The sequence below is a fragment of the Eupeodes corollae genome, chromosome 3, assembly GCF_945859685.1.
Source record: "Eupeodes corollae chromosome 3, idEupCoro1.1, whole genome shotgun sequence".
NCBI lineage: Eukaryota > Metazoa > Arthropoda > Insecta > Diptera > Syrphidae > Eupeodes > Eupeodes corollae.
The window spans coordinates 87,266,295-87,338,383 of record NC_079149.1 but is presented as its reverse complement, the minus strand read 5'-3'; the positions used below and the strand labels follow the sequence as shown (position 1 = coordinate 87,338,383).

The window sequence follows — 72,089 nt, the reverse complement described above, 5'->3', positions numbered from 1 at the left end:
ATATGCACATTTTCCATAAATGAAAATGTATTTTAGAAGCCAAATCTCATAAGCTCTTTTTATGAGCCTACAACCAGAAAACGGCATTAGCAACCATAATGCCTACTTTATCGTTCGGTTGATATTAGCAACGTCTGTTTTGTAAATAATAACAATTTGTTTTTTTTTTCTAGTTGTATTCTCGTAGAAACTTCTTTAACAACTATTTGTCATTTTCAACTATCAGAACATGGTCAGAAGTAAGTAAATTAAAATAAACAAATAATATATGAGTTTAATTTCATTTGATTAATTTTTTCATCTATTCAGTAACTGAAGAACTTGTCCGCAAAAAATCCGAACACAATGAATGTCTCATCAGTACTTTGGAAGAAATTTCGTTGCACCAAGAAGACATCGAGAAAATCGAACACATTCAAAATTGGTGTCGAGATCTTAAAATCCTTCTTTTACAATCAAATCTTATTTCCAAAATAGAAAACCTGCACAAGTTTAAGAAATTAGAATACCTCAATTTGGCAATGAATAATATTGAAAAAATAGAAAACCTCGAACAGCTGGAATCTCTCAATAAGCTTGATTTGACTTTGAATTTTATTGGAGATCTGACCTCAATTGAATCTCTTCGAAATAACTATAATTTACGACAGCTAATTTTGACTGGAAATCCTTGTTCTGATTTCTCCAATTACAGAAATTATGTAATTATTGCATTGCCTCAATTACAACAGTTAGATAGCGAAGAAATAAAAATATCGGATAGATTACAGGCTCAAAGACACTTTAAAAATAACCGCGAAAGCATTGTTCAAGCTCAAGCTGACTATAGTATTAAAAGGGATGAACAGAAAATTCGTTATGCCGAGCAAAAATCTAACCTTGAGATGAAGATGTCCCTAATCGAGGACGAACAAGAAAGGAATAAATTGTTTTGGGATACAAAAACTGAAAATTGTCCTGAGGTTCGAAAGGAAATTCATGAACAACAGAAGAAATCCAGAAAGGGGGGAAGTTCTGACACAGAGAAGAAGCCAGCTAAAAAAATTCCCCAACTCTTTGCCCCTTGTGGTCGGCCATACAATATCAATCAGCCCAAATTAGATTTCACATTTAAGGAGGAAAGGCAGGAGTTTATTTTGGAATTGAAGGTTTATAAGTAAGTGTTTTCGAAGAAATTTGTCCCTTAAAAAACATCAACGAGGATTTTACAGGTTTCTTGAAACAAACCATTTAGAAGTAGATCTTCAACCAAAGTACATTCGGGTGCGTATTAAAGGAAAAGTATTTCAACTGGCACTTCCTGAGGAAATTACAACTTCTGCTGCAATAGTTCAACGATCACAAATAACCGGAGAGTTACTTATAAAAGCCCCGAAGTTAAATGTTGACCACAGTCTTGAAGTTGCAAACAAACCTGTAATAGTGAAAGGTATGCTAATTTTTGCTGAAAGTTTGGTTTGATAAAGTTTAAAAACAATTCGAAAAAATTGAAGCTGTTGGTTTGAGAGCATATATCCGAAACAATCTATGCTTTTTTATTTACACTCAAACCAGACGTTAGTTAGAAATCAATTTGAATTAAAACGTGTGCCTCATATTAATATGCTTTTTAATTTATTTAACACCTCAGGTGTATCATCCTTGGAAACTGGAAAATTTGAATCCTCCGAAAAGTGAGTATCTATTATTGCTTACAAATATAAAAATACAGGATTTTAAACAATTTCGTTTTTAAATATATTTAAGGTCTACACTAAAGGGAACAGTCAACTATAAGAATATTGTCGAACAAGCCGATCAATTAAATGTAACTAATATTCCAAAAGTAATAAGTGAAGATGAGATTTCTGATCTACCAGACCTTGAATAATTGTTTAAAGTATTGATGTTGTTTTAATTATAACCTTTATAAAAAAACACAGATCAAACATTTTATTTTGTATCCATACTTATGTTCTTAGGTCTAGATTAACAGCCAACACAATGCAATAAAAAGCATGCAAATAGATAATAACACCAATATATTGATCAATGTTTTGACCAGGTAGACAAAAGGCTTACACATTTGTCACCTTAACGCGCAGAGTCTGTTATCTAAGATTGACGAGTTTCCTGACACCAATAGCACCAAATCATTCGCGTAGGCTACCACCTTCACTCCACATCTCTCTAATTTAGCGAGAATTGTATCCATGACCAGAAGCCATAGAAGAGGCGAAAGGGCACCACCCTGGGGTGTTCACGTACTCACGAGTTTTGTTGCGATTGTATTGCCTAGAGAGGCTCGAATCTTCCTACAACTGAGCATGGAAATAATCCATTCTCGAATGAAGTCTCCTACACCGAACTTAACGAGCGATTCTTCTATGGATTCTGTAAGGACGTTGTTTAAAGCACCTTCTATGTCTAGGAAGGTGGCAAGAGTAAGTTCTTTATAATGGATTGTTTGTTCTACAGTACGCACTACCTCATGGAGGGCAGTCTCCGTAGATTTACCCTTAAGATAAGCATGCTGAGAGCTTTCGAGAGGTCGTCCAACTAGAATTTCTTTAATATGGTAATCAAGTTAAGCTTATTGGTCTGAAATCCTTCGCGGATTCGTGACCTCGCCTACCCACTTTCAGGATAAAAACTACTTTGACCTGTCTCCACGACATGGGCACATGTTTGAGAAGGAGACATCCTTTAAAAATTTGTTCCAGCCATGAAGCTGCCACATCATGCAACTTTTGAAGCATAACTGGCAGTATGCCATCCATGCCTGGGGATTTATATGTAGAAAAAGCATTGATGGACCACAAAATATTTTCTCTGGTTATAACGGAATTGACTTGCTCCACATGAGCTACGTTTAGTTCTGTGGTTTCAAGCGATTCGGGGTTATCACTCTCGCAACCCGGAAAGTGCGTCTTCATCAGTAGCTCAAGAGATTCAGCTGGAGAGGCTGTCTAGGTTCCGTCAGGCTTTTTTAGAAATGAAGGATTACAATGTTCCTTCGATAAAACTTTGCTGAGCCTTGCGGAGTCCTTTATGTCTTCGATTGATTGACAGTGTTTTCTCCAGCCTTGTCTTTTGGCTGATGGCAGGGCTTGCTTGTAAATTTTAAGAGAGTCTTTATACGGTTCGTAAAACTTATGTTTGTGGTAGATATTGAAAATTGTCCTCTTCATTTTCCTAAGACTGGACAGTTCTTCATTCCACCACGAAGGAAGGGTTTTACGGCTATATTTAACTGGGCAAGAGACTCTAAAAGCTTTACTTATAGACGTTTCAATGGTTTTCACCTTTGATTCAAGGTCTCCTATCGATTCAGTGAGATGCGGTAAGTTGCATAATTTGGAATTCGCAATTTGACTGAATTTTGTCCAGTCAGTTCTTTTGGGATTTCTGTAAGGCGGAGGGTTTTTCGACTCGAAATTAATTTGAAAAAGAATCCACTTGTGATCCGAAAACGAATTCAAAGGGGAAACTCTCCAATTCTCCACTAATAACTTACGGTTGTTTACTAAAGTAACATCAAGCACATCCTCCCATCCATCATAATTTTCCGAGCTCGGAAAGACGTGGGTGTATAGCCTCTGTTACAAATGGTCATATTATTTTCAATAATAAAATCAAAAAGTGATTCACCTCGTTCATTGATCACAGAACTTCCCCGAAGGGTATGCCGAGCATTTGCGTCGCCTCCGATCAGAAGGTTTGCCTTTTTGATGTTAGCTTCGGTTATGATTTTGCACACCTCCTCCGGAGGTGATAGTGCATTATGGGCAGAGTAAAAAGAGGCTAACAGCCAACAGAAAATTCAATTGGATACTTCCAACAATTTCAATTCTGAGAGGATTACCACTGAATTCATAATTTGACCAACTGAATCTTCAGTGTCAGTCAATCGGATTAGATTGATTGATAAAATTGAAATTGATACTCACATCTGTTAAATGTTTCATCATTTCTTCTCTTAGCATTTCCTAAGTTTCTATTTGGTCAGAAAATAACTCAATTTAAAGTCCTAGTTTAATATATATGTAACTTCTTTATAAAAATGGATAATTCTGCTATGACAACAACTCTGTGCATGGTTTTTCTACCCCTAGGTTTTTATAAAAACGAAACTGAAATTCACAACTAAAATATGACAAACTCAAATCCTACTTATAATATACCAACATAACAGGTAGGACATATAGATACTCATATGTATGGCCCTATCAACCCTTTGCAAAATCTAGCTGAGACATTTATTTATTTTTTTGTTTCAAAATATACCTGCTATTTTTATGGATTTTCTGCTTACATGGAAAAGATTTAATTTGAAGGGTTAATTTCTTATTCGTGAAAAACTTCAAAAGGCATTTTAAAGATCTAAAAATGATGTGATGTTGAGAATCTCTTTTATACAAATACCAATTTAAAAATTCATGACACATTCATATTAATAAATTTTAATTGTAAATATTTTAATAATGTAAGTTCCTTTACCTTTATTTAAAAAAACGTGACATTTCCTGGGATATTTCGTCTATTTCTGTTAAAATTCTTGTAATTCAATACATTTTTTTCTCGAAATTCCCCTAAGCAACTTCAAAAATTTTAAAATTTCCAGTTCTGGCGCAAACATAAAATTGACATACAGAATGTCATAAAATTTCGACGAACTTGCAATAAAAATTCAAAAATTCATTGCACTGAATTTCCCAGAATTGCTAAATCCAACTAAATCCAAGCCATAATGCGCAAATATTCCTACGAATTTCCCAGATTCAGGTATCAACACGCGACAATATTAATAATAGTTTTTCCCTTTAACTTGCTGTAAGTAAAGGCAATAAAATTTGCATTGCCGACAACACGGTGCGACGGACGGACGGCTACACGATAGGCCATAAAATGTATCCGCTCCTTTTAAAATATTTTCAAAAAATGCCTGTCTGGATTATCGCAATCCAAATTACCCTGAAAACAGCGAAATTTGTCCCTTTCCTCTCATAACTCCGATGGTTTGTCAAATAAAAATGTCATATAGCCCAATTTAAAAGATATCTTATGTAAGTTGATTTCTCATTAGGTAGCTGATTTGAGGTTAACTCATGCTCTTAATTGAACTTATAAGACCTCAATTATGACAGGATCAATATCCTTAAGGAAAGCAAAATATTTAATGGACGATTATATTAAATGCAAACAAAGCAACAACCACATGCTGAAAAATTTTATGACTCAAGCGCAGACTCAGTGAGACAGATCAACCTGCAGGTATGACAACGTTTAAAGGACATTAAGTAAGGGCCTATCTACCTGCTTTCAACACTTGTGTATGCATTTAAATATGCATACATTTGTTCTTTTTGAATAAATAGAAAGATGATCTATGATTCACTTAACAGTCGATTATACGAAGTCGTCCGCACAGGTTCTCCAGATTTAAGTTTTTACTTTTCCACAACGCATTACTAAAATGAGTGTATCACTTTTTTCGCTACTTGAAAATAACATCAGCACCCCACGAAAACTTCCTCGTAAAAATAGTTGGAAAGATATCAAAAACCAAACTAATTTCGAACGCAAGCACTTGGCTCAAGCACCTTCAGATGCTGGATATTTAAACTATCCTCACGGTATCATATCAGATATCAACGAATACAATACAAATCTCAAAAAAACGGTTTGTTCTGCATTTTATTCTTCGAATACAAGTACGCTAAAAGCTACAAGCTTCAATCGTGAAATAAGTACAAGCCCGAAGATCGTTGGAGTTGAGAGAAAAAAGATTATCAAATACGAACCCATCTATATGCAGAAGAGACATTCTTTGGAATTAGGAGACATTCGAAGCATAGAAGAACTTCAACAACAAACTCCTCGGTGTATTGAGCCAGTGGAAGCTCCAAGGACCTTGTTAAAAGTAGAACATAAACAGCTCCAGATCCCAACAAAGGAACAAGAATTATTTACTCCTCAGACCAAATTGATCAAACCATCAGTCCCGATAACCAGTGCACCCTCCAATTGTTCTCAAGAGTTTGATAATTTAAAACGCCAATCCTCAGTAAGAGATCGGATATCATTTTTTAACCAACTTTCCACCGAAAAAGTTCCTGATAACTGCCAAATAAGTTCAACAAAGCCAAAGAGCACCTTTTTGTCATTGCTACAAAAAGAGGACCCTCGGGAATCAAAAGCATATGTCCGTCTTTCACAGTTAATAAACAAAATATCTGTGGTAAGAAGTGCTTTCCGGAATCATCATCGTGAATCAACTAAGAAAGCAGCATCACCCGATTTTACAACAGCCAGGAGTTGTACACATACTTTTAAATTCGGAACACATTCTCTGCCAGCTCCACTCAAAAGGAAGCCATCATTCGAAAAGACAAAACCTGTAGCTCTATCTATTGGGAAAAGTTTAAATAGCTACGGGACAAATCCGAGGAGACACCATTTGATGCAGGATCTATCACTTGTTGTTCCAGTTAAATTCAGAGTTGCTGAATTTGAAAAGAACATTTTAAAGAAACATTAGTTTCTGTATAAACAATTATAAATGTACATAAATATTTAATATTAAAATATATGTAGTCTAAGAAAATGTAGCAAAAATGTATCAAAACATCTTTCTTTTTACAAAATATTTGGGCCAAAAAATACTGAAGTATGATTAGAAGCAGGTCCGTAAAGCTGGAAACACCACAATCGAATTTCGAAATTCTAATGATGGGGTGATTTAGGGCTCTTTTTGGGCTAATTTAGTGCTCTAATCCCGACTTGGTTCAAAAATCCCTTCCCCCTCAAACTTGTGGTGTTCCCAGCTTGACGTCAAGCTGGAAACACCACACCTTTAGGTTCATAATTTCAAAAAACTGATGATGAGGGAATTTAGGGCTCTTTTTGGGCTCCTAAGTTAGCGAAACTCCAAATTAGTATCTCCACCCCTTACCCCCTAAAATGACTCGCAAAGTTGAAGTTTTTGGAGACTTTCTAAACCAAACAAAATTATAAAAAACTAATGATTGGGTCGTTAAGTGCTATTTTTGGGCTCCTTAGTTCGCGGAACTCCAAATTGTTTTTTTAAGCCCATATCCCCAAACTTAAGTCTCAAAGCTTAAACTTTTGGAGACTTTCTTAACCAAACACAATTTTAAAAATCTAATGATTGGGTAATGTAGGGCTCTTTTTGTGCTAATTTATTGCTTTTATCCCGAGTTGGTTCAAAAATCCCTTCGCCCTAAAAATTAGTTTCAAAAGTTCAAACATTTTTTTATTGCATTACCCTGACGAAATTTGAACAATTTTTAAATTTGAAACTCAAAATAAAATTTCTGTGGAGAAATTCTGTACCCGACGTTTTGAAAAACAAAATACAAAATAATACCATTCCATTAAAAAATACCAGTTTCGTGGTTTTATTCCCACTGGTTTGTGTTTTACAGGGAAAAAATCAATTTGTGATGACGTGATGACGTCACTCCCAGCAAACTCAACTCCACAGGCTTAACTCATGTATATTTACTCTTATTTTATTTTGGAGATTTGTATATCAACCAATTATATTTAAACAAAGCCTTTCAACCAATCAGATCAAGAATTTATTTTTTGAAATCAAAGTAACCTTCACCGGAATTCAAAATTTAACTAATCAATTTTGAATTCACGCATATTGTGATAGGAATTTTGTGCACAATTTACGCATATCTCAATACGCATAAGATTTACGCATATCTAAATATGCATAAATTCAAAATTGATTAGTTAAATTTTGAATTCCGGTGAAGGTTACTTTGATTTCAAAAAATAAATTCTTGATCTGATTGGTTGAAAGGCTTTGTTTAAATATAATTGGTTGATATACAAATCTCCAAAATAAAATAAGAGTAAATATACATGAGTTAAGCCTGTGGAGTTGAGTTTGCTGGGAGTGACGTCATCACGTCATCACAAATTGATTTTTTCCCTGTAAAACACAAACCAGTGGGAATAAAACCACGAAACTGGTATTTTTTAATGGAATGGTATTATTTTGTATTTTGTTTTTCAAAACGTCGGGTACAGAATTTCTCCACAGAAATTTTATTTTGAGTTTCAAATTTAAAAATTGTTCAAATTTCGTCAGGGTAATGCAATAAAAAAATGTTTGAACTTTTGAAACTAATTTTTAGGGCGAAGGGATTTTTGAACCAACTCGGGATAAAAGCAATAAATTAGCACAAAAAGAGCCCTACATTACCCAATCATTAGATTTTTAAAATTGTGTTTGGTTAAGAAAGTCTCCAAAAGTTTAAGCTTTGAGACTTAAGTTTGGGGATATGGGCTTAAAAAAACAATTTGGAGTTCCGCGAACTAAGGAGCCCAAAAATAGCACTTAACGACCCAATCATTAGTTTTTTATAATTTTGTTTGGTTTAGAAAGTCTCCAAAAACTTCAACTTTGCGAGTCATTTTAGGGGGTAAGGGGTGGAGATACTAATTTGGAGTTTCGCTAACTTAGGAGCCCAAAAAGAGCCCTAAATTCCCTCATCATCAGTTTTTTGAAATTATGAACCTAAAGGTGTGGTGTTTCCAGCTTGACGTCAAGCTGGGAACACCACAAGTTTGAGGGGGAAGGGATTTTTGAACCAAGTCGGGATTAGAGCACTAAATTAGCCCAAAAAGAGACCTAAATCACCCCATCATTAGAATTTCGAAATTCGATTGTGGTGTTTCCAGCTTTACGGACCTATTAGAAGCTTCATAAATTCTGCCCCTAAGATTATTTGTTTTACTTGAAAAGTTCCAAAATACCAAAAGATCTTTTGTAGTATGAACAATAGTGACCTTAAAATAAATATGAATGAAATGATTAATGAAAATACAAATAACTTAAGGGCCTTAAATAGAAAGCAATTAAAACAAATCTTAAAAATGGTTGGTGATTCAAATGGTTAGATTTTAAGATCCAATAATTGTCACAAACACAAATTTTTGGCTACGTTTAATTTAATTTATTGAAATCTTCTACGAGTAAGACATACAGCTAGGTTTTTTTCATTTCACTTTTACTCGAAATGAAATTGAAATCGATTCAAAATATAAATTTGGGTCCTGAAATTCGCTTTAGCGATTTTATTTTTTTTTTTTTGAACTCAAAACGAAGTGAATTAAAGTGTTTTACATTTCGATTTTTTAAATTTTCAAGTGATTTGAATTCGACGGAACAATTGGTGCGTTTTGATTTCGATAAGAGGAAATTTATTCAAAAATTTCACTTAAAGGAAACAAACCTTAAGTTTTTTAAAGAATGCACTTGGCTCGTGAGAAGTTGCAGCTTCTAGTTTGTATTTGAGGGATGGGGCAAAGCATTTTAAACGATTTTTTAAAGCACCAAATGTCTTGTAAACAAAAACAACGTTCTTTCAAAAATGTTCAAGGGACATTTAGAAACTTCAACTGATATATAGAAACTGCCTATCGCAAGGAACCGCAGATCTGCAGCAAAGTTGCATCACCACAGAGCAAATAAGAAAACACTAATATTTTAAATTAAGTTTATTAAAAAGCTCAAAATAAATAAAAACAGAAGAAATTATGAGCATGACACATATTATTTTTTTTTTAAGGATGTGATATGTTAGCTAATTTAATTTCATTTGAAGTGACTTCAAAAAGTATTCGAAGCTATGATATCGATTAAAGTATAGAACTCCTGAAAACAATTTCACTTGAATTTCAATTTCGATTTCATTTCACTCAAATCTTGGAACCTTTGTGATAGTCTTTTATAGCACGTTTCCACCAAAAAATAAACCGAGATTTAAGGCAAGTGATTTTAAATAAATCATGAGGTGTTTCCACCAAAGAAAAGGAGATTCATTTGACGCTTGGTTAATGTCATAACAACCAAACGTCAAATTATTCTCCTTTCGAAAAGAAAAAAAAATATGAAATATGTATTGATTTTATTGATTGATAATTTAATATTTTTAACTATGAAATGTTAATTTCTTTAAAAGAGAATGAGTGTCGGTAATTTAAAACTTTTAGTATCTCGTCAATTGATTCTTCTCAACAATTTGAAAGTGGTAGTGGAAGCAGGAAAATTCACTTTTATAGAAAAAAAAAACGCCTGCAGTGCTTAAAAAAAAAATGTTGGTAGTTGGTAGAAAGAACAAAAGATCAATCCAAAATAAATTTTTAAGAAAGCAGCCTATAAGAAAAGTCTGTGTTAAGGTAAGTACAATGTACAACAACCCAGTCCATTGTATTTATTATATTTCCAATTTCACAGGTACGTTCAAGTACTTTTTAGGAAGAGGATGTTATTAAAGAAAATTTCCGTAGGTATGCACCGACAGAATTTTGAAGATCTTTGTTCTCATCTTCAGCATTAAAAAAAAAGACACCAATTATAGGAAGTCCGTACCTCTTGAGAAGAGGATTGCAATAGCCTTATATGCACTTGGATTCTCTGCAGAGTACAGAAGTGTTGGACACCTCTTTGGTGTTGAAAAATGCACGGTTGGTAAAATTTTAAAAGAATTTTGCAAAGCCGTGTGGAACGTGCTCTCACCTATATATTTGTCTGCATACCCACTTACCGAAGAAAGAATTAAGGAAAACGTAAATGGATTTGAAAAACTCGGATTTAGTGTTTTGGAGCAATAGGTTACCACAAATCTTTGAAAGAAAAAAAACAATATCTAAAGATAAATAACGTTTTACCATTTCTTAGACGGCTGTCATATAGAGATACACCCTCCTGCTGAAGATGCCGTCGATTACTATACATAATTATAAGGGTTGGTACTCGACGGTACTGCTAGCCGTTGTCTATTTAAGGTAAACATTTTATAAAAAAAACCTTAATTTATTCTTATTTTCAATTAATTTAGATATAGATTCCTTTACATATATGTTGGTAGTCCAGGCCCGGCCGGTGCCACGACCTTATCATCAAATCTTGTTGCGTACTGCACAATTTTTTGAATGCCCATAATGATGAAATCATAACCATTGGATACAACATTCAAAGGAAATTATTGTGAGGGAACAGATAGAGTTTACTGTTCACATCAACGATACCAACCCAACAGCAGGAACAATTAGAAATGCAATATGTTTGTTTGATTTGACAAACTAATGTTTCCAAGTAGATTTCAATGAGTTTTATTTGAAATCTTCATTTGAGGAGATTAAAATTTGTATGGTAAATGTTCGAGATTTCAAGGAGATTTGTGACAAATCTAGCTAAATCTCGGTTTAGTGCCCGGTGGAAACGTAGTATTATGGTACCTTAGCCTTACATAATAAAATCGCAGTCCTTTTTAAGAAGGTAAAAATTGATGCATTCACATAAATACTAAGCTCTTCTTCACTTTATATAATTTTTTCGGCAGCATTAAATCTGTATCAATATTATGATGATTATAAACTTGGCACCACTTTCATGGCTTAGATTACATAGTCATTAAGCGCAACTTGTTTGCCTTATTCCCATCAAAGATAAAGCGTTTTGTTAAAACAGCGTCCAAGATGTTCGAAGATCTAAGGAAATATACTACAGTAAACGCGTACTATGAATTTACAAGTTCTATTAATAACCTGGAAACCAAAATAGTTTACCACTGCTAATATTTCTTTGGAATCTATTGATAATTACCTGCATCTAATATAAATATTCCTGGTCTCCGTCAACCTCGCACGGTACTACAAAATGCTGTGCCTACAAAATAAAGCTTTTTTTTCAATACGGCATTCCCCACATCAGGGGAATCATTCCGTAATTTCCGAAACGATAATCATCAAAACGATTATCATTAACGATATCGTCAATAATTTGCTTCACGTAACTTTATCACTATCGTCTCGTCAATCGTTTTCAGTATAAGATCGTTCAGTATATTTCAAATACTCTTATGCTATGACTGAAATGTCAAAATGAACTCAACGAAATATAATGTTTGTTCAATAACTTGAAAATATTATTAAACTTGGTTTTCCTCTTTAGGAAATTTTGAAAATTTGCAAAACATGCCAATATTTTTGTTACATTTCGTAACATAACTAAACTACTACAAAACCTGCCAGCAAGCCATGAACCACTTGCAAAGTTATTTACAGACGCACTCAACAACCCAAGCGTAATACCTAATAACATGGCCTGGATCTCAACCCACTATCAACAATGCTTAAAGGCTCAAATCTTGGGTAGAAACTTACCCCATCAGAAGAGCACCGAATTACACACCTTCTTTTCATGGACCACCTAAAACTATACGCTAAAAGCCGATATAAACTCCAATCTCTCATACAATCCACTAAAATATTCAGCGAAGACATAAACATGGCCTTTGGCCATGAAAAATGCGCCATACTGAAAACTGATAAAGGCAATGCAGCCCCATTAGAAGGACCATATCAAGGAGTAGAAGAGATGAAAAACGAAGACCACTATAAATATCTTGAAATATCACAAAACATACGTATAGACCACACCAAATTAAGGGGGTATTCTTTTTCTCGAAATAAAAAAATCGATTTTTTTTTTCATATTTTCATAGTTTAACTATTTTAAGAATATGTCTACTAGAGGATTTTCCCAAATTCAAATTATTTTCGGAGAAATAAGTATTTTGCTGAGCAGCCATCTAAATCGGTTGGGCTGCAACTAATCGAACAAAAGATATAATGGGGTACTTTAAACGTGTTTTTCTCAGAACTGTCTTTTTGAATCTGATACCCACGATTTCTCAGGTTCTGCCGAACCGATTTACTTGAAATTTTAAGAGAGTCTTCCTTAGGGACTTGTCTACTTCCAGAACTACGGCCATCCCCAAATTTTCATTTTTACTATTTTTAACAAATCGAAGAATGTTCAAAAAAGTGGTAACATTTTTTTTCTTTAGTCAGTCGCCATTTTGTAAAAAATAAAATGTTTGTAACTTTTTAATCTTTTTTAGTTTTTGATTTCAGATTTCAAGGAGAGGTAAAATCGTGGGCATGGTCACGCACCAAATTTTTGAGACGCACCACTCCATCAGCTGATAACTAACGAAATTTTTATTTTTTTTTTACTTTTTTATTTTTTTGTATGCTTCTAATGTGAATAAATAATGTATAAGAAATTTGATGGTAAAAATGTTGCTTGCTTTTTTCTACAGCACTTTAAAAATTACCTAAAATTCATGTCTCTAGACCAAAATACCCCCTTAAATGACACATTTACAGAAAAATTCAAAAAAAAGGTGAACAAAGTACTGAACACCAAGCTGTAAGCTAGGAATTTGATGGAAAGTATTAACTCACAGGCAATATCTTCGCTCAGCTATTCATATTCGGTATCCTTAAATAGTCGGATACTGACCTGCATGGACTGGATAGGATGACAAGAAGACTACTTACCAAATTCCGAAGCCTACATCCTAAATTGTCGGTCCATCGATTATACCTCCCAAGAAAGTAAGGCAGAGGCTTACTCAACATCTATAAAATGTGCAAAACGCAGGAAACCAAAATGAGAAATAAACTACTTTCCACACCTGAACAAATATTATCGATATCTAGATGATAAATTCACGCCCCTGAATCTGACAAACATAGCGGGGGAATTAATATTAGAGCCCCCACATGAAGTTCCCGAAAGCGCTATGTGAGGAGCACATTGACAAGACCAGCTCCCTAAAATGGCTCACAGATTGCTTCCTATTCCCGGAAACTGAAGGATTTGCAATTGCAATACAAGACAAGGTAATAAAAACCAGAAACTACGAAAAGCACTGCCTCGGAGTAGAAGTGACAAGATGATGCAGAAAATGTGGTAAGCCTGGTGAAACTATTGAACACATAATAGCCGGGTGCCCTGTGCTAGCTAACTCCGCATACCTAGGTAGACACAACCAGTTAGCCAAAATCAAAAACCAACAACTCGCAAAAAAATATGAACTGACAGAAAATATAGTACCATTCTACAAATTTCAACCAGTAGCAGTACTAGAATCGGGTGATCATATTCTTTACTGGGACCCATGCTGACGGACCGAACAGTTGACTTCAATCGGCCGGATATCCTGGTCATCGACAAAAAATCGAAAACAGCGACGGTGATAGACATCGCAATTCCACTTACCACTAACATCCAAAAATCCGAAGCAGAAAAGCTAACGAAATATGAAAACCTAGCTATCGAAATTAAATCAGTATGGCAGCTAGAAAGAGTTAATATCTATCCAATTGTGATATTCGCTGAAGGATTAATATCTCACAACCTAAAAAAGAACCTCAATCATATCAGAGTCGAACAAAAAGCTGAAAGAATAGGACAAAAAGCAATAATATTACAAACTTGCCACATAGTGCCCAAGTTTCTGAACTAAGAAATAAAAAAAAATATATGAAAATCGGTCTTTCTTGAGATAGGGTGAATTCCCTCCTCATCGAACACCCGAGCCCAACCCAAGTAAGCTCATGCAGCTGAGAAAGTGCAATAACTCGATAATAATAATAATGATAATAATAAGGCAAACACATTTTTTTCAGTCTAAGTTAAAACTCAGCATATCCTTTAACAGTAATTTGTATTATAATTTGGCAAAGTAAAAATTTTAAATCATTTTAGTTTCTTACTTAGTTTCTGGAAATTTTGAAAAACTTGATATGATAGAATTGTTAAGACGACGGATTAATTACAAGAACAAAAAATACCTTCAATCAGTTTTGCCTTTTTTGATTAAAAAAAACGCTTTAGCACAAATGATTCAGCGTTTCTTTAAGATTAATTTCAGAAACGTACAATCTATTAACTCATGAAGATTTTCCGAAAATTTTAGGAAATACTATAAATATTTCAACTAAATATCGAAAAAGGGATTATAGATTTGGAAAACAATCACCACTTCAATCGAAAAAAACTACTTCTTCAGTTTTTCCTCAAAAATCTGTGTATGTGTTTTTTATTTTAAAAAGTGAGTTCTTAAATACACAGAATAAAATTTGAAGTCAGATTGAAATTAGGCTATTAAAACCGATTAAAAAAGTAGGATTTGATTGACAGGAACAAAATCTTGTCGACCAGTTTTGTTAGTACAAAATTAATTGAGTTTTAGATATAATAAATCTGAAAACCTCATTTTAACAATGTCTGCAAGAATACTTCCTTCGACGGACCGGTAAGGACACTTTCCTATGAAATCATCATTACATCTTCCCTTGCTCTTAAGTTACAAAGGCTGCAGTAGATAGGCAGATCCTCTCGGTGTGGTATATAATTAAGGCTTATCAATTCACCTCTAATTTTGAAAATTGCCGGTTGTTCTCGTTTCGAAAGTAGTTACGTTCGCATAAATTGTGATTTAGATGGTTGTATGTAGATCTACGCACCGAGGATGTAGCTTCATTAATAGCATCGGCTCTCAGTTTTTCAATTTGCAATAAGATTCCGGAGTTCATAATCGCAGTAATTACCATTTTCATCAACTATTCGACAGTCTGTTCTACAGTAGACAGCAAGGTCTTCTAGCTTCTTACACCACAGATTTTTCTTCTCAATTGTTTTCTATGCCAGAATTTTATAATAGTTTTGATGAAGATCGTCTTTGAGGTGTTTTTCGGTAAACGAAAGCATCTTTTAGTGAAGAACCTCTTATATTTAACGCTATGAGATAAAGATTGGTTTGAGAAGCATTTCTTCCATGTTGCAGATATTGCACTTTTAGATTTAATCAGTTTTTCTTCAAGATGTGTTTCCATATTAAGATTGCTGGTTATGGTAAATCCTAGATATTTGTAGGTTTTAACAATCTCGATTGGTTCTCTGTGATAGTGCCTCACATTCCTAGCTGTTATAACTAAAACGCTTTTAACTTCATCATGAGATATGACACTATCCAAAATATCATTCGAGTACGAAGGTTTAGCTTATTGGATAGGAAGCGTAAGACTCTCTGGGTTCAAAAGTAACAGGAAGTGATTATGCAATACATCGATATTTAGTTTCAAATTGATGTTTGGTTTTGCTCCAATAAATTGGTTTATCTCCACCCAGAATTCCTTGGAGCCTTAAGAGCCTCGGTTTCATAAAACGTTGTTCTTTTTTCCTTGCATATTTCTTTGAATTCTGCATTTGTTACTAAATACATTTTTCTGAATTTTCTAAAAGCTTTTAACCATCCGAATGATTTTTTGCTTTTTCGCAATCTACGTCCAACCATTTTTCTTTTAAAAATGTTTCCCTGGTATTTTCTCGATTCCGGGCATGAGAGTATTATGATTTCTTCAATGTCGCCTATTTAAATTGGGGTTGCCGTTGGAAGATTCCGTTCCAGGTTGCATCGATACTCGTGCGCTCTGTCTTCTTTCCAACTTAATTTTGGTGGCAGCTTTAAAACCGTTATATTGTCTTGCTCTATTAGGTTAGTTTGGAATTCAACTACTAATGGCAAGTAATCAGAAAACGGGACATTCAGGCCTATCACAAATTCCATCGTAATCGGAAACTTTTACAAAACCTGAAAAAACTATTACTAAACTATTAAACTATTTCCAAATACGATTTTTCGGAATTAGGCAAGTTAGTTTTTATTCTTATAACGAATATGTTGTCTAAGCAATAATTCTGTTATAGGTATCAAGTTTTTGAAATATTATATTAAAAATTAAAAAATAATGTTAAAAACGGGTATTACTGAAAGTCAGCTCCAAAGCGAATTTTTTGAAACTATGAAAGAATACAATTTAATATTTTCTCAGAATTTCATATAAAGTCAAATAAAAAATTCTATCACAAATTTCATTGTAATCGGAAAGTTTATGAATTCCGAAAAACAGATTCAAGAAATCCGTTCGTAATCCAAAATTATATGAGATTATCCACAATTTTCGGGATTCGTTCAAGTTTCCGATTACGTGGTATTCGTGATAAGGCTGAGAGACTTATTATTAATGAGATTTCCAGAAACTAAGCAAGATACATAAATGATTTAAATTGTAGCGGGTTATCCATTTTGCAATTTCAAAAGTGTTGGGCTGGAATTCAACATGTGTCAAACTAAGTTGTTGAACCAATATTTTTTCAGTTGACATTTCCGAAATGCTGACATTCAACCATTTTTTAAACCTTCTACAAAAATGGTGATTAAGCCACAGACCCATGTCGTGGAGAGAGGAGATTATGGTTTACATAATAGTCTACGCCAGCAATTGGCAAAATTGTGAAGAAATTTGAAGAGACTGGATTGGTAACAGATATTGTAACGCCTCTGCGTCATCGTTTCGCTCATACAACTGAAATATTGCTGCTGTAGGTGAAAGTGTTGCCGAAGACCCGAAATGTCGTTTTATCATCGTGTTTAGGAGTTAGGACTATCTTACGGCATTATGTCGTATCTTGCATTCGCATATCCATATAAAGTCTAGCTCGCACAACAACTCAAGCCAGCTGACCATTCACAACGTCGTAAATACGTCGAATGGGTGCTTGAACCACATGTGCTTGAACCCATTTCTCAAAATTGTCACATTTGGGTTTCTGAGAATCCTCGAGTAATTGATGAAAGGCCATTACATCCACAAAGAGCTACTGTTTGGCGCGCTCGTAAGTCCGGAGCTGTGATTGGACCTAACATCTTTGAAATGGACGACGGACGATGGGACGAATGTCACCGTCAATTCGGATTGTTATGGTCATATGATAACCGACTTTTTTTCCTACTATTGAATAATACAACTTGGAGAATATGTTCTTTAATTTGTCGTGCGTCATCGTGATGATATCAACTGGAAACCAAAATCATGCGATTTGACACCGCTGAACTTTTTTTTGGGGGGCTAAGCGAAAAGATGTGTTTATGCTGATCAAATTTTAACTCTTGAGCACTTAAAAACCAACATTCGTCAAGTTCAGCGTTATTATCATATGATAACCACCTTTTCTTCCTGTTTTTGAAGTATACGACTTAAAGAATATGTGTTTTCAACAAGCGGTGCCACATGCCACACAACTCGCTCGAATATGGTTTTATTGCAAAAGACATTTCCTGACCGTAATTTTTCATGCGTCGTCGTCGTGTCGATATCAATTGCCCACCAAGATCAAGCAATTTGACAACGCTGCACTTTTTTTTGTGGGGCTACGCAAAAGACTATGCTCTTGCTGATAAAATTTTAACTCTTGAACACTTAAAAATCAACATCTGTCAAGTTATTTGTACCGGTACAATATATGCCAACAAGTGGTCGAAAATTACCTGAATAGAATCGATGCTTGCAACAGTTCACGTGGTGGCCATTTGAATGATGAAGGGTTACAAACTTTCAAACTTTATAATAAAAAGAAATATCATGAACAAAAAATATAATTTATATGTATTTTATTTACGTTTACTTTTGAAACCGCAAAATAGATAACCCTTTATTTACAAGGGAAAGCTTTGTACTTTGCAAAATCATCATACAGGTTATTTTTAAGAGTTATTTTGAGCTTTAATTTAGACTTAAAAACCACGTTTTCGGTTGTTTTAAATATTCTTAAAAAGCATGTTTCAAAAACCCGATGTGGTAGAAAAATTTCAAGGTCCCTAGAGTCGAAATAAAAGATTGTTAGAAAGATGCCTATGCGTGCGTGTGTACTTACGTCCGTACGTTCGCGACATTTTTTCGTCGTCCATAGATCAAGCTCCAGAAGAGATATGGGCATCAAATAAATTGTATTATATTGATAATAAGGCAGAAAGGGCTCTCAACAAAATTGCGGTGGCGAAATTTTTACCATAGCAGTTCAAAAAAAGGTGACAAATTTGGTTAACCCTAAATATCTCACGAACCAAAAACACTAGAAACTTGAATTAAAGTTTATACAATATATTGTAACGTGATATCAAACAAGTATATTTTTTGAAAAAAAATTCAATTTACTTTTTTTTGTATAATTAAAAAAAAAAACGGAAACAAAAATTTGTCACCTCAAAAATTTTATGAATACAAGATGATTTTATCTCCAAAACAATCTTGTGCAACGAAAATTAACGTTTTCAACAGTTTTTTTTTTTTATAAAAAATCAAAACCTAAACAAAACAATTAATAAAAGTAGTTAAAAATTGACTCAAATGTCTTTCCAAAACTTTGAGATATGGGCTTCAAACTACTTTCATTTCAAATTAATAAAAGTTGGTAAAAACAGATTTTCGACTCAATTATCTTTTCAAAAATTTAAAATATTAATTGACATCTTTTTTAACAAAACACGAAAACCTGCAAACCTCTTAAGCAAGACGGGACGCATCCCATACTCTTTTATTATTATATTATATAATATATCTATGATGCACCCTCTAGTAATATGCAATAATTACCCGTGTTTTGTTGAAAAATCTATCAATAGTATAGCAGGATTTTACAGGAATAACAAAAATAATGTCCGTAGTATGAAAAACACCGATAAAAGTTACAGTAGAATCTTACTGTGGATGGGTTCTTGACATTTATACGAGTCTCGAATTGATCTTATGTGATTTCGTTCTCAAATGTTGGTGCATTTGTATCTTGAAGGCTGTGTTCGTTGAGTAGTTGTGCATTTGGAATCAAGTGTGTTTTCCATTGGGGAAACAAATCAATCTATTACTGTTGATATTATCGAGTTTTGTTAGTGAAAATAGACTAATTAGGCTTATTTTGCAATGGAAAAGATATTTATGTTTTTCCACCAAAGACTTATCTCAGTTTAGATTATATAAATCTTCATGGTGTTTCCACCGCACAAGAAGATTTAAAAATTTTGATTTTATACATATTGACTTCCATAGAACTAACGATGGCAAGAATGAAGCTTTAAGTCTAATGAGCATTTTATATAACTTAAACTGTTCATCGATAGATTTAAATTTAAATAAGGTGGGATTAAAATCATTGTTTAGAACCAGTGCTCCACTATCGTAAACGTTCTCATTTTATTTGTTGTTCTATAATAGTTAAATGTTCACTTTGTTTTGTATTTTGCGCGTGTGTTAGGCTATATTTGTATTTTTTTTACTAACAACTAACACATGCACTTATGATTAGCCTCTGATCGTAGTTGGACGCTTGCTTTAAGCTTACTACTTTCTGAAATTCTGAAGTGTAAAGAAGTGCAAGTGCATCAAACCATCTCATTTGATTCGTGTTAAACAATGAAAACCTGAATAGTTCAGCACCATATAAGAATATGCTACCTACTCCATGTGCAATTATTTTTAACTTAACATAAGAAGTTTTTGTAATGGGTCCGATTTGTCAAATTGAAAATTTTGACATTTCTCGACATTTCAAGGTCCCTAGAGTCGAAATAAAAGATTTTTAGAAAGATGTCTGTGCGTGCGTGTGTACGTACGTTTGTACATTCGCGACGTTTTTTCTTCCTCCATAGCTCAAGAACCAGAAGAGATATCGACTTCAAATAAATTTTTTTATACAGATAATAAGACAGAAAGATGCAGAAAGGGCTCTCAACAAAATTGCGTGGGTGGTTTTTTTACCATAGCAGTTTGAAAAAAAAGGTGAAAATTTTGGTTAACCTCAAATACCTTACGAACCAAAAACGCTAGAGACTTGAATTAAATTTTATATAATATACTGTAACGTGATACCAAACAGGTATATTTTTTGAAAAAAATCAACATAACGGTTTTTTTATTAATCAATAAACCTGAAAAAAAAATATGTCACCTTTAAAATTTTACGAACACAATACGATTTCATCTCCAAAACAATTTTGTGCAACGAAGAATAATGTTTTTGACATCTGATAAAATTTTGAGAAAAATCTAATTGATACTTTTTTTTATAAAAAATAAAAATCTAAAAAAATGTATAAAAGTTGGTAAAAATTGATTTTCGACTTAAATATCTTTTCAAAACTTTGAGATATTGGCTTTAATTTACTTTTATCTTTTAAAAAATCTTGTTGTCAACATTCAGTTAAAGTTTGAAAAAATCGAATATACAGTTTTTTTACAAAAAAATAAAAACCGTAAAAAAAATTACAAAAAGTTGGTAAAAAATGATTTTCGACTTAAATATCTTTAAAAAACTTTGAGATAATAGCTTGTAACTAATTTTTTCTTATAAGGAATATTGTTTTCAACATTAGGACAAATTTTGAGAAAAATCGAATTGACAGTTTTTTTACAAAAAAATAAAAACCTAAAAAAAAATGTATAAAAGTTGTTAAAAATTGATTTTCGACTTAAATACCTCTTCAAAAATTTTAAATATTGGAATCAAACTAATTTTATTTTATAAGAAATATTGTTGTCAACATTCAGTAAAATTTTGAAAAAATTCGAATTGACAGTTTTTTTACAAAATATAAATCTCTAAAAAAAACAATACTAAAACTTGGTAAAAATTTAATTACGACTCAAATAGCTTTTCAAAAATTAAAAATATTGTCTTCAAACTTTTTTTATTTCACAGAAAATATTGTTTCCGATATTCAGTAATTTTTATATAAGCATCCAACAGTCCGTTTTTTCATAAAAAACAATATCTACAAAAAATAGCACGCAAATTTGGTAAAAATTGATACGAGTACATATAGACAAACTTTGAGGCAAGACAAATCGACAGACGGGATGGGAAGTTATCAGTGTGGGTCGCATCCCAGCCTCTTTTTTTTTAATTTGATTAAACCAAAAATTTAATTTTCTACACAAACATGTTAATAAACAGACCATAACGCATTATCTGTAAAACCAACTCCTCTACATGGGTTTTTTCTTCGCAAATTTTGACTCGACTCCGATCCCCGACCAGAATCCAGGCGAATCAAGCGCATTTCAACTCGGTTCAGATATATAAGAATTTAGGCGAGCTTCAAGCTCGCTTCAACGCCACATGTTAATGCAGCAGTCTACGAACAAACCCTCTCCTTGAAGCAATTGTTAAACATGTCGATTTCTATTGAACCACATGAAATAGACGGCCCGTCGCTACTAAAAATCAATATTTTTTGGTTCCAATGGAAAGAAAAAACGTAGCAATATCTTTTTGTAAGTGTATTAGTGTAGCAGCTGTCAGAAGAATACTAAAATATTTACAGTAATAATCCCGCCTCTCGTCTATTGTTTTGAATTCAATTTCATTAGCTGCTACCGGTCTGGTGTCCGTATATCTTTCTACAACGTTTTCAAAATTTTTAATGGAATTTCTTTCATTCCTGGATAAAAATGCATTAGCTTGAACAATTGTCGAAGTCATCCAATTGAAAATTGTCAGGATATCTTCGTCCTCGGACGAAGACGAATCTAGGAGCAAATCCAGCATTCTGTGGTCTATGCCCTGAAAATGAAATAATTATGCTTCAACCATCTCAAGTATTCAATATAATTTTATAATTACCTGAAAGCACAACAATAATATTGCCAAGAAATTAATCAAATTTTGTATTGTTTTCACAGAAAATAATTATTTATAATTACAACATAACGAAGCTGAATTCTCTTCAATTATTTTTTCCACAAACAATAATTTCATTTGACGTTTGCAAAACTGTCAAGTTTTTAGTATGTGTTCAAATGAGTGTGAAAATCTGTGTAGATTGTTCTCAAAAGACGAATTCAAAACGAATCAATTCGTCGGGAAAAAACATCAATACTTTTCCCATTGGAAAACGTTTAAGAAAAAAATATTGCCGGCCCGTCGACGGCACATCAATATTTTGGTTCAATGGAAAACCACATAACTATTTTTATAGAACCTCAATTTCCAGATGTTTTCTTAACATTTCTTCTTGAAAATTGTCCATTTTATTACTTTTAGTTAGTTTTTTTGCTAAGTTAATATTAACTTGTGATTTTCGCAAAACTTTCTTCTATTTGTGAGTTTTTGTATTTTTATTCTGTACTGTAATATATATGGAATACCAAAAAAACGCACTTATTGTTTCAAATAAAATGTCTTGCGATGTAATTTGATCAATCAGTTTGTTTATTTTTTAGGTTTTATAGAATTTAAAACAGTTCAAACATACATAAGTTCCGTCGTGTTTATTTTTAGACTCTAGGCTATAATTTTAAAATGAGTTTAAACTGTCTATGAATAACATAAGATAAAGTTTAGTGTAGCAAAAACAAACTCTGAACTTATCAAAGAACTATGAATATGGCCCAATGATTTCATCACTTTCATAAATTTGAAACCTCTCGAATTCAAACAATAGCTCGTTTAAACACCCTGCAAAAGCAAAACTATAAAATAAGTAATTAAATGTAACAATTTCAATAACAATCGTTGCAGGGCGAGACACTATTGTTTCAAAAAAAAAAAAGATTAAAATTGTTTCCTAGTGTTGTCCTCCGATATCCTTATATCACCAGACTGTCTTGATTTGCTCACAAAGATAAAAGTAAATATTGTTGGCGACATTGTTAAGATGCCACAACAATGAGGTGCATGAGTAATGGTTTATTTTGTTTCCTAAACAATATAATAGTACATAGTTCATATCTACAACTTCTTGTTCTTGAAGCCATATGTAATTAGTCATACTCTGAAAAAAGGTAAGGAACATCTAAAGAGGCAGTAAATAGAAATAAGAATGCAAATGTACACGAGATAGCAAATAAGGTGCATCAATTTCACCATTAATGAGTTAATGAAGAAATATTAATTCATTATCAACACGCATTTGATGAGTAGATTGAAATTAAAGAAGCTGAATACGATGTTTACAGGGAGGCATAAGGATCATCCCAAGGAAGAACCTTTAATGCAAAGGGAATGGAATTATGTTGAATTGATTCAATACGTTTTCTATGAATAATAATAATAGTAATAGGGAAACATATTCAAGATGAGGGCGAATATGTCAATTGTACAAAGAAAGAGTAACATGGGGATCATTGAACCCCTTTCCCCAGAGTTTTATAAAACCAAGCTTAGAACTTGCCATATTGATAATAAAATTATTGTGATGTGTAAGTTCTAAGTTGGAACAAAAACGAGCACCTACATCTTTAAAAGTGAAGACGCGTTTTAATTTAATTTTACAATAATCAAACACACTACTGATTTGTTTTTTAGAAAAAGTTATCGTCTGGCATTTTAAAAGGGTTTAGGGTAAGGCTATTTTTCCCACACCAAAATGCGAAACTTTCAATGTCGGCTTGTAAAAGGATACGATCATGGTTGAACTTTATTATCTTAAAAAATCAGCAAAATGGCTGCGTTCAAACTCGTGTTGGATAGGGTATCTTGGATAGGTGGATTTTTAGATAGCTTGTTGAACTTGTTGGATAGCTGTATTGAGATAACTGTCAAAAAATAAAAACAACTTTCAGCTGTTCACAAAAAGCATCAGAGAAACATTTAAGCTTCGAAGTCAAAATTGTTGTAAGATAAAACATTTAATGGATAATTCAACTGATTCGTCGTACGATAATGAATTGATAGGTGCTTAAGGGAGTATTCTGGTCTAGAAATAAAAAAAAATCGCTTTTTTTTTTCTTTTCATATTTTCATAGTTTAACTATTTAAGAATATGTCTACGAAAGGATTTTCCCAAATTCAAATTATTTTCGGAGAAATAAGTATTTTGCTGAACAGCCATCCAAATCGGTTGGGCTGCAACTAATAGAACAAAAGACATAATGGGGTACTTTAAACGCGTTTTTCTCAGAACTGTCTTTTTGAATCTGATACCCACGATTTCTCAGGTTCTGCCGAACCGATTTACTTGAAATTTTAAGAGAGTCTTCTTTAGGGACTTGTCTACGTCCGGAACTACGGCCATCCCCCAATTTTCATTTTTACTATTTTTAACAAATCGAAGAATGTTAAAAAAAATGGTAAATTTTTTTTTTTTTCATTAGACAGTCGCCATTTTGTTAAAAAAATGTCTTTACCGTTTGCACTGCTCTTTCGGCAGCACCATTAGACTGGGGGTGATATGGTGGACTTTTCATACATTTTATATTGTTGTCATTGCAAAACTTTGCGAAGAAAGTTGAATCGAAGGGGGGTCCGTTATCGGACATTAATGTGGAGGGCAACCCAAAATATGCAAATACAGTTCTTTTACTAAGGTTTCAATTTTTGTATTTTTCATTATTTTAACATCCACCCATTTTGTAAAACTATCCACGATTATTAAGTACTCGCTCACTGGCCACGGTTGATGATGGCTAGACACGGGTTTGTTACTAGAGTAAACACAAGCTTTTCAATTAAAAACGTGGCTCTCGATGTCGCCATCGATGCCAGGCCACCAAAAATATTGTCTAGCTAACATCTTCATCCTCACAACTCCGATGTGCGTATCATGTAATAAAGTTAAAATTGAATCTCTCAATGTTCTAGGGATAATAAGACGTTCTCCGTAAAATAAACAGCCTCCTTCTCGTGACAAAGAAAACTTTTTTTGAACATATATTTTAAGATTATGCTAAACTAAACAGGGAAAACAATTTTGAATCATACTGAGAACACTTTTTAACTCCCAGTCTCTTTCGGTTTCTTGACGAACATCTTCAAAATTTATATTCATGTAATTCGTTGAATGTATGGCTTTTATACTATCATTTTCTAGACCTGTGGCATACTGTAATGGAAGACGGGAAAGTCCATCGGCGTTACTCATTTGAGAACCCTTTTTGTACTCAATTTTGTATTGATATGTTCTAAGAAAAACAGCCCACCTATGAATTCTAGCTGCCGCAACAGCTGGCGTAGATTTCTTAGGATAGAAAATCTCCCGCAAAGGTTGATGGTCCGAATTAATAGTGAAAGTTCTTCCATAAATGTATTTATGACATTTTTTCACTATAAATATTATAGCTAGGGCCTCTTTGTGTAATTGCGAATAATTTTGCTCAGAAGTGCTTAAAGTGCTTGATGCGAAAAGTACGGGTCTTTCAATACCATTAATTATATGGGAAAAAATCCCCCGACCCCGTACGGACTTGTATCGCAATGCAATACTATTTCCTTAATAGGATCATAATGTGCTAAAATATTATTTTGCAAAATGAGGGTTTTACTTCTTACTTCTACTTCTTCTTCACATTTACTGGGCCACTCAAATGGTACTTCCTTTTTAGTTAATTCATATAGAGATCTCAGTTCAGTAGACAAATTTGGAATAAATCGGGAATAATCATTTAAGAGACCTAAATATGATTTCAATTGATAAGATTATGGGGTTGGGGAGCGTTTTTTATGGCTTCTAAGTTCTTTGTACTTGGCTTAATGCCATCTTAAGTTATTATGTGACCCAAATAGTCGATTTTATTTTTATAAAATCTACACTTCTCATATTTCACCCTGACTTTGAATTCATTTAACCTTTCTAAAACCTTCCTTAAATTATTTTTGCATTCATCAAAATTACTTCTAAACCTAAACAGCCCCCAATCTGTATTGATTGTGAGAAACTCTTGGCAAGAATCCTCTACTTCAACTTGCTGACAAGCCCCGTCTAAATCCAAAACACTAAAAACAGCGCAACCCGCCATTGCAACGAAAATATCTTCACTTTTAGGTAAAGGATAATGATTTGTTTGTACATAAGGGTTAATGGTACAATTACAGTCAACACATAGTCGAACTTCACCGCTTGGTTTTTCTACCGCAACGATTGGAGAAGCCCAATTGCTGTATTTGACCGGGCATATAATATGTTCTGCCACCAACCTATCTAACTCTTTCTTCACCCTATCCTTGACTCCAAATGGAAGGGAATAAGGCTTACAAAAAACTGGAACTGTGTTTTCATCAAGCAATATATTTGCTTTAAACCTCTGGCTACTGTTTTTTCACCCTTAAAAACATTTGGATATTTAGTAAAAAGATCTGTAACGCATTTTTGTGTGATCTCCACCTTAGCAATCAACTTGTTCCCTGATACAATTTTATCCCTCCACAATGGAACTATCCTGTCCAACCATGACCTTTCTAGCAATGGAATAAACACCTTAGGACCACCGATAACAACCAACTCCAACTCAAACTTATCACCTTCCAGCGTTAATTTGACCTTCACCATCGCACAACCTACTATATCCCCCTGAAATGACGTTAAGATTTCTATTATAATTCTTTTATTTCTGTATTTGGGTACAGTGATTTCCATGTGCTTAAGTGCATAACAAACGTGCATGCACCAGAATCAATTTCCATCTCCAATTGCTTGCCATTACATATTACATGTATAAATAATGCACTACTGTTATCATATATCACGTTATTTAAATAACCTAAACATGAGTTTTCTTCAACATCAGAATCATTAACTGCACTAATTTTGTTTCTTTGAGCATTATATGAATTATTTCTATTTCTACTCTTTGAACGATTTCTAAAATAACTGTTATTACGGTTTTTAATATAACAATATTTCTGTGTGTGTCCCCACTTTTTACAAAAATTGACATTGTAACTTATCAAAATGTCTCATTCTTGACCTTGAATTACCACGAAATGAATGCTCACCGAGGGGTCGTACTGTTGTACTCCTGGAATCTCTGTCACCATCACTACGTTTTGTCCTCACCGAATTTACAGCCACTGCCGAATCACCACTCATATTCGCCATCTCTGTCTCTATTAGTTCCATATTCAAATCTATTTCACATGCTTTTTCCCATGTTAATTCATCAGCGTCGATTTCGATTAATTTGGACTGTATTCGTTTGTTCTTGAGTCCCATGAGTAGACGATCTTTCAAAGCTTCGTTTAAAAACTCAAGGTATTTACAACCTTCTGCCAGCTGCTTAATAGCAACAATAAAATCTGAGACACTTTCATCTAGCTCTTGGTTTCTATTTAAAAATTTATATAACGCTCAGCGGTAATATTTTTCTTGGGCTCAAAATGTGCTACCAATTTTTGTACAAGCTCGTCATATTTTAGATCATCTGGCTTTTTTGGAGCCACCAATATTTTCGATATATTATACAAATCACCTCCTCCGACACCGATTAAAAACGAGACCTTACCATCGCCTGTCGTTATTTTACTGAGCTTAGGCAAATGATTAAGTCGTTCAATATAACTATTAAAATTATCACCAGTGTTAAAATATTCAATTCGTCCAATGAATTTCAGGGCTTTTTATAAGTTCATCAACGATATTTTTTGTTCGACCTCTTTTGTTTCGTCTATTTCGTCAGAGCTCATTTAATCGGTGCTTTATAACTATATACTTATAACGTCTTAAACTTCCCGTTATCCTCGTCGCCAGTTTTATGTTTCAACGGAGGAGAAATGAAAACGACCAGATTTGACTTAAGACTAAATTTATTTTATTCACAATAACTTAAACTAACTTACAGCTAATGGTTTAGAGAAAATACGGAGAAGAGAGCAATGATGATAATATTACAGTGTAATCTAAAAGTATTCATACAATCATATCACTAAGCTCAATGGAACGAACTTGAGTCCCTTACGAAACGTGAGAGGCTGATAATGCTGATATGATTTAAATCGTTTATATCGTTAAAGAAGAATTCTTCTAGGTAATTCTTGCGTTTTCGAGCCAGAGCAGAACATGTACAGAGAAGATGAAGAACTGTTTCCTCCTCTTCCTTGTCCATACAGCTTCATTCAAAAGTCATTTGAGAATACGCCTAGTCACGTGGCGCACTTTCTTATTCTACAGTTCCACCTATTATCGAGCTTGTATGCGAGCTGCTTAGAGATAGCAAGCACCTTTTAAATCCAGTGTTGTCCAGATGTTTTTGTGACTTGACACGTGGTGATGTTGTTCCACCTGGTGACTGCCCTCCTCACATCGTCTTGCATTAGCAACAGTTTATAAGTAGCGATTGGTATGCCAGTGTGTGCCAAACGTGGTAGGATGGGCTGTACTGTACCGTTCCTGGCATCTGCCTTACAGTAACGTGGAATGTCTCTATGGCTCGGTCGGCACCCAGCAAAGGTGAATATTAAACTGTTGTGCCATCTCCATTAGAGATGATCGACAGTTATGGACTGTTATAGTGTTTCAGAGAGACAGCAGCCTGTCTATCTGAGAAAATACGGATATCAGATGTTCATATCACGTTTTCTTTAAGCGAGGACAAGACTTTCTTTACCTGGAACACGCTACAATGATGGGAAGGCGGAACGAGAGACTTAATTTCAGTCGTTTAGAGTACACACCTCAACCAACCCCTTCTTTTTTTACCCATTTGTGTAAAAATCGATTGACTCATCCTCCAAGAATGTCCTATCCTCCCAAAAAGATCTGGGAGGTATAGAAATCTCGAAATTTCTGTCGAATTCCAGTTGGGGGATGGTGTAGTCTGTGTGCTTTGGAATTGATTCTAAATACCAAAGAATTACGGAGCGGCCAATGTTGTTGTTAGTCCACTGCAAAGAAGTTTTGAGGCGAATAGCAGAGCTTGCAGCTATTTGTTTGCTAAAAATGTCAAGAGGTGTTAGGTAGAGTAAGCCGCAAATAGGGTCGTGCGAAGCGATCCGCTTATATGTACATAGGCTAGCTGAACGTTGCGTTGGACTTTATTTAATTTATCCCTGTTTATACCTTTCTCGAAAGCAGTCCACCATACTGCCAAACCTTATATTAAAATCGGTTTGATTACCGGTGGGTATAGCCAATGCGTGATTCTGGGTTGTTAACCCTATTTATTACCAATAGCTTTTTTGCAAGAAAAGAGAGCTACAGTTGCTTTTTGACTCTTTCCTGTACGTTGCGTTTCCAATTTAGTTTTTTATCTAAGACAACCTCCAGGTATTTAGCCTAGTCTGAGAATTTTAATTGAATTTCTTTAATATAGGGAGGGTTGACAAATGGAATTTTGTATCTCCTCGATAATAAGACTAAATCGGTTTTATGTGGGTTAACACCCAGTCCACACCGATCGGCCCAAAGTATTAGTCTGTCCAAGGCATTTTGTAAGAGTTCTTTTAGGATATTAAGATGCTTTCCTGAAACTGCTATAGCAACGTCGTCCGCATAGGCTATCACTCTGAAACCCTCCTCATCCAGACTAGTTAGGATTTCATTCACCACTAGGTTCCAGAGGAGAGGGGATAGAACACCACGTTAAGGTGTCCCTCTACTAACGAATCGTCTACCAGAAGAGTTGCCCAGTTTTGAGTTAATTATTCTTCTAGTAAGCATTAAATGAATTAACTCCCGAAGCGAACTCTCTACATTTAGAGTGCAGATGTGATTGCAGATGTGTCCACGTTGTTAAAGGCACCTTCCATGTCAAGAACAGCAACTATAGTGAACTCTTTAGGATGGAGGGAATATTCGACGGTGCGTACTAAAGTGTGTCACGCTGTTTCCACCGATTTACCTTTACAGTAGGCATGTTGAGACGAAGACAGAAGTTTTGTATCGATACTTGCCCTTAAATGGATATCAATAAATCTTTCCAAGGTCTTAAGAAGGAATGATGATAGACTTATAGGTCGTAGATGTTTAGGATTGACTTGCCAGCATTTACCTGCTTTGGGTATAAAAACAACTTTAACTTTTCTCCATGCCGAGGGAACATGGACCAGGTAAAGACAGCTGGTAAAAATTGCCTCAAGGATTGGTGCAATTATGTCAGAAGTCTTGTGTAACTCGGCGGATATTATTAAATCTGGCCCTGCAGATTTAAATGGTTTGAAGCTGTTGAGAGCCCCTGGTAGATACTAAGTGAGAAGTTACATATATATTCTGGCGTTGTAACTGGGTCCAGACGAGATATAAACGTTATTATTGGTTTCGAGACAGCTATTGGAAGCTGAAATTGTGTCAAAATCGGAGGTATATGGGGGGTTCTGGTATGATCTGTAAGTATTGGGGTGATGTTGACATTTGTTAGTAGAATTTGTAGCAAGCACAGAGTTTTCTTGGCTTCTTTTCTTGGACTTTTTCTTGAACTTACCTTCATTTTAAGATCTCCTCTTGAAAGAAATTCAAACAAGTTGTTTTTTTTGTATTTTCATCCAATTTATTGATTCTGTTTTTGATTTTCTATATTTTTTAACTTTTTTCCTATTTCTGTTTTGGTTGGTCGGGATAGATCTGTATAATACCTGCAACATTATTTTATTCATCTTATTTCTCTTTACTATTTTACATAAACAACTTTTTTTCTTTCAAAACAATTTCCTAGTTTTTTAATTTCTCTTATTTTTTGTAATTTGTGTTTTTCTCTTTTTTTTTTCATCGTACTTTGCAACAGAAATTAACATAGTTTTGCTTTTTATGAAATAGTTATTTTTTAACAAATATTTTTTTTGGGTTACTAACAACAGTTTTTCTTTTCTTATTGGGGGGGGGGGTATTAAGGTAGTGGACTTTTTTGTCTTTTTAATAAATTGGATGACATTGTTTTTTTTTTGTTTCCTGTTCATTTTCTTTGATTTTGTTTTATTTAAAATTTTTTGGACTTGTTTTATTTGTTTTAATTTGCAGCAATTAACATTACTTAATTATTTTATTTTTTGTGTTTAGCCATTGAATTTTTGTTTAACATTACAATATTACATTTGTTTTAATGTTTTCTGTTGTCAGTTTATAACTTTTCTTTTTATTTTGCTTTAACTTATAAATGTATTTTGTTTTGTTTATAATTTTTTGTTTTATTTATTTAATGGCAGTCTTTTAATTTTCAAGCGAATTTTATTTTCTTTGTTAGATTTTGTTTTGGTGTTGTTTTTTTTTTTTGTTAATTTGTGTTTTTGAAAGCATCTAAAACAAAAGAGTGATAATTACTTTGAGGACACTACTTAAAGTGTTTTCTTATCTTTAGCTGCTCAATATAAATGTTTCACTTTCTTATCATCATTTTCAAAAACACGATTTTTCCATTGGTTTGAAAATCATAGAAACTAGAAAAAACCTTATCTTTCTTATCACTTTATCATTTTTTAACATTGATCTTTTGTATTCGCCTTTTTTTAAAGTGATTTATTATTTAAAAAAAACTAGTTTCTTAAAAAAAAAGTCAAAACTGCAAAATTGCTGCATTTATAAGTGAATTAAAAACGAATCTTATTGTAACACCACTCGTTTACATAATAAAAATTATGTAACAAGTTGTAGATAGTTCAAAAAATCTAAAGAAATTAAAAAATTTAAATTTTTATCACAGTTTTGACTTTTCCGATTTTCAATGGAGCCTTTTATTTTTTGTGTTGTGGTTTGCTGTTACACATCCATCAAATGATCTTCTTTTTTCTCTTAAATATTGGGCTAAGGACATTTTTTAAAAAACAAGAAAAGAATTTATGCATTTCAAAAATCAAGAGAACGAGTAATAAAATTAGGACTTAAAAATTCAAAATCAAAAATTAAAAAAAAAACCATAGAATAATAACGAATGTGATGGACGTGTATACATGCAAATGAAAATAAAAACTATATAAAAATTTTTAAATTATTTAGCCCAACTTCTATTTTTGATTACTTTTGTTTTCAATTTAAAAAAAAAATGAAAAAGTTAAATTACAAAAACAAAAATCAGATAATAAATTGTATAAAACAGGTACTTATTTATGTTGTATGTTGTATTTGAATTGAGTTGATTTGTTTCCTTTTTTTAAATTTTGTTTCGCTTTGTTTGAAATAAAAAATAAAATGTCATATTAAAAAAGATTTATATTTGTTAGAGATATAAACATTTAGGAACAAGTCTTGTTGATAATTTTTTTGTTTTTGTTGTTATTCTTAAGGCTTGGCGACAAGGAAGGGTTGGATGTAAATTTTTTTATCGACTGGAATATTTCACCAGATTGAAGGGTTTTGAAATTGTAAAAGGCGAAGAAGAGGTGGTAGAGAGCGTTTTACATTTTTGTTTGTTGTTTTAATTGGGAAGACAAAACCACGCTGGGAATTGCGATTAAAAACTTAAAAGACTTAAACAAAATTATTTATTTAACTTCTTTTCGTATATGTCACTTTTGCCGATTAGACGATTTTAAGGGCTAATGAATTATTTTGTAATAATGCACCGAAATTTCATATTTCAAAATACAATTATTTAAGTTTTGTTTTGGGCTACAAAAGCTATAAAAACTTATCTTGAAGTCAATTTTTATCACAAAAAAGAAGATACGTACAAGAAGATATCATTTTGTTTCTTTTTCTGGTATAATTGTATTTAATTCGAATAAAGTCGCCTTCTTCTCAGGTTCGATTATAAAATAGAAAAAATCTTTAGCTACATACATAGAATCATTTTGTTTTTGAATTAATTTAATTTTTGAAAGTGATTTTCTTATCGATTAATTGATTTTGGTTCCCTATTTTTTTTTTGTTAATGTAATCTTAAGTTTTTAATTTTTTTCAGTTATGAATGTTTAAACCAAATTGTTTTGAGTGCCTCTTGGATGATTGGATTTTTTAAAATTACAATTTTTATTTATTCAAGGGATTTACAACTGAGTGTTTTGTTTTTGTTTTTTATTTTGTAAATTATTATTTATTCAAAGTTGTTTAAGTGTCTTTTTGTTTAGAGTCTCGCCAAAACGGAGACGGACAAAATTATTCTAATTTAAGTTACATATTTACAAACAATTTTTCTTTTCTTTTTTTCTTTATTTTATGCTATTATAATTTTATTCATTTAGATACATTTTCTTTTTTTACAATCTTGTCACTCGAATGCACTTTAATTGGTGTCATGTGTTTTGTTTTTATAAAAATGTTTTAATTTTGTATTTATTTTATAGTCATTGAAGTTGTTTTCATTGGGTTGTTGTGGGAAAATGAAAAGAGAACTACTTTTGGATTTTAGAAACCAGTTCCAACAATTTCACGACTTGATAGTTGAAATTAAGTGAAAAAGTAAATGGAGTAAATTTCTAGGATAAAGGAGAACTCAATTTGAAAACCAAATTCGACTTTTAAAATACAATCCATATCGAAATTCGAATTGAACCACTTTATAGCAATTAAGGTTGCTGTAACGTTTTTCAGAATAATGTTTTATTTATCTTTAACTTTCATTTACTCCTTTGTTTTTCTTTCCTTCAGATTTGGATGTTTTATTATGGTTTTTGTATTTAAGCTAAGCAAGCTCCACAAAAACAGCATACAAATTGCCACATAATAAAGATAGTGTAAGAACCCCACCAAATGGAGACAAAGCTGGATCCCCAAACAGATATTAACACAAATGTTGTACGCATTTTGAATTAGGTTAATCTTTAACCAGTTAGACCTACTTCTGCAGGCGAAATGGACTACTTTGTAGACTTTAATAGCATACTTCGACTTGAAAAAAGAAACAAGACCTTTTTTGATGGATTATAAAAATACATTCGATAGAATATTATTTCCATAAAAAGTTTTTGGGCTTCAAAGCTTTTAAGAAGATGAAATGAAGAATTAACGTTAAGTAAGAAGCTTAGCGCTGTAGCGCCCATATAAAGATGTATGTTGAATTTTCTTTTTTGTTCTTGTATGAGAAAGATACAGACATTTAAGTCTCCACTTTTTTGTCCAGTAGTTCAGAAATTTGGTGTTTTGATTTGTATGTTTGTTTTGCTTGTTCCAAAAACTAGAGCAGTTTACTCTCCACAGCTTTTTTTGGTCGCTATGGGTTTAGAAAACACAGGCAAATATTTGTAATTTCAAAATAAAACTGATATGATTCTTTGTTCTCTTTTCTGTTGTTTGTTTTTATTGATTCTTTCATTTTTATTTTTTTGTTAATTTAAGGACTATGGATTTTGTGAGAAATAATGTTATTTTTGGTTTCAACAATTGTACAATTAAAAAAAAAAATAAACTACAATAATCGAAATACATTCAAATTTAAAAACTGCAATGATACTATAATTGTGTGTATTTCTTACTGATCTTTTTTTGTATTTAATTCTTGGATACAGAGGCCTGCTGCTTAAAATATCTTATTTGTTCTTGTTGTTTTTGTTTTTTAAAATATATATTAATAATCTTTACTAAATTGAAAAGTATTTTTTATGTTAATTAAAATTATTATGTATATAAATGAAAATGTTTTTCTATTTTGAAGTAGTCTCTCTCTCTTTTCATGCCAGTAAAAGCAGACTATAAAAATACTTTTCAATTTAATAAAAATTGCACATGATTTTTAAATTTTTTATTTTTCATTTAAATTCTTCTTGATTTGTTTTATTTTTTGTTTTTGTTTTTGTATTGTTCAACAATTTTGATTTACCTAAAATATACTAAAAATTAAAAAGAAAAGTTTAATGTAAGGAAATTTTTATTATTTAATTGCATTGCTGACCAATTTAAGAAATTAAGTAAACAACAAAACTTAACACCAGGTTTCGGCAAAAGTAGTTATATATGTAAGTTATTCTAAAACAAACGTTGGCTGTTGGTTTATTGGGTGAATAAATGATTTTTAATTAATAATAATAATGATATCGACTTATTTGAGATCCTTGTTCTTTGATGGGCTGGTTCTGGTTGGACTGTCTGATTTATTTGTTTGTTTGTTTTTGTACCACCATCACATGCAGTTTTTGTGCGTTGAAATTATGTTTAACTCCCGGATTTCATGATATTTAGTTTAGTGTTTTTGGAAAAGTATAAAGAAAAAAGCTAATTTAATTTGGAATCTAACCATCCCATAGTTTTGATTTAGTGTTTGTCTATTTTTTTGTTTTGTTTCTATTTTCATGTTTGAAGCTTACCGATCACAAGACTTTTTTCTATTATTAAGTTTTAAAAAATTCTTTCATCACACGCAAACTCAAACATAATTCTTTTGTAATAATTCTTTACTTTTTGTTGCCGCGCAAGGACACAGAAAACGGCTATAAATTTAATGTCTTTTGTTTTTACTTTTAAACTGCTCTTTTTATATAATTCTTGATTTAATTACTTATTTTTTTTTATTACACATTCATACAAATTAGAAAAAAGGAAAATAATAGTTCTTTTTTCCAATTCATCAACCCATACTGTTTTTTTTTTAAATTAATTTCTTTGAACACACTGCTTTAACTTTTTAAAAAATTGGCCGCAAATAAGTTTTTTGTTTTTAGTTTTTTTTACTCTATTTGCTAATATTTTTTCTTTTTGTTTAGCAAATTGATTGTATTTTCAGTTTTTGTTTTGGTTTACACATAATTTTTTCCAAGAAAAACATTTTTGTTTATTTTGTTTCTTTTTTTTAAAGATTTATTTTATTTTTTTATTAAGGGAAAACAGATAAATCACTATAACTTGCACTTCATTGTTTTTATTTGTTTATTTATTCATTTTTATTTATAATTTAGCGATTATTAATTTTTTTTTTAAAAATCTGTTCATTTGTTTAAATTTTCTTTTTTAAATTAATTCTTCTTCTCTTTTCTACTTGTTCTCTTCTTCCTGTTTTCTCTTTAATTTTTAGTATTTTGAAAAATTTAGTTTAGAACGTTGTTGGTGTTGTTGTTGTTGTTCGTTTTTTTGTTGTTGTTGTTGTTGTTGTGGTACTTGATGGTGATAATGCTTGTGTTGATGATGATGATAGTAATGATTATGATGATAATAATATTGATTCATGTGTTGTTATAAATCGGTGTTTATTTCGTTTCACTTGCTCACATTGACTTCTTCGTTGGTTGAGTTATTCAAATCGGTACTGCCATTTCCTGCAGTTAATGCGTTAGCCACATAGAGAGCTGGGTCAATAACCTTTGGAATGGGTTTAATCTCAGTTCCGAGCTCTTTTTCAATACGATGTAAATCAAAACGATCCTCGTAGGTAATTAGATTGATGGCAATACCTGAATAAAAAAAATATCACAATTTTTCAAATTAGTTATTTCTTTAATATTATTGCAATACAAGTTTTAAATAGAAGGATAAATTTTGTAAGATACTTGGTTTTTAGCGAAACTTACATATTTAAGGCACATGAAAATCATATAATTTTTCTTTATCGTTTTCAATCGCTAGAAATATATTTTCTCAGAAAATGTATACAAGGGAGAATTGGTATTATTGACCACACATGACATATACATATAACGTGGGACGCTTATCTTTATAGGACATCCTAGTTTAAAATTAAGCTGTTGAATTTAAGATGCATGCCCTGCAGAGCTGTAAAAAATGCAATCATTTTTGTATTGCAGTTAAATGATTGAAAAGACTTACATTTTGAATAATTTGACTTCATGTCAGTACTTAACTTCGAAAAAAAAATCACAGTTAATTTTGAAGTCTTTTGTAAAAAAATCATTTAGAGCAGTTAAAAGACTTAAAGTCAAAAGAATGCATTACTTTTTACTGCTCGCATTCTTGTAAGTCTTTTAAAAGTCTTTTACATTCTTTGCATTCATTAAGTCTTTTGATTGCATTCAATGTAGTGCAGTCATTTGAATGCTTTGAAGTCTTTTTACTGCTTGAAGTCTTTCTACTGCTTGAAGTCTAAAGACTACTTTTTATGAATGTATTGTGCAGAAGGTGTGATCATAGGCTAAAACATATAAGGTGGCTTCTAAAAAAAGACGTTTGTGTAGGTGTTCTTAGTTCGGGCAGGAGAAACACTTTTTCAACAAAAAAAAACTAAATCAAATATAAACTAAATTATTATTAAAAACAACGTGCAACATTAGCCTTCCTTTGTTGTATATTTTCTTAAAATTTTGATAGACTTTGTATTTGTGAGGCTTACTACGAGTACAATATGAATTTAATAATCAAAAGAGCAAAGTAAATGCTAGTCGTAAGGAACCTGATGATAAACTATATAGATAGACTTAAAGCACTCAAAAGACTTCAAGCAATAAAAATATTTCAAGCAGTAAAAAGACTCTAAAGCATTCAAATGACTGCAATACATTGAATGCAATCAAAAGACTTAATGAATGCAAAGAATGTAAAAGACTTTAAAAAGACTTACAAGAATGCGAGCAGTAAAAAGTAATGCATTCTTTTGACTTTAAGTCTTTTAACTGCTCTTAATGATTTTTTTACAAAAGACTTCAAAATTAACTGGGAATTTGTTTTCGAAGATAAAGTATTGCATTAAGCAATGTTAATGCATTCCAAAAATTCAGTTAAATGAATGGGACTTTTCGCGATGAAATACCAAATGATTGCATTCTTTTACAGCTCTGATGCCCTGTCACAAGTGCCAAAGGCATAATTACCAAATATTAAGTTTTATTCAGCCTTATCACAGGCCCCGTCGTAATAGATTCGTAGTACGAACCCCGAAAAAAGTGTCATTGCTCCCGTCGTCGTACTAAAAAAATATGCTACGATATTCAGAGTTTTTGAAATATAGCTTCGTTCCTAGCCCCGAATGAATAGGAAGTTTGGCAATTTTTTCTACGAACAGTTATTTTGATCGGAGTTCAATTGAAAACAATACAAAAATATTTAGCGTGCAAAAATAAATTTAATAAAAACAAAATATATGAAGAGAATAATGTAAGTTTTTACTATTGTTTTAATGTGAAGGTATAAGAGCAGGAATGAGGTTCGAAAGTTTTATGAACAGGTGAAACGAAATTCACAGGTACATAAACCTAGAACCGAAGGCTGCAAAGACGAAAGTGGAAGCATCATAGTGGAACCGCAGTCAATGCTGAGGATATGGAAGGACCACTTCTGCAGACTGTATAACGGCGATGAAGAACTGAATTCCGCTGTCAGGCAGGATGATCCATTCAATATAGACGACGAAAGCCAACAATCCCGTCCTCCCGACTTAGACGAAGTAAAGATTACCATATCTAAGTTGAAGTCTAATAAAGCCGCTGGAGCAAATGGCTTGAATGCCGAGCTCTTTAAAGCAGCTGGAGATAAGTTGGTTAGGAGCATGCACCAACTTATCTGTAAGATATGGTATTGTTTGCCCGATCCTGAAAAAACGAGACCCTCTAAACTGCACCAACTATAGAGGAATAAGTCTACTTAACATCGCCTATAAAATCTTCTCTGCCGTAATATGTGAACGTCTAAAGCCCATCGTCAACAACCTGATAGGTCCTTATCAGTGTGGTTTTAGACCAGGAAAGTCCACAGTTGATCAAATATTCACATTACGGCAGATCCTGGAAAAAACTCAAGAATACCAAATCGACACCCACGATTTCAAGGCCGCATATGACAGCATCTACAGGGACGAGCTGTATAGAGCAATGTCTAGTTTTGGCATCCCTGCCAAACTCGTCCGTTTGTGCAGGATGATCATGGAGAATTCACGCTGCTCTATAAATGTTGAAAACAACTTAACAGAACCTTTCGATGTCAAAAAAGGTTTTAGACAAGGTGGTGCGCTGTCATGTGATTTTTTTAACATCGTGCTTGAAAGAACGTCAACACTAGAGACACTATCTTTCAAAAGTCTGTCCAATTACTGGCATATGCTGATGACATTGACATAATCGGAAGAACTCAGCGTGATGTCAATGGGGCTTTTGTGAGTATTGAGGCAGAGGGTCAAAAATGGGTTTAACGGTTAATGAGGGCAAAACAAAGTACATGCTGTCGTCTAGAAAGGACATACAACACCGACGTTTTGGTCAAAACGTCACCATCGACAGACGTAACTTTGAGGTAGTCAAGGACTTCGCCTACCTAGGCCACGCTGTAAACGCAGAAAACAACACCAGCGCTGAGATCAAACGCAGAATAACTCTTGCTAACCGCTGTTTCTTTGGACTAAGAAAGCAATTGAGTGGTAAAGTCCTCTCTCGAGGGACCGAAGTGTTGCTATATAAGACCCTTATCATCCCCGTCCTGCTATACGGTGCAGAAGCATGGACTATGACAAAAGCGGATGAAAGCACCTTGGGTCGCTTCGAGAGAAAAGTTCTTCGTGTGATCTACGGTCCCGTATGCATCGAAGGGGAGTGGAGGAGAAGATGGAACGACGAACTGTACGGGCTGTACAGCGACGTAGACTTAGCCAGAAGAGTAAAAGTCCAACGACTAAGATGGCTGGGTCACGTAGAGCGCATGGAAACCAATGCTCCGGCCCGGAAAGTCTTCGAATCCGCACCCACAGAACAGCGCAGTAGAGGAAGACCGCGGATCAGGTGGCGCGCACAAGTGGAAGGTGACCTCACCCAACTTGGAGTGCGAAACTGGAGACATCTAGCTAGGGACCGAGCTAGATGGAGAAGTTTGTTGGGTGAGGCCCTAGTTCACACAGGACTGTAGCGCCACCTTAAGTAAGTAAGTAAGTAAGTAATGTTAAAGTGTTTACCTATATTTTTTTTTATTTTTTGAAGGCAAATAAAGTTATAATTATAACAAATAAAATTCAGTTTCGGTCTTTATGAAATGGATTTTCGATAATCCCTAAGGAAGAAGTGAATTCCTTTTGGGAAGCAGTAAAAACAGAGTTAAATAGCCTAGGCCCACCTTCTAAGCACACCTCTTGCTGGAGAAAAGAAAATTGTATAGATTCGTCTCAACACTTTGTCATCAAGGGGTTATAAAAGCATTAACATTTTGCGTTGCATTTTAAGTGTTCGTCGTCTTCGTGTATTTTCTCCATTTATTGCAAAGATTACAACGGCAATATCGCACCCATAGAATGAAAGTGACCTAACTCAAAAATTGCAACTTGTGGTAAATGAACAAAAAGTCTTCAAAAAAGTGTAATTTTGAGTAATTTTGATTGGATTTCTCACATACATATTTTAATGAAAGTTAATTATTTCCCAAATTATGTGAAAAATACATTTAAAATTACTCACAACTACACTTTGTTGAAGACTTTTTGGTTATTTCCCACAAGTTGCATTTTTTGAGTTAGGTCACTTTCATTCTATGGGTGCGATATTATCTATTTTTAAAGACAAAAACAAATATAACTAAATCGAAAAATGAAAAACGAGCTTTTATTTAATTAATTAATATTAAAACTACCAAATTAGTATTTCTGTGTGGCAATGCTTTTTTAATTTCGTTCAGGGCTTATGATGTAAATTTGTTCGTATTCATATCGTAACAAAATTTTCGGGAAGTCGCTACGAGGGACCCTGTGATAGGGGTGATTATATTTCACTTGTGTTCTTAAGCTACTATTAGACGATCAACGTAAAATGTGTCCCAACATTGACAGGGCAGAACTTTGTCCCGAGCGAAGGTATATTTTTATTGTAATTTCATAACACTTAGCTACGTACAATATGGAAATTAAGCAGACAGATTTTTCTATAAATTAATTTAAAAAACCCAATGAGTTTATTTTTTTCCATAATTTAATAATAAGTTGTTATTATGCTCTTAATGCATGTTTACTATTGTTGTTTTGGGCTAGTAATCATACTAATATTATAAATGCGAATGTAAGTTTGTTTGTAACGCTTTCACGCAAAACCTACTTAACCGATCATCATGAAACTTTGCACATACACTCTTGAAGGTATAAGAAGTAACATAAGATACTTTTTATTAAAAAAAAATAAAAACAAATTTACGAAAAATAAGAAAATTGTTCGTCAAAATATCGTCAAATGTAGCTACTTCAACGCCAACTAACATCATCTAGCATCATAGTAATGAAGTTTCAACCCTTTTTTTTTCAAATTCATTTTTATTTATTCAATCTTAAACCTATCTTGAAGTTTCAACCCTGAATATTGTAATACCAAACCACTGTATTACCGACGGTGACGACAATATCTAATTCAATATCTAATTCAATTGAATATAGTTTCAACAGTTTCTAATTTTTCTATATTTACCATACATGTAACGAATGTCTGCTCATGTTGTTGCATCATGTTAGAGGTCCAATTAGCTTTACAGAATGGTCAGGAATGTCAAACCTACCGAGATTTATCCATTTGAAGCTCGGCGACTGTTAGAAATGACAATCATTGGGATGAAACTATGGAGCAAGCTGTACAATGCCGATCGCCAGATAAAATCAGGGAACTTTACGCTATTATCTTCTTGCGGTCTTTCTAATCTTCAAACTCTTTGGAATAAGTACAAAGAATACATGGCTGAAGATATTTTACATCAACTGCAGCAAGTACACACAGACATTACTTTCAATGAACATGTCTACAATAAAACGCTAATTATAATCGAAAACAAGGTTTTTACGATGGTTGGAAAAAAATTAGATGATTTTGGAATGTCCAGCCCTTGAAGAGACAATGTGGATGATTTTGATAATGAAATTGCAAGAGAGCTAGATTATGATTTCATAGCACTGCGACATCAATAAGTGGCAGAATATGTGCGTTTTGTTCGCATTTCATGATCCGCAGTGGCCAGATTTTTGTTTTTAAAAATTGGTACAACTGAAAGAAAATCTGTCAAAATAATAATAAAAAAAACACACAAATAAGAAGAAAGTTTGTTTCTCAATTCTTTATATATCTGAATCGAGTTGAGATTTATCCATTTTAAACTGAGGTAAACCTTTTTTGGAAACATAGCAAAACATAAATATCTTTTCTATTGTTTTTTCTTGCAAAATAAGGCCAGTTAGTCCATTTTCACTAACAAAACTAAATAATATCAACAGTAATAGATTTGTTTTTTCCGCAATGGAGGAAACACACATGATTCCAAATGCTGAACTACTCAACGAACACAGCCATCGATATACAAATGCAATATCAATCGTACCAACATTTGAGAACGAAATCACATAAGATCCATTCGAGGCTCGTATAAAATCCATAGTGAGATTCTACTCTAACTTTTATCGGTGTTATTCTCACAATGGATATTGTTTTTGTTATTCATGTAAAATCATACTTTACTATGGATAGATTTCCCAACAAAACACGGGTAATTAGTCCCTCAATTACTTCCAGAGCAAAATCATGTTTTCCATCAAGTTTTACGTTAAATAGACTCCGGCAGTAGTGGACTATTCTTTCTTTAGAATTCAGAATTATTTATTTTTGTTACGGTGAAATATATTTTAACATTTGTTGTTGCATTTCAATAACCATATATTAAGGTGTTGAAACTTCATTGTCTGTAGTAATTTTTAAAAATTGTTGATCTCAGCCAAGTGATAAAATTTAGTTATTATATTGACTCATTTCTATTATTATACCCTAACCCTTTATCTCTCATACTTATTTAATTTCTCCACTGCGTGCGAAGCCGCGGGTAAAAAGCTAGTTAAGAATAATTTAGAAGTAATAGCTTAAATAAATCCCGAAATTCCAAATAATTAATTCATGAATTTTTTTAATTGAAATATAGTCAGATATTAACTCTGTGTATTAGAAATACCCTACTTCACTTTTTATCCAGACTGAAGATCCAAGTAAAGAGTAATCCAAGTATGATCAGTGACGAGATTAAAGTCATTTTTGCCTTAAGAGGAAGATTAATCTTTTTGGAACCTTCTATCAACTCAGATTTGTTTCAAAGGCAAATTATTTTTATCGCTATGGTCCTCTTTGAGGTAAATACATTTTGTTACACAAAAATATCTTTTACTATCAATATCTGTGTGACTTCTTTTGTTTAATGGTTATAATAAGGGCAACCAAAATTATGTTCAAACATATTTTTTGTTAACATAATTATTAAGATTGTGATAAAAATGCGTTTCATTGAAATCTTCGTCTTTTAAAGGTCATCTGTTATGGAATATTTTTGCATATTTCACTGAAAATGCAAATTTTTGCATTTTTGCTGTCAAAAGGCATATTATTGCATATTTTGTTTGTAAATTCAAGCAAATAAAAACAAAGCATTAATAGGAACGAAGAATGAAACGGAACAATTTTTTGTAAAATCTTCGAGAGTTTCAAAACATACAGAGGGTGAAAGATATTTGTGTGGTGCTTTTGTGGGGGCGGATTCAATTTTACAAAATTAGCAATGAAAGTATTGAAAAATAAACCGAGCACAAAATTGCTTTAGAAAGAACCCTTCGCTAAAAATATGTACACAATCAGTCTTATTTAATAGAATTCGCTAAACAGATGAATAGTTATACAGTGAATAAGGATTTATGTAGGCTCTATGTAACGTTGCAAAAATTCATATTTATAAAAAAATCTGCTATAAATTTTAGTTATACAATTCTTATATCAAAAAAAGTGCCAAAAGTACTATAAAATCTGCTAGTTGTCATAACAACTAAAATATAACAAAATAATTCCAATTATTTGTATGATATTCTCTTTCGAAAATCTATATTTTTTTTAGATTCTTCGTTTCTTCGGCTCACGAGCTAAACTCGAGAGGCATTATTGTTTTTATTTTAATTTCAAAAAGAGAGGAGAGAAATCAAAATGACATTTACGAAATAATAATAACAATAATTTCCTTATGTAGGCTCTATTCAACCTCAAAACGCGTTTAGCTTATTATGGGACTATGCAACCTTGTATAAGTTTTATAAATAGCATTTTTGCGTTTAGAGGCATTATAGAGATAACATAACTTTATGTAGGCTCTATACAGCGTTTTTAAATAAGACTGAATGTGTACAAAAAAAACAATCGATGCAATCAAAAACAAAATCTATTTTTATGGGTTTCAATAGACGACAACAGACGCAGCAAACAGATATATTGCAAATGTTATCATTGGAATATTGGATCCATATGAGACGTTCGCTAAAGAAAAATTTGTATTAAATGTAGCTCAACTGGAAATGACAAATAACTCAACCATCATTCGATGATTCGGTTAGAATTCTAGGTGAATTTCTTAGACTTTTTTTATCCGATTCTGCTCCGTATATAGAAGCTATTCAAGTTTTCTACCCAAAAATTATGCATGTTACATGCCTGGCACATGGACTTCACCGAGTATGTGAAAAAATTAGAAGTAAATATGCTGACATTGACCGCTTTACAGCAAATGGAAAAAAAAGTATTTTTAAAAGCTCCATCCAGAGTTAAAACTCTTAGAGACATAGAACCTGGACTGGAAGTTCCCCCACATGGTTCGAAGCGGTGAACTACTACGCCAAGCATTTTGAAAAGATTGTTCGGATTTTTGATGCTTTTGACAACTAGGAAGATATTCTTAAATTGAAAGCCGACTTAATTTTTTTGCATCAAGTTATGGGTTTTTAGTAAAATCAATTTCAAAAATTAACCACGTGGTTTATCGCTCAATTCCGGCACACAAATTATAAGTGATTAGACAATCTACAGCATTAACAACAAGACTGCGAAATCAATAAAAAAAATAGAAAATGTAATTGAAAAAAATGCTTTCTTTGAAAAACTAAAAATAATTGCAATGGGTTTGTCAGACGAGAAATCCATAGCAGTTGAAGACTATATAATTGCTTAAGCATTCAAATACGCTTCGATCACTTCTGTTGTTTTTCAATCAAACAGACAAAGCTTCCTTTTCGAAAACTTGAATGAAATGTAAGATATTTACTGCAATAAATTTTCTTATTGATCGCTGACATTAAAAAAATGAATTTGCTTTGTTAACTTTCTTTTTTTTTCTTAAATAATATATGTCTATATAATATAATTTTTTAGATGTTTTTTTTTATCTTCAAAAAGTTGGAGTGAAGAAGAGTTTTGGTTTTTCTTCTTTTGATTAGTATTGTTCTTATTAATTAATTTCCTTAAGCAAATAACGATTCTTATAAACATCTTTTACATTTATTGATCATTTTTTGAGGGCATATATTTGATTTTTAAGAGTATATTATAAGCGCTTAAAACTAGTATTTTAGGAAAAATTTTTGGTTGCCTTAGTTATCATTTCAAACTGTGACAGAAAACTCAAAAAAACACGCTAACTGCTCAGGTAGTACATATTTTTGGTATATGCCCTTTTGATTTATTTTTAATACTATAAAATTCTAAACAGTATTTTGAAGGATTTTCACAAAAAAATTAAGTATGCATTACTTTTCTTAAAATTGTCCTATCTTAAGTATTTATGTATCATTAGACGTAAAATTGAAAACTACTGGAAATGGGGTGGTAGCTTCTCATTGCGAAAAAAAAACTTGCCAGATGACTGCTTTCGAAATCACAACTCTAAGTTCTCAGTCTATAGTTACATTAGGGTTTACTCAGTTAAGAGTGTTTGTTTATTTCGTTAGTTTAAATTTTCCTAAAACAATCCTGTTTCGAGAGGATTTTGTGTTTTTCTGAGATCTAATTATTGCCATTAAATTTTTTGTATTAAATTAGATTGAATATAAGAAAGGTAACAGTTTGCATTGGGCTAAGCACAGCTTGCACAGTCGAAAACTTATTTATTTTTTAATCTTAATTAAGATTTCAAAAGAGCAAACAAACTAGGAAAGCAATGAATTTTAAAATAACTTTCTCTACATTTTAGTTTTATTAATTCAAGCTTTTGGATGTTTTTTTTTTTAGAAAAGATTGTGGTCTGTGATTTGGCAGTTGACAATTCCATACTGTGTTGGCATTTATGTTCAGTTAATTTCGACAATAACGCTTCCAAACTGTGGAAATTTTATTATTTTTAGGGATACATCGTTGGGCTAGATGAACAAAAGTATGGAAAGCATTTCGAAAGAAACCGGGAACCAGTTTCTAAACCTCCGTACAGCTAATTAAATCTGAAGCTGGGAACTAACAATTAATTAAGTGAAGAAATTTCAGCTTCAGAAATTAATTTTATTTTATAGACCGAACCAAAATACTTAATTAAAAAAGAAGAAAACAGGCAGTTCATAGAGCAACTCCTTCGTTTTTTTTTTTTTTCAATTTAGTGATGCGACCCGTTTCTAGTTGAAAAGCTTCGTTAATAACCAAAATGTTCGTATATGGAGGTAAGATAAACCTCACGCCATAACAAGTCACCCATTACAACAAATTTGACTGTTGAATATATTTCGGTCCTTATTTGTTAATAAATCAAGAAGAATTAAGACTGAATTTTTAGTAAAATCGACTACAAGGCTTGCAAATTGCCATAAATCGCTCCTTTGAACCAAAAGTTATAATATAAACTGTTTATATCGTTCATGCTTATCAACACACTAGTCGATTACATTTCATTATAGGTCATTAGTTTTTCAAGACAAACCAGCAACTCTTAATGCATTCTAAGCCAATATAAAAGCCACCATTGAAGCCATTTGACTAGATTTATTGGAAAAAGTAGTGACTGATTCAATGGACTCGAGCCGCGGCGAAAATATGACGAAAATCATATTTCAAAAAATAATACCACAATATAAAAAAGCTCTTAAAAACAACAGAGAATTGTATTATTATTTTGATTACCAAATTAACTATTAGTACGTAGGGTAAACGCACTAGTATCCGCGCACTTAACGTGTTTTTTTACTTAGAATTGGACTCATTTTCCAACTTAAAGACGTATATTTCTTGTAAAAATGTAGATAGTTTTTAATAATCTACGGTTTAAGAAAATGGCAAACAAAAATTTGCTAAAATTAATACAAACAATCGGAGAGCAAATAAATCTAGGATTTTTAGAACCGAAATACATTTTTAGCAATGAAGGACGCGGAATCTTTAAGTAAGGATAAATCAATAGAAACACAAGAAATAAATAAAAAAAAAACTTACAAACTAACTCAAAATAATTGTTCACTAACAGATCTATTCTGCTATTCATCGGAGGGAATTTTACTTGAATTTTCACTAATCATTATTCTGCTATTCATTCGAAGTGAATCTGTGTATGTCGGTAACGTCGGTAATACTACGCGGTATTCTTCTATTCACGTGAAAGCATTCACTCTATACAATTCAGATCCTCATATATGTATAAGTGAAAACTATAATTTATTGCTAAATTTAGAATATTTGTTTGTTCAACAGCTCTCTGTTTGAGGATTCTCTTTTTCCTTGGCTTAAAATTGGAATAACAAGATTTTTACATGAACAGCTGTTTATTTGAATGTCAAATTGGTTTGGGATAATGTTCACCCGATGGATAGCAGAATGCAAAGGCAGTGTGAAAGGGAATCGAATGGGTGAATCGAATATACGATCCACGTTAATAGCAGAATAGGGCTCAAAAACATTATATCATCCATCAATAAACAAAGATGGTGTTGCCTTCACCAATTTTTCTTTTGGCGTTTAATCGGTCCTACAAAGTTGAGTGGCATAATGCACTCTAAGATCCAAGCTGGGGCTTTACTACGTATCTCGATTCTACTTTTGATTCTATTCGAAACTCATTTCCGATTCTACTTTCGAATCGTACTACGTATAAAAGTAGAATAAAACGCCCGGTTATACCAACTTTTTTCAAAAAATGTTCTACTTTCGAACGAGTATCGAGGTGTTTGATAGTTTTAAAAATGAAACATCAAATTTTTGGACAAGAATAATTATTACAAAAATGGAAACCATTGGAATTTGGTTTAATTTGCAAGGAAATGATGAACGGTACGATCAAATTGAACGCAGAAGCATAAGAGATAATTCCAACATAATGGAGCTGAGTGGGAAAAGGTTTGTACATATATATATGTATATGGTAGAATGTTTATTGTTTGGACTCATTCTTAATGAGAAATATGTACATACATATATACTTTTGTTTTGTTTTTTTTTTTAAGAATTATCGTTTTTCTAAAGTCGGTTTTATGTTCTTTCTTAACACCTTATCATCCGACATGACTACATATAGAAGACAAAATGCTGTTCCGATTATCATAAAGTTATCAGCAGCATTGAAATTTTTGGCAACAGGATGTTACCAAAACCAAATCGATGGTGACAAGAACGCTCAAATTGCACAGCAAACCCTGACAAAAATACTTGCCGAAGTTTTGGCCTCAATCGAAAAAGTCATGTGCTCGCTCATGATGAATTTTGAAATCAATGAGGAGGGAAACGAAAGTTCAAACGCTATTTTTGGAAAAATCACGAATTCCAGGTGTAATTGGGGTGGTAGATAGGACTTATATTTAACATTTGACTTACACCTTGACAAAAAAAAAACTTCGCTCGCAAAAACACATTTGTTGTAGTGATTATTTTCGATTTTGCCTTGTTTTTAATTCTACTTTCGAGTTACGTAGTTCCTCATTTATTCGCAAGTTCATAAGAATATAGTTGGCACTACTAGAACTATTCGAGTCTCGTTGGCTCGAAAATAGTCAAATAGATACATAGTACCAATTTTTCGAATTCGAACAATTTCATTGTAGAATCGAGTTACATAGTCAGGCCCCTGTATTGTCTTCATTCATTCCTTAAAAATGATACAAAATCGTAATTCTGTATTAAATTAAATTATTCGGATATAGAGCCTTATTTTTTAAGTATCCGGACAGATACATTCAAACTTAGGAAACCCTTAAAGAATATTGAAAACATATGAGAAAAATACATTTCTCTTTCTGTGATTCATAGATCATTAAGAAAATATTTAAATGAGTTTTCGCATAATTGTATCAATTTTTGTTGTAGAGTCCGGACGCTTTGAATTTACCCATATAATTTAATAATTTTTATCTTTTTTTCAAAATATTAAGTTCAACTTATTACAAATAAAACTAAATACTTTTTATCATAATAAGTTAATAAATACTTGCGAATTTATAAACAATAACCTTTTAATCTTACATTGAATAAATTAATTTAAAAAAAAAAATGTTCAAACTTACCCAAGTGTCCAAAACGACCGGAACGACCAATACGATGCAAGTATGTTTCAGCCATTCGTGGAAAATCAAAATTAATAACAACATTCACAGCCTGTACATCAATACCGCGTGTAAACAAATCAGAGCAAACTAAATTTCTGCATAGCCCCTGTCGGAAATCATGGAAAACCCGATTTCTGTGCGCTTGCGCCATCTTAGCGTGTATATAGTAACAACAGTATCCCAATTCGGTGATCTTTTTGGCAAGTAATTCGACACGCTGCGTCGAGTTGCAAAATATAATCGACTGATTGATTTGTAATTTCGAAAATAATGTATTCAAGCAGTGGACTTTTTGCCGTTCTTGCACAAAAGCATAATATTGCGTAACACCTTTAAGTGTTAGTTCTTCCATTAGATTTATTTCATAGGGTTCTCGTAGATGTTTTTCCATAAAGTTCTTAACACTGAGTGGGAATGTGGCCGAAAATAGCAGAATTTGTGGATCTTTCGGCAGTTTCATTATAACATGGTCCAGCATGCCTTGAAAATCTAGTGATAAAAGTTTATCTGCCTCGTCCAGCACAAGAATCCTACAGTGTGACATATCGGCCACTTTCTTATCCATTAAGTCCAAAATACGACCCGGTGTCGCAATTATTAGTTGTACTTTATATATGAAAAAAAAAAATATATAATTAAAAATAAGTTTAAATATAATAAAAATATGTTTTTTTTTTTAATTTCTTACCCTTTTGGTATATTCTCAAAATATCATCTTTTAGATTGGTACCACCAGTTGTCACCATAACTCTAATATCTAAGTGCTTTGCTAATTCAATGCAAATTTGTGAAGTCTGCAGGGCCAGCTCTCTCGTGGGCACAATTACAAGGGCCTGAATGATATCCTTGGAGGGATCGATTTGTTCCAGCACGGGAATACAGTACGCACCTGTTTTACCAGTACCGTTCTTGGCACGGGCCAATACATCCTTTCCACTGAGAGCGATGGGAATTGCTGCTTCTTGAATAGGTGATGGTTTTTCCCAGCCCTTTTCAAATATTCCCATCAGAAGTTGACGTTTCAAACAAAATTCCTCAAATTCATTACCACGGGTGTCAGTAACATCCTAAAATATCAAATAAACGTTTTTCACAATCAATAAAGAACATAATTGTATGTGTTTGATCAATTCTTTTTTAATACTTATTTATTGTGTTTTATTAGGCTCTTTAGTTCTTTTTGTTTTTTGGAATGCGAATAAATAAAAAACTATTCCATTCTTTTACCCATCCCCTGAAGAAGTAAGGAATTCTTACGAAACGTTGGGTAAAAGAATGGAATAGTTTTTTATTTATTCGCATTCCAAAAAACAAAAAGACCAAAAGAGCCTAATAAAACACAATAAAAAAGAACATAATTATTATTCAACGTACGACGACGCATAAGAGACTTTTTAGCTTCTGGTAGCAGTGTTAAGTATAAGTTATTTGCGCTTTATGGATGGATCAAATGAAGGTAAAGGTTTATTACAACTTTCAATCATTGATGTGTGCCAGTCGTGTCAGGAATAGCAATGACCTACAATTTTAATACCGATTCCGAACGGCTAATTAGAGAAAGCACTTTTCATGACAAAAATTACTCTTGGAGGATTTGTAAATTAATTACAATAGGCAGTAAAATAACGTTTAGGTTGCACGGGCATGATCTCTCAAGACAGTCCTGCCGACTAACCATCACACCAGAGGTAAATTCGTGGAGTAAGGTTACTAATTTGACGAATTAAATAGCTGACTTCGTCAGTTCAGGTTGTGTAAAGGTCAATGAGAAAGCAGATTTCTTAACGAACCTACAGTTCAATTGAGGTATAAGAGAAAACAAGACACAAAAGAACGAACGAACGACTAAACTAATACTTGGGAATCCAACACTGCAACCACAAATGATTTTTATATTGTGTAACACTAGGTTAGGTTGAAGTGGCTGTCCAAGATGCAAACGGACAAACTTAGGCCAGTTTAATGGCCCATTGTGATACGACTTGAATCTTGAAGCTTCCTCATAAGCTCAATGGAACCAGTTTGAGTCCCTTACGAAACGTGAAAGGCTGATTATACTGATATGATTTAGATCGTTTAGATCGTTCAAGAAGAATTCTCCTAGGTAATTCTTGCGTTTTCGAGCCAGAGCAATGCATGTACAGAGAAGATGAAGAACTGTTTTCCCTCTTCCTCGTCCATACAGCTTCTGCAAGTCATTTAAGAATACGCCTAGTCGCGTGCTTTCCTATTAGACAGTCCGGTTATGTCACCTATTATTGCGATCTGCTTAAAGATAGCAAACAATTTGAACGTTTTAAATCCAGTGTTGGCCAGATGTTTTTTGTGACCTGACACGTGGTGATGTTGTTCCACCTGGTGCCTGCCCTCCTCACAGCATCTTGCATTAGCAACAGATTACAAGTAGTGATTGGTATGCCAGTACTTGCCAAACGTGGTAGGATGGGCTGCACTATACCGTTTCTGGCGAGTTCATCTGAATTACAGTTACCTGGAATGTCTCTATGACCCGGCACCCAGCAAAGGTGAATATTTAACTGTTGTGCCATCTTCATTAGAGATGATCGGCAGTTATGGACTGTTATAGAGTTTGTAGAGACAGAGTCCAGTGATTTGATAGCGGCCTGTTTATCCGAGGAAATACGGATCGGATATCAGTTCCGCCCGGAACTAGCTACAATGATTGGGAAGGCGGAATGAGAGACTTTATTTCAGTCCTTCACCTCCACCAACCCCTTCTTTTGTTTTTGACCCCTCTGTATACAAATGAATTGACTCATCTTCCAGGAATGTCCTATCCTCCCAAAAAGATCTAGGAGGTGTATAAATCTGGAAATTTGTGTCGAATTGCAGTTGGTGGATGGTGTAGTATGTGTGCTTTGGAATTGATTCTAAATACCTAAGAATTACGGAGTGGCCAATGTTGTTGTTAGTCCACTGCGACGAAGCTTTGAGGCGAATATTGCAGATATTTGTTTGTTAAATATGTCAAGAGGTGTAAAGAAGAGTAAGGTCTCCAGTTCCGCCGATGGAGTCGTGCGAAGCGATCCGCTTATATATAGGCTAACTGAACGTTGGACCTTATTTAGATTATCCCTGTTTATACCTTTCTCTAAAGCAGTCCACCATACTACCACACCTTACATCAAAATCGGTTTGATTACAGATGGGTATAGCCAATGCGTGATTCTGGGTTGTAAGACTCATTTATTACTGATAGCTTTTTTGCAAGAAAAAAGAGCTACAGTAGCTTTTTTGACTCTTTCCTGTACGTTGCGATTCCAATTTAGTTTTTTATCTAAGACAAGACGCAGGTATTTAGGGTCGTCTGAGAATTTTAATTGGATTCCTTGAATATAGGTAGGGTTGATAAATGGAATTTTGTATCTCCTCGAAATAACACTAAATCGGTTTTGTTTGGGTTAACACCCAGTCCACACCGATCAGCCCAAAATATTAGTCCGTCTAAGGCATTTTGGAAGAGTTCTTTTAAGGTGTCAAGTAAGTAGGAATAATTTCACATTAATAATGGTTTATACACTAGTCACTGTAAATTGAACTGACACTCCAATATGGGCAACGGGTTAGACAGCTATGCTAAATTTTTCTGTGTACGAGAAAAAATAGACAAAAAAGGAACTACTCTCTCATAAAATACAATAAGAAGTTCAGTTTCTCAAAACATATTTGGAGGAAGTACTCAGCCTTTCAGTGCATTATTTAACCAAATACTTGCACAATTGCCGAGAAAGTGAATTTATAAATTTTAATCTGGGTCTGTTGTTAGCAAAAGCACGACAAGTATTGACAAGGCGAGTTTTTGTTGCATAGCTTTTAAATATCTTTCTTCTTGGAAAGTTTACTGTGAAAATCACCTTTAAAGACTATTCACATGAGAGCGACCAACGATACCACATACGATACACACTTCAACTAATAAAATGTTCGCTCGCGTCTTAGCCTACAAATTTCATTTTAGTCTCTGTTGTGCAACATAAATGAGAATGACGAATAAAATTCGAGCCATTTGAAAGAAAAATTGTAGCGCTACCTTAAGTAAGTACGTGAAAGAAATGTCATAATGGACGAATAAGCCCTTAAACTCAAATCAAGTATGGTAGCTTGCTTTACAATGGGCAGATTTAGACAAAAATTAGGCACAACATATGCAGTCAACAAACCGAGGCAACAAGGTTATTTTTTTTCAAATAAATTTCCAGTCACCATTCCAAAAAAGTTGCCTGAATTGGATGCTTCTGATATCATAAGAGACTTCGTTTGCAGGCAACTGCATTCTATGAACCCAAAATTAGACCAAGGTTTCCAAGGTTAATTTATAGATAGGATTATGTCCGCGTTATGCATTTCACTTATTGTGAATGCACTTTGCGAAAGTGAATTTGGGTGTTCCACAATTCATTATCTTGAATTGGATTTTCGAACATGCAAAAGGATGTTCTGTATTTCGGTTTGTTACATTCAAATCACATATTTTATTTGTGTGAATTGCTCTTTGACAGCTTCCTTCTGCTAGAAATCGGATTGTTGCACCAAGTTTTTGAATTGAAGGAATCGATGAAGGTATAAGAAAAGGTTCTATTCCCCTTAGAACATATAAAAACGCGTCTTTGCTTAATCCAAAAATTATGAATGAAAGCTTAAAAGAGGAAATCAAGAATGTACTCTTTTTATCAGAACAATTCTACATAATTTTCACACACTTACATTGTGTCAGGTAAATCTAATATATATTTGATTTGTCTCGCAAAATGTATCTTCTTATTTTTTTCTCTTAAATTCTGCTTCCTTTTTTCACTTAAAATTGCCAATTATATTGCATCCAACTTCAAAACAGTAATATTTTACTTCAGAATAAAAATAAAAATGGATGATCCTTCAGTTCTGAAAGTTCGAAGCAATTTAAGTTTTGGAAGTCGATCGAATTGAAGAACATGCAATTTCATTTCACTTGAAAGTTAAAAGTGATATCAATTAACTTTCGATCGAAATTTGGAACATGGGCTTTTACTTCAAAATTGGAACTAGGTTAGGTTAAAATGGCTTCGGTATCAGAATCCACACACTTAGGACAACAGAAAAGGTCCATTGCGATACCACATGAATCTAGAGAATTACTTCTTACTAGTCGAAACATTTTGAGCTTTTTATAAAGCGAAAAATATATTTGATATCCTTTTTAGCTAGTTCACTGGGATTATCAAAAGAGCTGTCACCTAGATAAAGTTTGCGTCTTAGTGAAAGAACAGGGCAAGTGCAGAGAAGGTGAGAGATTGTTTCCTCTTCTTCCTCGTCCATACAGCTCCTACACTTTATTATTTTTTAGATTTAAGTAGTCCTGCCATACGTTCTATTCCTAACTAATGAAATTCCAAAAAAAAAATGGAATTTATCTGTTGTTGTTTTCAAAATATATAACGGTCATTTGAATTGAATACGAAACAATAAACATGGTACGGCGCAACAAATAGAACCGCGTCGCTTTTATTGCACTGCACAATTGCAATAAAACTCCCACTGAGATTTTCGAATTGCTAGAACCACTCAAAATATCGAAAAAGTTCATCTACCGCGCTATAATATATCATCTGTTAATGATAGACCACAAAGTGGGCGGCCTCGTTGAAGCAGGACGATAGCAACGATCAACAGTTGCAAAAAGAATCCAAGGAAACCCCCTCCGAACACAGAAAATTACGCCGCATAAAACAAGACGTCAGGCTTGGTGCTTACCGTGGAAGTACTGGACAACGCCTGACTGATGCTCTGTCTAAGATAAGAGCGAAAAGATGGAAGGTGTTGCTTCAAAGACACCTAAACACAAAAATATTCTTTTCACAGTGGAAAAAAAAAATTAAGTAGCTAAACCAACAGAATTTTCGGCCCATAGTTCCAAGGTAGCTGGAGATTTTGTGAGTATTGAGGCAGAGGCAGCAAAAAATGGTTAGCGGTTAACGAGGGCAAAACAAAGGACATGCTGTCGTCACAAGAAAGGACCTACAACACCGACGTCTTAGTCAAAACGTCACCATCGACAGACGTAACTTTAAGGGTAGTCAAGGACTTCGTCTACCTAGGCCACGCTGTAAACGCAGAAACAACACCAGCGATGAGATCAAACGCAGAATAAGTCTTGCTACCCGCTGTTTCTTTGGACTAAGAAAGCAATTGAGTGGTAAAATCCTCTCTCGAGGGACCAAAGTTTTGCTGTATAAGACCCTTATCATCCCCGTCCTGCTATACGGTGCAGAAGCATCGACTATGACAAAAGCGGATGAAAGCACCTTGGGTCGGTTCGAGAGAAAAATTCTTCGTGTGATCTACGGTCCCGTATGCATCGAAGGGGAGTGGAGGAGAAGATGGAACGACGAGCTGTAGGGGCTGTACAGCCACGTAGACTTAGCCCGAAGGCTAAAAGTCCAACGACTAAGATGGCTGGGTCACGTAGAGCGCATGGAAACCAATGCACCGTCCTGGAAAAGTGTTTGAATTCACACTCACAGGACAGCGCAGTAGAAGAAGACCGCAAGGTCTTACACAAGGTGCAAATCCAAACCCGCTGTGTATTGTATTGTAACTGAAAAGACCTTGCTTCCTTTTCCAATATGACAAGAAACCCGTTTAAACTAAACTTTAAATACTATTATATTAACTCATGGACTTATGAAGTTCAGCTTTCAATTGATTGAAAAAACATGATCAGCGACATTTTGATATAAGTAAACTTGAATTGATTGAAGGGAAGATTGGGCAGGTGCAGGCAACATAAGGGACTTCATTTGCAGTCAACTGCATTCTTTAAATGTACATTTTGACCAAGCCAACTAGTTAGTTTTTTAAGTGTCATAACTACAATTTTGAAACTTTACTTCACTAACCTCTACCTTCAGTTGATTGTGCAAAAACTACCAAATACATAAATTGTCTACAAAACACTCCCCATGCAAAATACAATTCCATTTCGACTTGTATTTTGTATTTTTAAGAAACATTACTCATTCCTTTGCAATGTTGACAAAGAACTCTTTTCATAAAACATCAAATAGAATTTTGCAGAAAATAAAAAGTTAGAGAGTAATAAAATTCAGTTCTCAGTTGAATGAAAGAACATAATCACCTGTCACTTTGACATAAGTGGACTTGATAGTGATGGACTCTTTTTAACTAACTTTCCAGCTCAAGTCCCTTATGTCGTCTGAACTAAATTAAATTTAAGGTCTGGTCAAACAGAACGCGGTTTGCCTGGACGGGAAATAATTTTACCCGTCGCATTCCCTGTCTTCTAAAGAACCATACGTTTTTGTTCAAACAGAATGCAATCAATGCAAACTTAAATTCTTTTCAAAAATTCCTTACTTACTTTAAGGGACTTTACCCTTATGTTATCTGAACCTGCGCAGTTTAGTTCTCTAAATAAAGTTCAAATAAATAAGCAATTTGCGCTTTCATTTAAACACAACTATCCGTAAACTAGTAAAATAGCTTAGATTATACTTACACTAGTCTTAATCCTATTATCCTTTGGCGGGATTTTTAGTTTAGCTTTCCAGCCCATGTCATCGCTGAGAGATGTCGCAACAAGAGCCTTCTCGTTGACCATGCTAACAAAAAAAAATGAATTATTAACCAATCAAAAACAACAACCTTAAAAAAAAACAAACTACAAACCTTTTCGGCGTGCCAATGTTATTCAGGTGATTGGCCGCGTTTATTTCTGTCATCATCTTGTAAACTTATTGGCTATAATGTTTTCACAAAAATGAAAAACTTAACTCCTTCGCTTAATCCTCAGATTTTTAATTTTGTATGTTTTTTTTTTTAATTTAATTTGTTTTCGCTTCGAATCGGAAAAAATCCGAGCTGGTATATAATTTTATTTTATTTTATTTTATTTTATTTTATTTTATTTTAATTAGTTCGGTTTCCGACGGATATTTTGCTTTGCTTTGAGTTTTCTTTATTTTTTGTATTCTTAATTAGTTGGTTACATTCAAGAACATAAAATATTTATTTTTTTATATATTTATTGTTGTTACTTTCTATACAAAATATACTTATATAAATATTAAAATCGTTCGCTTATGCTGCTTTTTTGTTTTGTTAATTATTGTTTTTTCTTTTCTTTAAATTAATTTTATTTTTTCATCAACTTTCACAATTCACCGTTTTTAATATAAAAATGATAAATTGAAGATTTTTTATAATGCACTTGTCATTATATTATTTTTTCACAGTTTTTGTTGTTGTTTTGTTTTAAAATTGTTTTTGTAATTTGTGTTTTAAATGTATTAGTTTTTTTTAAACACATTCACGATAGTTTTTATTTTGCTTTCAATTGTTTTTATATCACAAGAAGTTTTTGTTTTATTTTATTTTTTTTCTGGAAATAACGCAATTCTTTACAGGAATCGAGAAAAAAGGGAAGAGAAGAAAAGAAAAATTGATTAGGTATAATTTAATTAAATTAAATTGATGGTAACATAAAACTTTTAAATGTCTAACAGTCTTTTAGAATTTAATAATTAAAATACTATTATTTCTTTCATCGCTTAAATGAGAAAATATGTACAGTGCTGTGCAAACCATTTACAACTCTTATCACCTATCAAAAATATAACATTTTCGACACATATAAGTTGTTAAACCGAAATTATTTCTATTGCTCTAGACTTTATATGAATCAACCTCACTGTACAAAACTAAACCCACTAATCTGCAGATAAGTATAACAAATGCAACAGTTTAACAAAAAAGTACTGCATTTTGCTGTGCAAAACATTTGCAACTGTCGGCCATGATTTATTTTGATGACGGTTAATTTGATATATTTTGAAATTTTTCGATTTGACAAAAGTTTTTTTAAGATAAATACAAATAAAAAAAACTAAAAAAAAGAAATTTTAATTATAATTGCCGGAAACAAGTATAATTCAGGATTGATATCAAGAATTTTGATTGATTTCAAAAAAATATTATCCCAGAAAGAAATTTCAATCAAATATTCGATACATAAATCTACCATTTTCGGGTAATAAAGTCTGAACAGTTGATGACTTATCATAGAGGAGGCAGACCACGCAGTACCACAACAAAAAAAGACAGGAAAATTATTAATTTCTTCCGGAAACACCAACAGCATGTTCTAAAGAAGCAAAACTTGAATTAAAATTATCCATTGACTTATCTACAATAAGACGTCGCGCACTACAGGCCGGATTGCATGGTTTCCAAATACTGGAAAAGCCTTTTATTTCAAAAAAAAAAAAAATTAAAAGCCCGTTTAGAATTTGCACGAATGGCAAACAGTATTGTTTTCTGATGAATCAAAATTCAACATGCAAGGATCTGATGGAAGGCAACATGTCAGGAGGCCAAGAGGTGAGACTTACTCCAAAGTATACAAGAGGAACAGTTAAACACAGAGGTGGCTCTGTAATGGTCTGGGGCTGCTTCTCTGGCCAACGAATTGGACCTATTCAAAAAGTAGAGGGCATAATGGAGTCAGTAGACTACTTTGAAATTCTTAGAAACACCATGTTTCGTTATGAAGATTTGGAAATGCCACTTGCGTGGACATTCCAACACGACAACGTCCCCAAGCACAAGTCGAAGTTCGCCACAAATTGGCTTTCTGAGAATAACATAAGGGTTTTGCAATGGCCAGCGCAGTCTCCAGACCCAAAATCCTATTTCGAATTTGTGGGAGATAGTAAAAAGAAGAATCCGATGCCAAATTTATTAAGCGGAATGGCGATCTTTATGCTAAATTCAAAGGCAGTGCAATGACATTCCGGAAACTATTATAAATAACCTCATTGCTTTTGCTAGAAGATGTGGAGCGGTTATCAAAAATAAAGGTTATGCAATCAAATATTAGCATTTTCTTGCATAAAAGAAAGAAAATTGTACGATATGGTTCAAAGTTGCAAATGTTTGTGCACAACAATAAACCCGTCTTTTCAGGTTGTTATTCGATTTTTTTTATTTAAGTGAATGCTTTTGTTTTTTTTTCTTCTTTTTAGTCATATACTGTTGTAAATAAAGTTTTTAAATTTGTGGAAAGAAGTTTGCTGTTTGGTTTTTTAGATACTTTTTATGAGATGGAAAGATCTACAACTTTAAGTTGCAAATGTTTTGCACAGCACTGTATGTTACTTTTCCTTACTGCTAATTTCTTGACAAATTTCTAGTGTCTAAGACTCGATTTATTGATAAATTAGAACTCGATTTATTGATAAATTAGAACTCGATTGATTTCTAACTCAGATCTGAATCATAGTTTTAACGCTTGAGAAGTTGATGAAGAAATGAGATAAACTTCGATTTATTAGACCCTCAAATTTGGGGTCATTCGAACTCGGTTAAGCAATGTTTTTACTTGTTCAAAAGGAACAATTTTTAGATTGATTCTGGGTTTGGAATAAATTTCAGACCAAAAAGGATTTTTATGTGAAATAATAAAATTATTTTAGAAAATATATAAACATAAACGTTTTGCCAAAAAGTCATAAGGAGAAGATGCATAGTGTGTTATTACACTCAGACTTTCTGTATGCTGCGTGTTTCGCATATTTTCTTTTCAACACTCATCCCGTCAATCTCACATTTTTTTTAATAATAAACGGGCACTCAGGGGTTATTAATACCCTTAACATGTTTAAAGTTTAAACAAAGTGCGAGCTTTAGGAAAATAGGGAAGGATTAAAGAGGAGATACCGATGCACATTGGTCTTAAAGTTTTGAATATCAAAATGATAGGAAAAAACAGATATCGGTAAAGCATTCCACATTCTCGATGTGCGGTTAAAAAAAGAATCTCTATACTTGACAGTACGTCCGAAATTGAGCTCAAGGTTAAACTGGTGTGCATTCCTAGAAGTACGAGTGTAATGGCTAAATTGTTTGAGGGGCGGAATGCAAATAGCTAATTCGACAGAACACTGTTTATAAAAATATTGGTAGAACAACGAAAGACATGAAACATTGCGGCGGTGTTCAAGTGACATAATTGTTTCGGTTATAGTTCTAACGCCTATCATTTTCAAAGCTCTTTTTAGGATTCTGCCCAAAATACTTAAACTTGTTTTTCGGTTGCGTGTTTTTGACACTTCTCTTTCATTTGTTGTTCTCATCTCATCCGATGAAAAAATATTGTTAGATGTGTAAGACCTTTGTGAGGATGCTTTCAAAATTTCCAAGCAAAGGAAAAAAAGTGAATTGGATTAAAATCTGGAGAGATAATCCTTCACTTTCTTGACAAAACAACTAAAATCGAATGATAAACCATCGTTTTTAAACTATGCAAGGATGAATGAAGAAACTTTTAACCTGCTTTTGACGTTCATTGAAAACGACATTAAAAAAATTTAATTTTGAAAGACCCGATATCGCCAGGTGACAAGTAGTCTGCCACTTTGTTTCAACGGGCGAATGGGTAGTTTGGAATGCAAAGCTTAAACTACCAAGCTAGACTCTCTCAACCATTCCTTCATTTAAATTAATTCGGCTAGAAGGTCTTTCCTCCACTTGAAATTGTCCGATGTCTTGTTTACTGGGAAACACGAGACACAATAATAAAGCAACGCCAAGTAAATAGAATAGCAAGAAAAAGAAACGTCAAAACCATACAAGGCAAACCTGAACCCAAAGCTCTGCGGGTTGTGTTTTTTTTTAAAACGTCTGAGTGTAATAACACACATAGTGTAAAATGTCGACACTGTATGTTGCATATGTAACTGAGAGTTACATATGCAACTTTTCGTGCGCCTTTTTTTTAGTTTTACATATAAAGGGTGATTTTTTAGCTATTTACCCTGGTTACAGGAAGAGATCGAGGAATCGAAGTGAGAATTGAATTCAAATGGAATCGAAATGACATTTGGGTTTGGCGCTAAATTAAATTCAGCTTAGAGGGAAAAAATGGGAACATATCGCACGGACACAAGCAAAATCTCATACACCAATAACTCGATTCCCCGATTCAGGTTTACAAACAAATTTTCGATTCACCTCAGTGGGATTGGATCGAGTAATCCTATTTCGATCCGATCCAGGTCTATACGGCGCTAAATCCTGATTCAATTCTCCTTGTAAACGCGATAATTATCTTTTTGGCAATACTGGATTCGTGTTTTGTTTCACTGTCAAACATCTTCAGTTTGATCTGTAATTTAACAATGAGTCGTTTTACAAACGGACAACGCTTGCAAATTATTGAATTTTAATATCAAAATACGTGCTCTATTAAGAAAGTTCATCGCGCGCTTCTTAGATTTTATGGTCAGTTTAATCGACCCACCATATCGTAGAGTGCGAACTGAAGAAAATATCGCAGCTTTATCGGCCAGTGTTAATGATGACCATCAATTATCGATTCTTCGCCGTTCACAGCAATTGGGGATCTGTTAATCAACAATGTGGAAAATTTTGCGGAAGGATTTAGGTGTGATGCCTTTCAAAATACGAACGACCTACTGCAACGTAAAATTTTTTTGTAAACAGGCTCTTGGAAAGTTAGCCGAAGATCCACTTTTTTACCGAAAAATTGTGTTCAGCGACGAAGCTCATTTTTTGCTTCATGGCAAAATTGTTGATTTTAAAGTGAATATCAGCCAGAAGCATTGCAAGAGAAAAAGTCACACTTTGGTGCGGTTTATGCGCTGGTGGCATCATTGGACCGTATTTCTTCAAAGATTATGCTAATTGTAACGTAACTGTGAATGGTGAGCGCTACCGTGAGATAATATCCAACTTTTGTTTGCCAAAATGCAAGACCTTGACCTGCATGACATGTGGTTTTAATAAGACGGTGCCACATGCCACACAGCACGCGCAACAATGGACTTATTGAGAGGCGAGTTCGGTGAACGTTTTATTTCACGTTCGGGACAGGTCAATTGGCCGCCTAGATCGTGCGATTTAACGTCTTTAGACTGTGCGGCTATGTTAAAGCTCATGTAAATATAGACAAGCACAATACCGGCCAAAATGTTGGAAATATAATGCCAAAATCGGATTAAGCGGATGGACCATTTGAGGCGCAGTCAAGGTCAACATTTGCATGAAATAATCTTCAAACATTAAATTATATGGACCGTTCTATCGGTTCAAATAAAGATTTCATGCTTTTTTCTTTATTGTATTTGTTTTTTTTTTTTAAACTTTCCTTATAGCTTTTAAAAAATCACCCTTTACTTCAAATAAATGGGAAGATTGAATTTGTGTAGGCAGACATAATAGTTGTTTAAATTATGCCAAGAAATAGCATCCATTATAAAATAGTCAATATTCTCATAGACAACATGACCAAATAAAAATGTAAGTACATAATGTAAATCTATTTATGGATGACAAGACGCCTGTTTTGACATTATAAGCATTTGAAGAAATATTTAAAAAAAATACTAAACTTTTATCAATATTGTTGCATTTTTCATCTCGGTAATTACCTTTTGACTGAATCTATTCAACACACAATTTCTTGAAAAGTTTTTAAGATAATTATTCTTGATTGTTAAATGTCACAATTTAGAATCCGAACGATCGGGATAGCATCAACACAACACTAAGTTCTATTCAACCGAGTAATAAAATTCCTTGAACTTAAAAATGATTTTAAACCGAGTTATACAGATAAGATTAAATGTGAAGAAATGCTCGAGTTCTAAATAAAATGATAAATCGAAAAATACTAGATTGATGATTTATTTTATTTAAGAACTTCGTCAAGAAATTTGTTATTATTTTTGTATATATAAACGTAAAATGTATGCACGGTACAAGATTTAATCTTTACACAAATGAATATAATATAAAAAAAAAAAAAAACTACAGATACGTATTTGAATACAAATTTGAAAACCATATGCATTCATATTAAATTAATTAATTAATTTATTTATTTAATTACATCGCAGTTTTGACCGAAGTATACATAATTTATTTACTTACGCGGATATGAATTAGTTTTTGTCCTCAAATATCCATGGAAAGATACGTTTTGATCTGAAAATATAAATGATCATTTATTTAGCGACTTACAAATTTCAAATGTTCCTAAGTGTGAACAATCTTAAGAAAAAATGAAGGGGCGTGGTATTTTCGAATAGAAACTACATTGCAAAGAATGCGTATAACAGTTTTTGTGTGGCCATATTGTTTATTTTACTTTTTCTCTTTCATATCTTTTTTTAATTAGGTACTAAAGACAAATGATCATGGAAATTTACAACGTCTAGCAACATGTGCAAGTGGTAAAACTTTATTATCAAAATGGGCGTTGGGAGTCTTTTATAGGATACGGTCGTTTTTTCAAGTTGACTATTCGGCTCAGTGAACAATCTGCCGAAAACATCACCGCTGTTCGGTTAAATATGCAGCAGAATTCGAGATAGTTTCGCCTCACTCACAAGAACTTGGCTTTTGTGGAGAACAAAATATGGCGAATTTCAAGTCGTGATTAAAACATGGAGCTGAAACTAAACGACAATACGCAGCTTCGTAATAATGTTCGCTAATTGGTATGTGAATAAGTAAAATTGCTGGTTTTGGAACAACACTAATCCAGGTGCATTTATTTTGTTATAGAATTAAACATGTTATGATAAGTAAAACAAATTACAATTTAAATGCAGTGATTAAAAAAAAAACTAAGTAGTACTTAAAATGCAAGAGGTCTTGGGTTTTTTTCAAGGGTACTGCCTCTTACGAGGAATTAACACAACCTCCAAGAGTAATTCTTGCCATAAAAAATGCTTATTTAAATTTGCCAATAAGATTCGTCCTAAAATTATAGGTCCCTTCCATCCCTGACAACATTACAGGAATGATTGAGAATTACAAGTCACTCGGCCCTAGTTCTCAATGAACTGTCGTGCCACCTGTTTTATTCATTTATAGTACAAAATAAAAGGATTTTCAATATTTAAGAATCCGTTGAAGTGCGAAACATTGAAACAAAAGAACTCATTTTTAAAAATAACTCCTTGATGACTTTTTAGAATCTTTGTAGTTGATAAATAAATAGCACAGTTATGTTATTCTCTCTAGGGCTCTAACAAAAAGAGCAGTTATCAATGTCAATACCTTAAGAGGCTTTTTGCTATGTATACTTTTAATGTAAAGTAACAGTAAATCAATTATGTACAAATAATTTTATAAACAAAGCCAAATGAAAGTCAAATGGTACCAAGGTGCAATCAAGCTAAGTCAATTTAAATAGCACACATTGTTTTCGTTGCAAATTAAGTACAATTTTCATACATATTCTTAATTTTTAAAAGGTAAGTGAAGTTTAGAATTTTTTTGGTAGATTCTTCATTTTGAATTAATAAATTATAGTATGGGACGTGGCAAACACTTAACAGAGACCTTCAGGCTACGAGGTCTTGATTTCAAGAAAGAAGGACACACAAACTCGGAGGTAGCGCGAAAATTAGTATGTTCAAGGAAGAAGGTAATTAATGCTCTTCACCATTGCTGAGAAGAATGGAGTGTTCAAAATAAAATTCGCAAGAATCGGACAAGAAAAAACACCCTCCAACTGATATTGCCATGGCCCGCCTGAGCAAAGCTGATCCATTCATGACTGTACATTTAAAAATCGTTTACGTGAACAAAAATTGTTTGGACGAATTGCGAGAAAAAAAAACACATGTGTCTAAGCGTAATCTCTATCGTCGACTACAGTTTGCAAAGGAGAATATTTCAAAAGATTCAAATTGGTGGAGAAATATCTTATGGAGCGAAGAGTATATTCGCTTCGGGTCAGATGGTAAAAAATATGTGCGACGCGGAATCAACCAGCAATATAACCCTAAATATACCATAAAGAGTGAGAATGCCGGGAGTAGCATTTTTGTTTGGGACGTTTTTCTTGGCATGGTGTGAGGCCACTTCATCGTATAGAGGGTATCCTAAGGGATACAATGCTACCGTATGTCGAGGAGAAAATGCCCTTAAAGTGGACATTTCCACAGGATGACGATCCTAAACACACGGGTAAGTCTGTTAAGCAATGGCTATCAACCCAAAAAATCAGTGCTATGGAATAGTCAGCCCAGTCCCCAGATCTCAATCCAATTGAGAACTTTTACAGTAATGTGGAAAAAGCGATAAATAGATCTGATATTTCAAATTTGGACAAACTTTGGCAGGAAGTTTAACGAGCTTGGTACTGTTGTTCTTTTTCTTCTGTCCTTCTGTCTTGTATTAATGTCTTGTGTTGTTATTACCTTATATCAACTTACATAGTCTACTCGCTAAAGGTGCTGTGTTCTCTACTCTGTACATTTATGTGCTGAGTAGTGTGAAATGTAATGTAATGTATTTCAGAATCTTACTTAGTTTTCGGGATTTCTCATAAGATATTCAATGATTTATGGTTCTTCATTTAAAACAGGATCTTAATCGTGCGCTCTTATTGAAAAATCGGCACGAAATTGTTCAAACAAAATATTGAAATGAATGATTTAAGATTGATGTTCAAATGGTAGACAGCATTCAAGAGGACACAAGCGTCCACAGGTTTTACTCAAACCCCACCTCTGTCTATCAACACCTACTCTCACCTCCCCGTGGTGAGCATCGGGTGCCTGGTACCTCAACTGGAGATTGAGTTTCAAGCCCAGTGGAAAGTTGTTGGAGCAGCAAACGAGAGAGGGGGAGAGGTGTTTCCACTAAGGCACCTCTCCTCTTGAGCTATAGTTGCATCAATGAGCGCCTCATGACCATACGCATACGCATACGCAAGGCTAAATTCGGCAACATTAGCCCGATATGGGCGCACACCCCCACAGAAGAGAAAGACGACAACACCAAAGATATGTTCTTCGAACTCCTAGACAAAACATATGAGCAGTGCTACGATATTAAAATAGTCCTGGGCGATTTTAATGCAAAGCTAGGAAAGGAAGACATCTTTGGTGGAATAATCGGGAAGAACAGCCTGCACGACAACACTTCCGACAACGGATTCAGGCTCATAGATTTTGCTGCGAGGCGAAACGTCATCGTAGCCAATACGCGTTTTCCACACCTCAACATCCACAAAGGAACTTGGAGTTCTCCAGATCAATTTACCGTCAAACAGATTGACCATATTGCGATCGACGCCAGACACGCTTCCAGCATCATGGATGTACAAACTTTCCGAAGAGCTAACATCGACTCGGACCACTACTTCGTTGTAGCCAAGGCAGCAATTCGGATTTCCAGACCCAAGGCAAAACAGGGAGATGCCAAGTTACGAGTAACCTCTCTCGAAGTTCTCTGCCGCCAACACAATGTATCGAAAACTAGTGGCAACATTGCCAAGATGCAATCAGAGAAGCCGCATCTGATGTGCTGGGTTTCAAGCAGCCACCAACAGAACCCCTGGTTTGACGAGGAATGTCAGCAGGCAAATGCAGCCAAACAACACGCAAGCAAAGAGGCGCTGCATAAAAGGACTAGAGCTGCTCATGAGCTCTATGAGCAGAAGAGGCGAGAGGAACGCCGACTTCTCAGAAGGAAAAAGAGAGGGCATGAGAAGCGGGCGGTCGAAGATGTTGAGAGGTTTAAAAGCAGGAATGAAGTTCCAAAGTTTTATGAACAGGTGAAACGAAATTCACAGGTACATAAACGTAGAACCGAATGCTGCAAAGACGAAAGTGGAAGCGCAGTCAATGCTGAGGATATGGAAGGACCACTTCTGCAGACTGTAAAACGGCGACGACGAACCGAAATCCGATGTCAGGCAGGAGGATCCATTCAACATAAACGACGAAAGCCAACAATCCCGTCCTCCCGACTTAGACGAAGTAAAGATTGCCATATCTTGAATGCCGAGCTCTTTAAAGCAGCTGAAGATAAGTTGGTTAGGAGCATGCCCAGACGGTTTAACGGTTAATGAGGCAAAATAAAATACATGCTGTCGTCAAGAAAGGAGACGTAACTTTGAGGTAGTGAAGGACTTCGTCTACCTAGGCTCCGCTGTAAGAAAACAACACCAGCGCTGAGATCAAACGCAGAATAACTCTTGCTAACCGCTGTTTCTTTGGACTAAGAAAGCAATTGAGTGGTAAAGTCCTTCGTGTGATCTACGGTCCCGTATGCATCAAAGGGGAGTGGAGGAGAAGATGTAACGACGAGCTGTACGGGCTGTACAGCGACGTAGACTTAGCCAGAAGGGTAAAAGCCCAACCACTAAGATGGCTGGTTCCGCATGGAAACCCTTGCTCCAGCCCGAAAAGTCTTCGAATCCACACCCACAGGACAGCGCAGTAGAGGAAGAGCGCAGATCAGGTGGAGCGCACAAGTGGAAAGTGACCTCACCCAACTTGGAGCGCGAAACTGGAGACATCTAGCTAGGGACCGAACTAGATGGAGAAGTTTATGGGGTGAGGCCCTAGTTCACACAGGACTGTAAGTAAGTATGATTTAAGATTTGGAAAATCATCACAAATTTTATTAAAAATAAAAGTCGAATTCGAACTAAAGTCATCTAAACACTTCGAAAATTACCATTACCAGTGGAATTTGTTTCTACCTAAGACTTACATTTAAATTTGCAATTTCTTCAAGAATACAATAAATTTCTCCAAGAAAATGTAAAGAAGTAGTAGATCATAGATAATCATAATTTTAAAACATATTTTAGCTCAAATTATGTTACTAATTAGCAAATAAATACAAAAAAAAAACAATTTCTTAACCTTTCACACATAATCGGGCATTCCCTGTTTTTGCACTGTAGTAACTCTGTAATGATACTTTTCAAGTCAAATGACAATGTTATTATTATTATGTTATGAAAACAAACGTCTTTGGAAATTCGTGGATTGGTTTTGTTGCAGGACGGTAAATCAGTATAAGAAATACCAATAGTCCATTACTTAACTTCACGATTTAAAAAAATAAATTATGATTCTTAATGTGAGCAGAAAAGTAAGAGAGAAAAAACTGGAGACGTACAATTAGAAGCTACTTTTTAGGCTAGTCAACTAAAACCCTTATTATCTTTGCGATTGTAAGAACTTGTTTGACACCACGAAACCATCAGAAGAAGCATCACCATCGAAATAAAGACCCAATTTGGCTGTACAGCCGTGTATAAAATACACACTACATATTTTTGCATTGTTAGTTAACCCTTAAACATACAGTGTTGGACAAAACTAATTAAGATTTATTTTATTTTTCTGAATACAATTATTAAAGTTGAATAGATTTTAAAAGATTTTTTTCTATGGAAATCATTTATTTCCAAGAAAAACCAACAGGCGAGACTTGCATGAAGGCTGAACTATTGCTAAATGGAAGACGAATGAGTCCAAGTTTAATGGAAAAAAGTAAAGCCGAAGGCCTAAAGGCCAAATATGAAACCCACGTTTAACAAGAGGAACAATAAAATATCGAATAGGAAATAGTATGGTCTGGAGATGTTTTTCTAGCGCTGAAGTCGGCCCAATTCATAAGATAGAAAAGCAAGATAGAAAGCTTTATGTTGAAAGACATCCTTCAAAACCCTTAAAGTGGATATTCCAAAATGACAAAAATCAAAAACACACGACTAAAATAGTGCAAAATTGGTTTTTGGAAAATAAAATCAACGTTCTGAAGTGGCCAGCTCAGTCCCTTGATCTCAATTGTATATCGTCGGATTCACCGGAGTAGCTTCAAGAATAAAGATTACCCCTTTGCTCACAGAAATTGCTTGGAAAAGTATCCCCCAGTATATCTTTAGGAACTTAATCGAGTCAATGCCTCGTAGATGTGAAGCAGTTATTAAAAGTACTAGTTACGCAACGAAATATTGAAAAACAATTGGTTTCAAGAACAGAATTATGTTCTTTATGTTCTTTAATTTTGTCGTAATTATTTTCAATGAATTGTTAGATCTTTTGTTATATTTTATTTAGTGTGTAAGTGATTTTTTGTAATACAAGCGTTAAGATAACCAAAGTTGACTTAGTAAAATTCATTCAAATTTATTAAAGTTTTGAAACTTATTTAAAGAAATTGTAACCCAATGATATTAAGGGCTAACATCATTATTTTGAAACAACATTTGGGTCCAGCGTCATTGAGCTCAGAATACAAGATAATTTTCTACTGCGACAACTACCCAATGCACACATCATGTACATAAAGGTCGTGGTTATTGTATAACTGCTTCAAGGTACCTAAAACCACAGATAAAGTAACCTGACTTGAATGCAGTCGAGCATATTTGGGATGAACTAGGACCTTCAGTTGCTCAAAAGAATTTCATTTATGGCCTTAAGACGGACCTTCAAGAACAATGTTGCCATTACACAAATCCAGAAGTATGATTCAAACTTGTCTCTTCAATACCTCTAAGCCATTAAATTGAAAGGATACGCAACTAAGTAATATGTACATATTTATTGATCGATTATGTTTAATAATTTAAATTGTAATTTTGGGTTGTTTTAAATAAAAACTTGTTTAGTTATATAAAATGGTTGTAAAGTTCTACACTCTCTTTGAAAATTAATATTTCATGTGTCCCATTAGTCCGGGATCCACTTTAAGTTATTTTTTATCAAAACAGTTGCAAAATGACAAGGCGATGTTTGACTTTCCAGTAAAACATTTTTCACTAAAATTGGAAGAATGGCGAGGAGCGCAAAAAAACAAGGATAATTCTATTCCCATTGAACACCGACATTCGCTCCTACAGATGAGTTGTATTCGCTTATGTCGCTTCAATAAAACACAATTTGTTTTAAGGGTGATTAGCACTACTGATAAGAAGGGTTTGTTTTTAAAGCCTGTAATTTTCCTTATATATTAAAAGTATTACAATTTTACATATTTTGATATTTAGAATTAATTTTATGAAAATCCATTCTAAATAATTTGAAAAAAAAGGATGCCTAGTATTTTGTAGAAATTATCAAAATTATTGTAATGATCAATATTAACTTGGCACATAAGAGACACAAGAACGTCCATAACCAAACATTTTACCGCCAATAAGTTCAATTAAAGAGAGACAAAAAAGAAAACCCAGATGGGGGTACAACTTTCAATCACAACTTGTCATCATCGATTGCGTTTGAACTCCTACATTATCACCGATATCAAAGTTCTTTGTTCAGTTTTGAGGATCCCTCTAAAAACTAAAACATTACTTTTCCAATACTAGCAACACCAGATCTTTATCGCAGAATCCTAAATAACTGTATATATTAATAACACCTCCGAAGCAGTCTCCAATAATCATTTGCCGTTGTCTTCTTCCAACCAACATTCTCCATATGCGGCTATTGCTGCTATGTAACATAAACAGCAAAAATCAAGGCAAATAAAATTAAAAAAAAAAAAACATCATACAAAATGGAAAATATTGAACGGTACTTTAGTTTAGAAAGAAGAAGAAAAACCAACTCCATGTGGAAAAAGAAATTTTAACCGAAAACTTTTCGATTTTCGAGTCAAAACCCAAAAATCCAAAAAACAACCAACAAGAACCAAAAGAAAAAACTAAAACTTTTTTAAGAATCACATCAGAAAAAGAAACAAGAATTTCTAGATTTTCCCCATTTTTGCGTTCGTGTTTCGTTATTGCTGGCGCTGGTCGCTACTCGCAAATGTTGGTGCTCACTTCTATTAGACCATTCTATGTGCCATTGGAGCCCTAATTTCTTTTTTCTCTCCTATAGTTAGCAATTTTACTTTTTTGAGATCAACAGATTTAGAATAGCCCTCGGCACTAAAATATAAAATTATATTTAATTTCACTTTAAACTCCAAAACTTTTTTTTAACAAACCAAAACCAAAACTCGTTGCCGTTGTTGGATTGGAATTGAAATTGGAATTAGACGAAGACGAACAAAAGGGAAAAAGGCCGAACAACGAACTTCTATAAAATTTTAACCACATTCGGACAAGAAAGAAAAAGTCGCAGTTTTTTCTTGGGTTGATGCAAATTTGTCGGAACAATTTTTCAATTTTTAATTATTTTTTTTTTACCAACAGAATATTCGTTTTGGGATTAAATTTATTGTCGCAATTTTACGAAGAAATATTTACCTCGGATTATTTTCGATAATAGATTTTTGATTTTTAACTTTTTATCTCTTTGAAAATGCACTTTCCTTTTTTTCTTGGCGTTTTCTTCTTTTCTTTTTCTTTTTATTTTATTTTAATAAATATGTTGCCTTCGTTCACACTTCGCTTATTTCTTTCTTTCTCGAATGCCAACAGCTAAATGAGATGGAAGTGGAGTGGATAGGAAAATTGTGTACGCACACTTGCTTGGAGAAGCGTATATGGATAGGGTTGTGTAGATTGTGTGGGTTACACAGACGGGAGGTTAGCTTGGGAATTGGTGTTGTGTGGGTTATCTTCTAGACGATGGCAGCGCCACTGAATGATTACATATGGAGTGGGCGATGAGAAAAGATGGTGAATATTTTTTAAGGGCGGGATATTTAAATATTTCCAAGAGATTTATTCAAAGTGAAACTAAAAGAAATTATGATTATTATTTTTAATACTTTATATATATATAAATAAATTACTGTATAAATAAAAATTATTTTTGTTATTTGTTTTGTTATTATTTTTATTTTTTATTGAT

At 33.4% G+C, this 72,089-nt stretch overlaps 3 protein-coding genes across 3 annotated transcripts; 2 read left to right on the top strand and 1 right to left on the bottom strand.

Annotated features, from left to right (window-relative positions):
• The first annotated feature begins 143 nt into the window (after nt 1-143).
• LOC129951140 (protein tilB) lies at nt 144-1,977 on the top strand. The gene is made up of 5 exons (XM_056063155.1): nt 144-239; nt 310-1,156; nt 1,212-1,429; nt 1,631-1,673; nt 1,747-1,977. The coding sequence occupies exons 1-5, from the start codon at nt 230-232 to the stop codon at nt 1,868-1,870; spliced, it is 1,242 nt and encodes a 413-aa protein (XP_055919130.1). The 5' UTR covers nt 144-229; the 3' UTR covers nt 1,871-1,977.
• A 3,422-nt stretch (nt 1,978-5,399) lies between these two features.
• LOC129952476 (protein bottleneck) lies at nt 5,400-6,534 on the top strand. Its single transcript, XM_056065068.1, has one exon. It carries the CDS (start codon nt 5,456-5,458, stop codon nt 6,518-6,520), a length of 1,065 nt encoding a protein of 354 aa, XP_055921043.1. The 5' UTR covers nt 5,400-5,455; the 3' UTR covers nt 6,521-6,534.
• Nucleotides 6,535-33,208: 26,674 nt separating this feature from the next.
• On the bottom strand, nt 33,209-71,735 carry LOC129952961 (ATP-dependent RNA helicase me31b). Its single transcript, XM_056065946.1, has 7 exons — nt 71,540-71,735; nt 63,451-63,504; nt 57,169-57,897; nt 56,999-57,101; nt 50,171-50,549; nt 49,441-50,088; nt 33,209-36,670 (listed from the first exon to the last, which is right to left on the bottom strand). Exons 3-7 carry the CDS (start codon nt 57,222-57,224, stop codon nt 36,477-36,479), a joined length of 1,380 nt encoding a protein of 459 aa, XP_055921921.1. The 5' UTR covers nt 57,225-57,897; nt 63,451-63,504; nt 71,540-71,735; the 3' UTR covers nt 33,209-36,476.
• Between the last annotated feature and the right edge of the window lie 354 nt (nt 71,736-72,089).

Coding starts and splice junctions, on each gene's coding strand:
- LOC129951140 (XM_056063155.1), top strand. Junction 1,157..1,211: donor TTGGAATTGAAGGTTTATAA/GTAAGTGTTTTC, acceptor AGGATTTTACAG/GTTTCTTGAAACAAACCATT. Junction 1,430..1,630: donor CAAACCTGTAATAGTGAAAG/GTATGCTAATTT, acceptor TTAACACCTCAG/GTGTATCATCCTTGGAAACT.
- LOC129952476 (XM_056065068.1), top strand. CDS start 5,456: ATGAGTGTATCACTTTTTTCGCTACTTGAAAATAACATCAGCACCCCA.
- LOC129952961 (XM_056065946.1), bottom strand. CDS start 57,224: ATGATGACAGAAATAAACGCGGCCAATCACCTGAATAACATTGGCACG. Junction 57,102..57,168: donor AACATTGGCACGCCGAAAAG/GTTTGTAGTTTG, acceptor TTTTTTTGTTAG/CATGGTCAACGAGAAGGCTC. Junction 36,671..49,440: donor CGGTCGTTTTGGACACTTGG/GTAAGTTTGAAC, acceptor TTTTTTATTCAG/GTATTGCCATCAATCTAATT.